This window comes from Cheilinus undulatus, linkage group 4 (genome assembly GCF_018320785.1).
Source record: "Cheilinus undulatus linkage group 4, ASM1832078v1, whole genome shotgun sequence".
Taxonomy (NCBI): Eukaryota; Metazoa; Chordata; class Actinopteri; order Labriformes; family Labridae; genus Cheilinus; species Cheilinus undulatus.
Window position 1 is genome coordinate 12,155,015 of NC_054868.1, and position 69,070 is coordinate 12,224,084.

Below are 69,070 nucleotides of genomic sequence, written 5' to 3' on the forward strand. Positions count from 1 at the left end.
AAAGACCATGTTTTGAGCTGTTTACTACTTTGCCAAGCCTTCAAAGCTACTTTTGTGTCCTGAAATCTTTTGAGCAAATAAAAAAATCCTCTGAGAAATAGCAACAGGCAGGAATTTAAAAAGTCTTGGTCTATAACCGTGTCACAGAACGGTCATGTATGGTCTGATTCCAGAAAGCGGTCCGGTTTGGTTCAGTACAGTTTTGCCATGGTTTAGCTCTTTAAACTCTGGTCTTGCCAGTGTGTCTTCAGCTGATATCCAACTGACCAATCTCCAGTCTCGCTCATTGTAACAGGAAATCCATCTCCTCTGAGAGATCCAGGTGATTTAGCTCAGCTCAGTAAAGCTTGCTGTTTGGCTTCCAAATGGGACTTCATTTGGTACCAGTTTGGCTTTTTAAATACAGATTAAATCATGTCAAAGAATGGAGGGAAGGAAATTGCCACCTAAACAGGAATTAGTAGTTTCATAAAAGAGCAGTATTGTAGCACAGGCTCATTTGTGAACAGCATATCACTCGGCCACTCACCCCTCAAGGTATCTACAGGTGATAGTCCATCATAGTTTCAATTAAAAGCATGTTTGTGACAAAACGAGGATAAGACTAGCCTCTTAGCTCAGTACAAGACTCCTCTAAACTCTTGTCTGCCTTCATCTGACTAGACAACACCAGACACTAGGAGCCCTGCAGTGCTGAGTATTTGTAGTGATTGCCTCAACGGCAGCTAAATCTGTTGAAATGTAAAAAAAACCCTGCTTTTTTGTCAAGTGTAGGGATCATATTCAATGTATGTAGAAATTTTCTGATGATAAGAAGTGTAGAGCTTCATTTAGAGCTGTTAAGTACTACCTTTCCTCTGTCCCCATTCATTCCTAATGACTGTCCCCTACTTTCTGACCCCCAACAAATGTTCTGGATCACGTGATCCCAAACAACCTGTACTAAATGTGTAAGACCTGCTGTGGTGTGGCCTTAAGTGATATCCTTTCATGGGGCTCACAGATCCTTACAGTATCTTCCAAGGACTGGATAATTCCCAACTGCCATAGACAAACAGATCCTCTATATTCAGAAAACTGTCTGTGTAATTCTTTTGTTTTACACGTTATAAATGTGGATGAGTCAGTCCAAAAGAGAAATTCAAAATTATTTGAATTCATAACCAAAGATTCCAATCAAGATTTTGTGTCAGATCAACGCTATTGTTGGTTAGTTTCTTCATGCAACATGCAAGGAGATTTTTTTCCCAGCTCTGATCAAACGGTGAGGCAGATTAACTGGAAAATAAGTGTTCGTCTCATTCCATGGCTTGGAAGGAGTTTTGTAGCTCTGCTTCTCCTGCTCCAAAATAAGACACAGACTTTTCACCTTGAAAGGCCTTTAAGGGTCTAATCCTGCACCCCACGAGGGGAGGTCTAAAAGTCTGTAATGGGCTGGAGGAGATTTTTCATTCTGGGCAAGACTGGTTTGGATTAGATTCTCAACTCTGGTGTTAATTTTATCAAATGGTTCAGTCACCACCATGGTTCATCTTACAAAAGTCAGGTTCTGAGCTACTTATCACGCTGTTTGGATTTTTGAGTAATTGTGGTACTTTTTAAAACCAATATATTTTGACTTTGTCTTACAAGAAAATCCATGACCTGACATGCCAGATAGACTATTTCACATATTCATTGCATGGTATGTATTTCATATCAATCTGGGTAACAGCCCATACACATTTGGGAAGGGCAGAACCTTTCAAGAAACAACTCAAAGGGTGATTGGACAAACGTTTGTCAGCCACATTCATTATGGACCAATCAAAGCAAGAAAAACATACGGCATGCTATGAAGTACATATAGCCTAAAATGGACTGGCAACCATCATTGTTATTCACTATCAATGGAGCCAGTTGGTAAATCCAGCTCGTGAGAGCCAGCCAAGAAAGAACATCTTCAGTACCACAAGCGTTTTTTGTGCCTCTCAGAAATGTTGTCAGTTCTGCATTCACCCTGATTTCTTCACTGGCTGCCATTGTTTACAGGCTCGCAGTATAACTAAACCATGCCTGTATCTACTGCCTCTTTCTCCGCAGATGGTGCTGATTGGTCCAGTCATTCTCTGGCCCAGAACAAGCAAATCAACTTGAAGTTTTGTAAGATGGATCTTCCTAATGACAGACATGAAATCTGACCTATCTGTTGGCTTAACAATAATCCAGACTTTTATGCCACTCAGATGAGCTCAAAATCAGGGTCACATTCTTTTTGATTGGAATTCCACAGAATCATAAGCATTGAGTTCCTCTAAGATGCACTGTGAAAGGGCCTTTTGAAGCAGTTTACTGAGAATTATGTAGTCATGAGAGCAACAACTTCATTCAGACACACTGAAGGGACAACACCACTCCTCCTGATCATGCGCTGAAAGAAAAAATACTGAAGTTCTTTGCATAAGCATTGTGGATAATGGGGGCATTTCATATTTCTCCCATTTCACCCTATTTTACCCCAAAGTAGCAGACAATTTTGTCTTTAAGTATAAGGAAAATTATTGGAATATTTTCTTCCATTATTTATGTTAGATCCTGCCAGAGCGATATTTTCACTACTTAAAAAGATGGGGGTTAAATTCATTTGGTTATTCAGGAGCATTTTCAGGAGGGTGAGATCCCTTGTTTACTCCTAATCACATAAATAGCACCTTAGTGTTGCATAAGCAAAAACCATAATAGCATAAACAGTGTGGGTGTGTGAGAAGAAATTAGAGTCCAGTGCATTCTGGGTTCTGTTGGCAACTTTAAGTGAGCTCATTGAACATACAACAGACCAAACGTATTACTGTATGTCAGCTTCTCTGCTTTCCTTCTTTTCTGTCTTAACAGGGCCACCTGCTGGACAACCTGATGACATCATACAATTCTGCACTATCTGTGCTTGATCTTACACCTGTTTTAAAGAGAAGGCCAGCAGAATTACCTCAAAGATGCATGGTAACTGTGGGTGAGTAGGTAAAGGAAAGGGCTCTTGCCAGCGCTTAACCAATTTGAGAAAATGTCAAGCCCAGTTCAGACCAAAGATGTAAAGAGACTGTTTTAGAACATCGATGGGGATGGTTGCAGCCATCTGAATGTGTCATCGTAGCTCTAATCAATCCGGCCGATGATGTCTGGATTCAGCTCGGCACAGACAGCTGGTTTTACAGCACTGCAAGCAGATACATCTGAAATGGGAAACAAAAATCTTGTTTTGATAGGCTATAAATGCAAACAAATGTTTGTCTTTTTAGGAATTTTCATATTCATGCTGTGAATTTTGGCAGTGTCTCTCTTTAACTTTTCACATGGAAACTTTCCGCTGTGCACGTAAGCAGGACACGCTGCACTATATGAGCTAATATAAAATTTAAAGTAAATATAAAGTTTTCACTTTTTGTAGGTGATGAGATTTAAAATACACTGATGGAGCATTTTATCCTGTGTATCAAATAAAACATTTTCACAGGGCAAAAGCAGTTTACAGCTGTAGGTGTGTTCCTAATAACATCTCTCATTACTGAAAATAAGTCAAGTCAACCCTTGATTTTTAGTACTTCACAATAGTCACAAGCAGTGTGAATGCTGAAAACATTGCTAGTACCACCACTCAAACATAACGTTTGCAGGCCTTGAAAGTCCATGTTTTCGTTGTTTGGTACACTGTGTCCTCTCTCTTTACCACACCCTCATTCTGTTTCATGTGCAAACCTGTCATGTAAATTTTAAAGGAAGACTCTGTTGACATTTGGACACTTAGCATGGAATGACTCATGCTTTTATGCAAACAATGTGCCAGACAGATTACTGGATATCATTTCCCCGAAATGATCTTTTCACATCTACATGTCATTGTAGATCTGTGTGAGAAAGTCTGCCATCTACTTGGTTCCTCTTCATTTCTGGATTGTTCCATGTAGTATTCCTGTAAAAAACATATAAACAAATACAACCTGTTAAACCATAAGCACATGCATACCCCAAAGCCATCTGTGTGGAGAATTTGTTCTCTCTTCTGAAGAATTTCTGGCAAATTACAAACTGAAAGAGAGTGAAAGACAAAGAGACGTTTTAAACAGGAGGTTAATGTTATGTAACACATACACATCCTCCTATCTTTATTATTATTATTATTATTATTATTATTATCCCAGATTCCTGTTTAGATCTTTGTAACACCATAAGTTTCGAGGCATGTCAAATCAAGTTACAAAGGAAGACACACTTTTAAGATTTTATTGTCAGATAATGGGAATAACCATCTATCCACCCATTAGTATCCAGGCTATCCTTGTAAAGTTACCCATTGTTGGCATTAGGAATATACGGAGCCCTGGAGGTGACATGAACGTGTTTATTTTCTTTTCTCTAGTATTTGCTCTTAATGCTTGTTTCAGTAGTTCTTTTTGTGACTTGGAAACTTGGAAAAAGAACATCTGGAGGTCCTGTCTTCATTTTTTATCATACGGTTAATTTCCCAGGCAGAGGTATCAAGTAACTAAGTACAAATACTTTGTTACCTTACTTAAGTAGAAATTTTGGGTATCTATACTGTACTAGAGTAATTATTTTTCAGCCTAATTTTTACTTCTACTCCTTACATTTTCAAGCAATTATCTGTACTTTCTACTCCTTACATTTTAAAAATAGCCTCATTACTCCTAATTCATTTCAGCTTGTTTTCAATCTGGCTTGGCATCATTTAAAAAAAACACAAATGAAAAAAACCCCAAAACCTATCCAGATAAATCATGCCATCCGGATAGAGTGAATTTGATTGTGGTTGGATGAGAAGTATAAACATAATACCATTCTGACACCCTGTTGGTTTGTACGCAATCTATAGCACCTTTGGACATGACACAAATCACATCACACTTCAGCAAGGAAAGACGTATGTAGCCTAGTACAAAGATATCCATGCCAGAGACTCAAGAGAACTCGAGCAAAATGTCCCAACCAAGCACCAGCCAGGAGGTTGGTAGTACACATATTGTATATAACTCTTGAATTTATTTGCATTGTACTAAAATGCATTCATTTTCAGTGGGCATAAATACGGCTGAAACAGGTGCATCCCAAATTTTTCAACATTAACATTTTAATATAACATTATTTGGCCTTTAGAAAAATGTTTTTTTGGGGAGGTGGGGTAGTGCACTATGGTAGAATGGAATGGAATGGAATGGTAAAATGGAATGGAATGGAATAGTAGAATGGAATGGAATGGTAGAATGGAATGGAATGGTAAAATGGAATGGAATGGAATAGTAGAATGGAATGGAATGGTAGAATTGAATTGGCCCCTGTAGCATGGCCTAAGCTTTTGTCCTTAATGGAATCTTTTCCTCTTTATATTACTTTTACTTTTATACTTTGAGTAGTTTTGAAACCAGTACTTTTATACTTTTACTTGAGTAAAAAGCTTGAGTTGCTACTTCAACTTCTACAGAAGTCTTTCTAAACATTAGCATCTATATTTCTACCTGAGTAATGAATGTGAATACTTTTGACACCTCTGTCCCCAGGTACCTGGATGACACTTCTTCCCCTTAAGTGCATTTCAGTGGAATCCACTTCTTTCCAGAAAAGTTAACGGATGAGCTGCGCTTTGCTTGGAACTCCATCAAGTACATGACATGTGCGGAGCGTGCTACATTACTGTAGCAAAAGACGATTAAGGTCATGTTTTAACTCTCATGCAGTAAGGTGTGTTTCTTTATGCTGTTTGGTTTTAAGCTGTCAATAACATAATAGTTACCACTTTATTCGTAATTCTGAAATAATGCACAAGGCATGGTATTCCTGCCTCGCTAGGCATAAGCTACGGACAAAAACAGTATACAACATACGAGATCTCCGGTGCTGAAATATGTGTCGTATATGGCCGGTTAGCTCAGTTGGTTAGAGCGTGGTGCTAATAACGCCAAGGTCGCGGGTTCGATCCCCGTACGGGCCATTGTTTTATATGTGACACGTATAAATAGTGAAGCTAAAATTCTACAGTTCGCAAAATATTACAAATCAGTGTCATAAAAACGTCAGGCTATTGTTAATCACCTTTGCCAACACTGCCACTGAGAGTTTTCATATATCTATCGTATGGTGTTATCCGTCACTGAGGAGGACATTTCAGAGTATAAGTTTTAGGTTCAAAAATACAAATGCAGAAGGCACGCGGAAAAGTTTAAGTCTGATATCTACTAAACGGGATACAATAAACTTTATAAATCAAAATATCCAGCTTCCTCAACGTGGTGGTTCCATGGTGTAATGGTTAGCACTCTGGACTCTGAATCCAGCGATCCGAGTTCAAATCTCGGTGGAACCTGGAATTTTTTTTTTTCTTCACTGTTTTTATAATCTACTTGAAAAATCACGAACCAAACTGACAAATGCTCTAGTTAAAACCTGTGTCGTACAGTAAAGACTAAACGTGTGAAAGCAGAAGTAATCCTTGCCATTTCAGCCAGTCTGTGGCATTACCATCCAGTATCACACTGATAACTCACTATATTAGTGTATTTTGGTGTGACACTCATCACATTAAAATGGCAAAGACTGACTCTTTCTTAACATCATGTAGCTCTGTGTTACCATGTTGCAAAATATGTGCTGTTAGAATGATAGCATTTAACTATAAGATCAAATAGGGTGCTAAGTTCATGAAATTTCATAAGATGTGACTGTTTTTCCCTGTCACACCATATATCAGAATAATTTTGTAGAGAAAAAGTAAACAATTCACAACAATAGACAAACACAGTCTGCTTAAACTAATATCGTGCAAAAAATGATATGTTTTCATGTTTTTATTGATCAAACCATTTAAACACTCACAGTGCAGGGTGGAAAAGTATGTGAACCCCTAGGCTAATGACTTCTCCAAGAGCTAATTGGAGCCAGCGGCCAGCCAACCTGGAGTACAATCAATGTGATGAGATTGGATGTGTTGGTTAAAGCTGCCCTGCCCTATAAAAAACACAAACCAGTGTTGAATTTGCTGTTCTCAAGAAGCATTGCCTGATGTTAACCATGCCTGGCACAAAAGAGCTCTCAGAAGACCCATGATCTAGAATTGTTGACTTGCATGAAGCTGGAAAGGGTTACAAAAGTATCTCTAAAAGCCTTGATGTTCATGTGTCCACGGTAAGACAGACTGACTACAAATGGAGAAGGTTCAGCACTGTTGCTACTCTCCCTAGGCGTGGTTGTCCTGTAAAGATGACTGCAAGAGCACAGCGCAGAATGCTCAATGAGGTGAAGAAAAATCCTAGAGTGTCAGCTAAAGACTTACAGAAATCTCTGGCACATGCTAACATTTGTGTTGACAAATCTACAATAAGTAAAACATTAAACAAAAATGGAGTTCATGGGAGGACACCACGGAGGAAGCCACTGCTGTCCAAAAAACACATTGCTGCACAATTGAAGTTTACAAAAGAACACCTGGATGTTCCACAGCACTACTGGCAAAATATTCTGTCCATAGATGAAACCAAAATTGAGTTGTTTGGAAGGAACACACAACGCTATGTGTGGAGAAAAAAAGGCACAGCACACCAACATCAAAACCTCATCCCAACTGTAAAATATGGTGGAGGGGCCATCATGGTTTGGGGCTGCTTTGCTGCCTCAGTCCCTGGATGAAAAATGAATTCCCAATTTTATCAAGACATTTTGCAGGAAAACTTAAGATCATCTGTCCACCAACTGAAGCTCAACAGAGGATGGGTGATGCAACAGGACAACGACCCAAAGCATAGAAGTAAACAACAGAATGGCTTCAACAGAAGAAAATACACCTTCTGGAGTGGCCCAGTCAGAGTCCTGACCTCAACTCGATTGAGATGCTGTGGCATGACCACAAGAGAGCGCTGCACACCAGACATCCCAAGAATATTGCTGAACTGAAACAGTTTTGTAAAGAGGAATGGTCCAAAATTCCTCCTGACCGTTGTGCAGATCTGATCTGCAACTACAGGAAACGTTTGGTTGAGGTTATTGCTGCCAACAGAGGGTCAACCAGTCATTAGCCTAGGGGTTCACATACTTTTTTCCATCCTGCACTGTGAATGTTTACATGTTTTGTTCAATAAAAACATGAAAACATATCATTTTTTTGTGCAGTATTAGTTTAAGCAGACTGTGTTTGTTTATTGTGAATTAGATGAAGATTGGAACACATTTGATGACCAATTTATGCAGAAATCCAAGAAATCTCAAAGGGTTCACATACTTTTTCTAGCAACTGTATATAAATAAAAGTTTGTTTGATTGATAATCTGTGCACACTTAATATTTTTTACAGTATCAATGCAGAAAGATTAAAAAAAGACAATGCATTTTAATCTTTAGTTTTACAACTAACCGCTCACATCCATATTGTTCTTACAAAACCATAAAGTGTTGCAAACCTAAAAGTCTGTCTATAACACATTTGAATTAGAAAGTTTAACAATAACAAATGTTAAGCATTATTTGCTTAGAGAAATAATATGGAACTAATAGTTTTCTTCACATTCACACATTTCACATTTCTTCACACATGGAATCTGCATTTAAATGGATCAAAATGACAAAAAGAAAACATCAACTTTTATTCTCACAAAAAGGATCCAACTCTTGGATGTGTTTCTGTGTGGTAACATTAAAAACACTTCTTGGCCATTAGCAGGTCCAGCTCTTCTCAGCCAGAGTAGGAGACTTTGTGATGAAGAGAAGCTGCAGTCTGTGCCTCTGGTGTGGATATTCCTAGACTACAGGGGGGTTAAAGTAGTCCCTTCTTTCATTGTTTCTTTTTTTTCTTTGACGCCGCTGCCCCCTTCTGGTGAGAACCTGATCCATTATTTCTAAAAGCAAGGGGAAAAAAAAGATGAACTATCTGGACTTTCTTTCTCATAATCTCTTATATTTAGAAAAGACAGATGAACCTACTTAAGATCTTTGCCTGGCCCCTCTGGGTGAAGTATGACCACTTCTTCCTCTTCACTGTCAGAAATCTCAACCACATCTCCTGTAAATCAAAGAGCAATTTATGTTCAGGTCAAATCATATTTTTAAGATAATTCCAGCCTTTTTAACAACTTTATGGTGTATTGATCATTTCTTCCTACAAACAGGTTCTCTGCCCATAAATATATTGTGTAAGTAAGAGGAAAAGTTAGTCACTACCTCGTTTGTTCTCTGTTTTTTCATGCTGCCCCTCTTCCATCTTTGTCACTTCTTCATCCGGCTCTTTATCACTACTGTCATCTTCCTCCTCCTCTTCACAGTCCTCCTCCAATCCCCAGGTGTTCTGAAGCCTGTGCCCTACCTGACCAACACCAGGAGCAGGCACCACTGGGGAGGGCACCCTGCTGATTTGTTAAGGAGCCACATGGGAAAATGCATTTACAGTATTTATATTGTAAATACTGCAAAACGGAATGCAGCATTACGGAGTGGCAAAGCAGATCCCATCATAAAACCGGATTAAACTGATGATGAAATGTGTTTTGTCCTGTCATTTCATTTGTGGAAGAAAAAAAACAGAAAAAGGTTGACAGGTTGACCTTAAGCGCTGGCTTGACAGCAACCTTCCTGTTTTCAAGCTGTGTCACAAATCAAAATAAATACCTATAAAACACTGATATGCATGAATAACAGACACACAGTGAGATTAAATAAAGTCAGAGCAGCAGCATTTGAATTAAAGTATCAAGTATCTACACTTCATGAGCCGTGTGTGAGGGCTTGTGCGCATGCACACATGAATTAATCACTGTTTTCTTTTCACGGAGACTCTGCACAGGGATTTAGAAGCAGCGCATACACCATGATACATCTTCTATTAATCCCTGCATCCCTAACTGACAGACACAATTAAAAGTGGTGGGAGTATCTTCCAATGTAATTTCCAATTCAATATTGGACTCTGTTTGGTTGATGTTGGAAAACAGCATTTTTTTATCTGCTGAGGTACTTTCCATGCTGCTGAAAGGTGCACTGATGAAAAATCTGAATGTACTAAGAGCTTATAGATGTGGGTTTGTGGATAAATTAATGTGGTTTGAAAATATAGTTACCCTAACAAAGGAGCAATTTACACAATCTAACATGGTAAGGACAAAAACTGAAATATCCCAACCAAATTGGTTATACACACTGACAAAGGAACCTTACATTTTAGTGGCAAAAATATACCACTGATAAAATAATTCTATCCTGAAGTTTGGTTTTAAAGGTACTGGTTAAGTAAGAGCTTTTTTGTATGCTTTTGCCCAAAAAAGGTCTCAAGTAAAATTCTTCTGCAAATGAGGGAAAAACCTTTGAAGGAAGCACACTGTTTTTGGTAAAAGGTGTTATTATTCAGTGAAGGATACATGTGAGGTGAGACTTCAGCTTTCTGGACGATTTCATCGGCTTTATCTGACACATCAGTCATCTCTACTGTTGTCTCATCCATTTTAAGTGCAGTGATTCGCTCCTGGGGCATTGACTCAGCAAAACCACATCTTTCACCTGCCTTCCTGGAAAGCAGAAAGAGTAACATGTATGAAATCTTTCAAGGAAGTACTGTATGCTCATACATCATCAGATTAATTGTAATGTGATTTCCCAGCTCACCTCGCTTTTCTGTCGTTCTCCAGGGCTTTGTTGATGAGTTCTGTGATTTCAGACACTTTGACACTGGCTATTTTACTGCATCTCATAACCTTCAACAACACATGAAAAAATAATGGTGATACCTTTCTTTTTCCAGAACAGTTTATCTTATGATCAGTTTATAGCAGTAACTGTGGCTTTATTCAATCTTATCAAGCATCTCGTTCAAATGGATGATTGTGGAGCAAAACAGTCATATTTTGTGGATCTTTACCTGATCTTTAAGCAACATGATGCCCCCACTGGACTGAATGGAACAGATCTCTCTGTGTTTGTTCATGGCAATCATCAGCAATCCATCCATCACCCGCTCTTCCCGCTCACAAGGGTCCACGAGCAGATAAGTTCTGCAGACAGAGCAAGGTGTGTAGAAAAACAAGCCATGCTACAAATGGAAGATTGATCTTTTCAGGTACTTGGAATGCCCCAATCGTGAATCTTTGGCCATTGATACCAATCATCTTTGAGTGAGAATGGCCAGTACCAGTACTGATCATATTTTGAGTTTTGATAGCAGCTGGTTTAGCAGTTGGTCAGTCTACTAAGCTGTATAATATACTGGGACCTCCCACAGGTGACAGTGTGACCACAAAAGTCATCCTTTTCAGACAATATGCTTTACTTATTTTTGTACAAAATGTGTTCCCTTAGATCAGTGGTTCTCAAATGGTCTAGACTCTAGAGTGAGAACCCACTACCACCTCCTTATTGGTGAATTACCACCAAAACTTCTTAAATTTTTCAATTCCTAACCAAGTGTCTCTTGTAATGGTGTATTAGAGCCCCTCTTAAAGAAGAAGAAAACAAAGGTCTGCTAATTTTCAGAGAAAAACAAAATATATTTAAAAAAATGTTCTACTTTAAAAAGACATACATTTACAAGACCCAAAACGTTAAAAAATAGGGATTTTAAAGTTAAAAATAGCCCACTGCACTGAAGAAAATCATCCCAGATGAAGACGTTATCCTGCAGTTTAGAGCACAATCAAAAGTCAAAATCATCAGATTACCATCAGCATCAAGAGAAAGAAGGGACATTTTAGTTAACTGGGACTATCCAACAACTATTTTCAGTTTGGTTTAATGTAAATTTACAGGTCTAGAATGTCTTAAATATATAACTTTATATATTTGAATATTTAAAGTTTATATATATATATATATATATATATATATATATATATATATATATATATAACTTCATAATTTCAAATATTTCAAGTTTTTCTCAAATGTATCTAGGTTTCCCTTGATAATAAATGGATCTTCTTCATTTTTTATTTTTAGAGTGTCCCTCCTAAGCTGCCATGGTTTCTCATGAAAAAATGAGAGTTGAGATGGAACAAAAAGATGTGATAAAACAAAGAGCTGGAGACATCTCTCTCAAAATAGAAGTTAGTCATAGACCTTCTGCAACAAATTTTCTCCCTGGCACACATAAGCAACCCGCTGAAAATGGCTTTGCTACCCACTTTTGGGTAGCAAAGCCATACCATTTATCAAATTTCATATCAAATAAATTATAACTTAATCCAAACTCCAACTTGTATAAAATAATTCCAGAGTCCTTAACGATTATTTTGTTCAAATGTATTATAAATCCTCAGGAATAGTCTGTGGGAAAGTATTATGTTGTATAATTCTATGTGCAATGCAATTTCAACAATGTTCCTCTGAATCATGCGGTGTGGTTAAAAAGTACTTAAACATACATCTATAATGAACATTAAAGTAGATGAACTGACTCCTATAAAACGGAAAAGAAGTTTCTTTTTCTTAAACAGGATGCCTTACCCTTGTTGGAAGAAGGAGAAGCTTACACTGATGGGCATGTGGTAAATACTCAGAGGGATAGGGTCCCTCTCCTCTGGACTGTACTAGAAGAATAAAAAATAAAAACAACCTTACAACCAAAGCAAGACAAGCAAACGTTTGTAGTGAAGCAAGGAAGTTCCTGCATTACATCCTCCTAAAGTGTCATGAAAGAATCTAAATGGCAGTGTTCTTTGAACATCTGATATTTTCCAGTAGATTCAGTGAAGCAGAGAGACCACCTGTGTCTGTCTGCTGCCGACTCACCACTGTGACTTCATCCCCCTGGATGCTAACATCAGGGCGTCTGAAGTGGCACAGCGCTGTGATAGCAGCAATGCTGGCAGCATCCATCAGGTTCCCATCATGATTCAGCATGTGAACATCGACTCTAATCTGCCACACCTTAACGCAGACACACACATCAACACCATCCCAATAAATGATGCTCTTTACTCAGTTTTAGGGTGTTTTTGTGTGTGTGTGGTACCCTACCTTTTCCCCAGACACCACACACAGGGATTCAGTGTCTATGCACTTGGAGTTCCTCAAGCATCTCTCCAGCTGTCTGTTTAGCTTCACTGACAGCTCAGACTGTCTGGAGGAAACAGAAAAAGCCCACAGAAGACTTTAACTTTCAAAACAAATAGACTGATTTGGTGTACTATGCATGTTTATCGCTGTTACATAAAATGTAACTCATAAAAGGAGGAAATATGTAGCATATATTATAATTTGCTACAACTTTGCCCCTACCTGCCCTGTTCAAATGCTGGTGAGGCCATAGGTGAGAGCTCGATGTTGAAAAACATGATTCCCTCATTGGGTCGACTTTCTTTAGGAGCCACCAGCTCACAAGATACCTGGGCCATGACCCTGCAAAGAGGAGCACAGTGGAAATCCATTAAACCCCTCAGAAAGAAGCCACATCCTATACATTTTGTTTTGCTGCATGGTAGGGTTGGGTGATAAAGACCAAAAATCATATCTAGCTATTTTAAGGCTATATACAGTGTCTATAAAAATATTAACCCCCTTGGATGTTTTACCCTTTCATTGATTTTAAAAATCAATCATGGTCAATTTAATTTTAATTCTTTAACAACAAAAAAAAAACAAAAAACAAGAAAACACATTTAATGTCAAAGTGAAAACAGATTTCTACTAAGTAATGTCAATTAAATAAAAAACATGTAACATAAAATAAGTGACTGTATAAATGTTCGCCCCCATCAAGTCACTATTTAATAGATGTACCTTTGCCTGCAATCACAGCACTGAGTTTGTGTGGATCAATCAGGCTGGCATATCTGGACACTGCAATTTTACTCCATTCTTTTCAAGTCTAGCTACAAGTCTAGCCTTCTCTAATGGATTGAGGTCTGGGCTTTGACTAGGCCACTCCAGAAAATTCACCATGTTGTCATTAAATAATGTTTTTGTAGCTTTCGTTCTAAGCTTCAGGTGATCGTCTTACTGGAAAATAAATCTTGCTCCAAGCTGCAGTTCTATTGCAGATTGTCCTCCAGGACTTTCCTATATTTTACTGCATTCATTTTACCCTCCACCCTTACAAGCTTTCCAGGGCCAGCTGCCAAGAAGCATCCCTGCAGCATGATGCTGCCACAACCTTGCTTTACAGTGGGGATGGTGTGTTTGTGGTGATGTGCAGTGTTTGGTTTTCGTCAAACACTGCATCTTGTCTGATGACCAAAAGCTACCATTTTGGTCTCATCAGACCAAAGACCTTTCTTCACCTTACCATGGAGTCTCCTACAGGCAAGATTTACAGAGTTTTCCTCAAAAGTGGCTTTCTCTTTGCCTCTCTCCCATAAAGCTTTGACTGGTGAAGAACCTGGGCAACCGCTGTTGTATGCAGAGTTTCTCCCATTTTCGCTGTTGAATCTTGTAACTCCTTCAGAGTAGTCATAGGTGTCTTAGTAGCATCTCTCACAAGTCTCTTTGGTTTGTGAGGATGGGCTGTTCTAGGCAGATTTACACATGTGCCGTATCTCTTCTGTTACTTGGAGATAGATTTAACTTAACTCTGAGGGGATGTTAAATCCTTGGATTTTTTTTGCATCCATCCCCTGACTTATACCATAAATAACCTTTTCTCTGAGTTGCTTGGAGTGTTTTTTTTTGTCTTCATGGTGTAATGGTAGCCAAAAAATATTTATTATGCATTAAGTCTAGAAATTATTTTTCCTCAAGCCTGTCCATTCAATGTTGCTTGTTATTGAAACACAAAATAAACTACAGCAACATAAACAGTACTGTCCCACCCCACACAGGGATGAATTCAATGATTGTTTTGCCATTAGGTGCATACAAGCTAACGATTAATCTTTGTCTTATGAGAAAAATAGTTGTTTGTGAACAGCTGAGTACCTCAGTGTAGGTGGTAGAGCAAGTGAGGAGAAAGTGGGGGTTGATGTGTGTATGTGAGTTACGCTGTTCTCAGTGTCAAGCCATCTCAGCTGAGCTCCTGGGTCTGCTTGTACTATTTCTATCCCCCTTTAGCAGATGGAAATATTTTCAGTCCCCCACCTCTCACTGTACACGTCAACATATAAAAATATATAACAGTTTAACAAACACATGCCAGTCATGATTTCTTTTTAATTTACTGCAACATAAAACCTGAGAATTTTTTAAAATAACAACAACCATCACCATAAATCAAGTTTTAAGAATCTGACTCTAAGTTTTTATTTTCAGGGAATTGTTTATCTTCAGTGAACGTCTTTTAAGGTCTATACACCCAATCCTGCAATGATTTCATTGACAACTGTGGGCTGATTTAGTTTTACAGATTTTCTTGAGCCTAGCAGTGAGTACTCCTTTTTCACTCCAATCCAAAATGCAAAAAAAATTGTCTTTGACTTAAAGTGCAACTGTAACTATTGCCCATCCCTACTGCATGACTCACCACAAACGTGACTGGCTTTAAAGCTTTTTGCTCCTTAGGCTTCTCTACTTTATTGACAAATGCCAGCTAAATTTATTTCATTTGCTAGAATTTGTTCACTTTTATATATCTGAGTCATATGAAATAAAGTAATAGAGAGGCAAGATTTGTCTTGCTGAGTGCTTAGATGTTTTAGATACAAAGCTGTTAGTTACATTTTTCTAGTGCAAAGTTTACAGTACAGTATTGAAGATTTCAGACTCCTCAGAAAATATTGCAGCTAACACTTAGACTAATAAAATTAAAATATAGGGAAAGCGGTGAGGAAGGGGTCATGCAGTAAAAAAAGCAAACACTTGATTCATAACTGCTAACCTGGTTTTTCCTAAATCGACAAAGCAGCATCCATAGTCAGTCCCAAATGTGATCTTCATCTGTCTGTAGTCATATGTCTGTCGTCCATCCAAACGCTGCAGGGAGAGGACATAACTGTTTTTAAAATAAATGCTTTATCCAAGCTATTTTTTATTATCTAGGATTTAATAACAAATAGTTAGTGGTGCGACCAAATACCAAAGTCAAGAACAGAGCTTGGAAACCTCTGAATTAATGAATACTGTAGACGTACTAAGTTATGTATGTTGATTACAATAGTCAAAACTCTAAAAATAAATAAATAAAATACACCCTAACAAACCGACTCATAACACTTCATAATGCAATCACTCTGGTTTTCATTTGGTCAAATTTAGGTAACAGCCTTATTTTCTGACGAGGAACACAAGATGGACAGGTTTATATTAAAAAAAAAAAAAGCTGCGGACCTTTTTCTCTTCGATGGCTTTGAGCAGAAAGTCCCGCTCACAGTTAGACAGTGGCGTTTCCTTCATTCTGCTGGTTTTCGAATTTCTATGAAAATGTTATAAAAATATAATTTTCAAATACGCTGCCACCGCTGAAACAACCATGTGGCCGCCATCAACATGAACTCCGACCCGGAAGTACATGTGATTTATCGTATACAAAGTATGAGTTGGTTTTATTTATGAGTAATTTTTGTTTTGAGTAATAATGAAATTACATCACAAACTTTCTGTTGGCTTCGTTTATTCTTTTCTATTTTCGGAAGCCCCCATTTGCACAGTGTAGATGGATGTTTTTTGTTAGATTTGGCCAAGTAGGCTTTTAATTTGAAATTCGACGTGAGTTCGTATTTGTTGCCTTCAGGGACTCATTTTAAACTCGTAATTTGGGAATTTCAACATGTGACAGAGTTTATTTGTCGTTTACAAAGCGTTGCGTGGTTGTTGTTTTAAATTCTGTGTCTTATTTAAATTCGTTCAGTAAAGATAAGGAAAACGCACTTTTACAGAACTGGGCAGTCGGTTCATTTACGGTTTGCCAGTTTTTAAAACTGTACCTCATATAATAGCAAGACAACAATAGGGAAAGGGAACGTGTTGACATTATTGAGCTAAATATAGAAACTATCATATTTCAGCATTCTCAACAGCTTTGAATAATGTTTCCATCTTAAATACGAGGAAATATAACAGTCAGCGGAAGATTCATGTATAAATAACGACAACTAGCCACGTGTGAAACGATGGGGAATATACTACGGCGTAACATCGTCACCCTCCTTATTCTCGAACTTATATTGAAACGATCGATTGTACTTGAAGGCACCATGCACACTCTTGCTGTCTGAATTGCGCATGCGCATTTGCACGGACTGGCTTGTACTCATCAACCGCGCAGTACCGTTGTCCGAGCCTACTGTCTTTTATAAACGACTACCGTTGTCTTCCCTACCGTTGTCGATGGTTTTTGCACTCAGTTGGCCAAACGTCAAAAATAGCTCCCATTATCTTTTGAATCGAGAGTCAGATTTGGTGGAGTATTTCTCTCAGCAATTAGAACAAGGTTTGTATGCCTGCTTTCATTCATTCTCTCCATCCCTGCCTGTGCGACATCACTGCTAATATAGCAAGCTAACCGTTGCTAACATCTTCCTTTTTATTGCCCTACTAGATCTTTTCAAAAAGCGGCAGCCTTGAAGTCCTTTCTCAAAACTGAGTTTTTGATGCTGGACCACGCACAGTTATTTAGCTTCTCGTATAAGACTATACCCGTACGAGAAAAGCATTTGTTATGCTAACGCTTGCTGTTTATGATTGGCGCGTCTCCCAGCTAGCAGGCTAGTAAGCTAACGGAGCAGGTGCTTCAGGCAAAGCCATTCGTCTAAAAGAGTTTGGACATTGCAGTGTTCAGTGGCAGCCATGTTATCTCCACAGCCAAGCCGACTGGCCTTTTATTAACAAATCTTAGTTTTATTTGTAAAGTTTTTGACTCAAAGTGATTGTATTAGGCTTGTTGAGGTTGTGTGTTCTGTTATACGAGGACGGTGAGGGACGTTACCCCAGTACACGTACTAAAACAGAGTGTGGCATCTCATCTGCTGTGAATTTTATTAGACATGTCAGTAATGGGCTATATCATAAGACATTTTTATTTTAGAAATACAGACTGCGTCTGCGTACATTTTCATGAGCCTGCCTCAGTGAGTCTGAGATAAGCTTATAGTAGTACCTTCTAAAATAAAAATATAACAGTTAGTTGGGCTTTGGCCTCATTATCATTGATAAATCTTCCGTTGGGAGACTATGCCCATGGTCATTAAATAAATATGTTGTCATTATGCCAACTGATTATGTTATTGCACATTTCTATAGGAGCTCGTTTGTGTTCACAGTCAGAAGTATTTTAACAATTGCTGTCTTCAGCCCCTCAATAGAATTGTAACTGGAGGCTGAGTTTACTATAGTAACATACTTGACAATGATATGTGAAACTGATATTTTTGGAAGATTGATGTATTCATTTACAAAAATGGTATTTCTCTTACTGTCCTTGTTACTGTTGCACACACCTTATGCTATGGCTGCTTGATTATGGAGATTACTGTAATCAAGGTTATATTGAATGGTACTGAGGCCATGATTCTTATATATACCACACTGTGCATTATTTCTCTGCAAGGTATTTTAGATTGTTCCAGATCCAACTCCTCAAAGTCAAAGTGATTCTTTTTAACTCAAAGGGTTCTACCTTTTTTTGATGACCTTCTTTTGCTCTCTCACTTTTCAAATAACCAGAGTATGTGTCAAGGCTCCCACTGCTCCTCACTTAAATAATTGCAAGATCTGTTTTGGGGGGGGGGGGGTAGACCACACACTGCCCTGTAAAAGACAGAAGGGTCTGCTCCAAATACCACACATGACAAAACCCACAGACAAAACAGGTGCAACACTGCTTATGGTACACAAAATATTTCATCAAGATCATCTTGTGTTCATTGTCACAGGAAGCCAAAATTATAATTGAGATTTTTAATTTAAAAAGTGATTCAGCACTACCAAATGCGCACTTAAAATGCAAATAATTTCCTTTTCAGTGATCAAAAAGTAAAAACTAATTTCAAGGGTCGTGACTTTTAATTGTTATGTATTATGATACTGATCCAATTTAAATATTGTATTTGAAAATTGGGACAATGGTAGTTTCTCCAATTTATCAGACCACAGAATCAAATAAATAATATTCCTTGAAGCACCTAAAAATTAGTCAGATCTAAGAACCAAGTAGTGCTTTGTTCCTGTATGGACACAAAAGAAAACCTTAAATAGTAAGAAAAGAAAGTCTGAACAGATTCATTTTTGGTAGGGCTCTGACATATCCTGCTTTCAATATGACCACTTGATATCTTGACTCTATTCTGTGTTGCTAAAGCAGAAAACCAAAAATGATTGTTCAGCAAGTTTTGCTCTGACAGACGCTTCTTGCTTGTACCTGCAGCAAGCTATCTTATTTTACAAGATGCCAGCCTTCATGTTTTGTATAATCTCATTTTATAGAAAGTCTCAATTTACTATCACCTTGTCTTGCATGAGCTCTGCCCAAGATTTCATACTAACTATATTGTTACTTGCTTTCAGAAAAAAACATTTGCACAACGTCCAATATAGACGTCTCCAAGACTCAATATTATATTTTGATGTATTTATTAGGCTATATATATTAATAAATACTCAGTATTCAATATAGAAATCTCTCTAGCTCTAATTAGTGCTCTTCAAACATCACCTCTCCCATATGCTGGTCAGAATTATCTTTTTATTCTACTGGGCTCTAATGTAAGTAAATTAAACAACAGCAACATGGGAATTAAAGTTAAGAAAGAACTGAAGAAATCATGCCATTGTGCTGTCTGCAGTGATCCTTTTCAATTTCTGCTGCTCACAACTAGATTGAGCAGATGTGGCCAGATCAATAGGAGGCCATTAAAGCTGTTGTTTGGTGTAAATTGTACTATTGTTCAGCAGAGACTCTCAAAGGCTTGAAATGCAGATAAGGCTCACCCAATGATAGTATTCCAATACTTCTTGCTACAAATGAGGATCGAAGGGATTTTTTTGAGAAAGGGGGCTGCAAATCCAAAATGGCTAGATGTATTTTACAGGTGTAAAAGCATAGATTATTCTGGCATATGCATGGAACAAGTCTCTGTGATTTATCTTGTGAGAGTGTATTAAAGGAGAAAAATAGATAGATTTTTAAGATGTGTGTGAAAAAGCTTTTGCACTTGTATGACCTCAATCTCTCTTAATTTTCCTCCCTCACCATCTCACACCTCATCCCTCCATTTTTCTACACACTTGTGTTCTCTATTTATATCACTGACCCCCGCACAAACATCCCACTGCTCTCCATAAATAACATCTACCTCATTTCCACCTGCCTTTTCTCCCCCACCCCTCCTCCCTTACTTTTCTACACCCTCTGTGCTCTCTCCACCTCTCTCTTCTCTGATGGCCTTATCTCACACTCTTTACCCCCTTCTGCTGTCACTACACTTCTTTCCTATTTTTATTCTACAGATGAAGTTGGACCGGGGTTGGATGTGGTGCATGCTGCTCCTGCTCTCCCTGGCTCTGGCTGCTGTGGCAGCCCAGGAGGAGGAAGAGGAAAAGGAGGTTGATGTGTCTGATGTTTCAGATGATGCTATGGGCTTGGATGAGGAAGAGTTAAAGGTTCTGATGGGGGGAGAGGAGGAGGAGGAGGAGGAAGAGGAGGAGGAGGAGGAGAAGGGAGAAGAGGCCACTGTGATGGATGATGACGACTTCGATGAGGCAGATGGCAGAAGCACTGAAGGAGGGGAGACTGCATCGGATGGAAATGTCTCCTTCCAGGTCAGAATCATAGGTCGAGTTGGCTGCAAGTTTGCATCATTTAAAAAAATAAATATTTAGAGGATACTCATGTCTGTATAAATAATTTGATATCAAAACATATGTCCATTATGCAAATTAATGCAACTCTGTAATTGGCAATAGGAAGGCTGGAGTGCACATCATATTTTTTAGCTGTAATGACACGTTTTCAAGTCAGATAAGTTCAGACAATACCCTTCATATTAATACAGTATATGTTGATTTGCAAAAGATCAGACCTAATGTTCAGAAAAAAAATATATATATACAGTAAGAACCACCAACAATAATATATTTATGGACCAAAAGAATTATCATATTATTTATGTTATTTAAATATTTTTAAAAAGCATTTCTTTTTCAATGTTAAGGTGCACTTATGGCTGTAATTATTTGAAAGGTGGTACAGCTTTTATCACTTTGCTTCTATGTTCTACCACAATGGATGCGAAATGAAACACTCAAAGTGTAGGCTTTCAGCTTCAGTTTAAGGAACTTCACAAAAATATGCCATTTACCTTTTAGGAATTACAGTAATTTATTCAGAGTACCTCCATTTTCAGGGACTCAAAAGTATTTGAACAGTTAACTGTCAAGCAGCATCATGGCCTAGTTTGTTCTGTTTCCTTCTTGCTTCATGACAAATAAAGCAGACAGAAGGCCTGGATATGATTTCAGGTGCTGACTTGGCATTTGGTAGCCAATTTGAAAAGAACTATCAATATGAAGTCCTAGGAGGTATCAGTGCAGGTGAATCAGGCCATAATATGACTGGGAGAAAACATGAATACAATCAATTTAATAACAAAAGCGTATGGAGTGCAAGATCAAAAATTTAGTATGTTCTTTAATAGAAAGAATGCACTGGCAGTATGGATGGGTACAGAATCCAGTATTTTTTTAGGTACCGACCAAATTCCGTCATTACTCCCGAGGACCGATTCACGTAAATTCAAACGGTACCATGTTTCAGTACATAAATGCATCCCTGTGACTGCAAAAGAGCGGAAGAGTAGTTAATTTTCCATACCGGACGCAAACGCAGCATTGCATGTGCGAGAGTAATGACGTTGGTAGCAGCTAACTGAATCAACAAAACAAGCATGGCTGATAGGAAGCGGTCGAAGGTAGCGCTCCACTTTTTAAAATACGATGCAGGTTATGCTGCAATATTTGTGACATGAAGTTCAAGTTTTAACACGGCAAAACTTCTAATCTGAGGAAGCAGTGGGATGATTGATGATTCAGATCAGCTGCCACTGTTTCCTGCTCATTCGCCCCCCTCCCTCTTTCTCTCTCTCTCTCGCTCTCTCTCTCTCGCCCTCTCGTACCGAATCCTCAATTTAAACACCGTGATTTGCCCGTTTATCATGTGGATATCAACCATGGAAATATAGTAGATAAAGGAATACGTTTGTTCACTCAGTCACCTAACAGACACTGGATTAAGGCATGGTGCGGACTGCCTAGTGTGACTGTGTTCTAAAAGTTGCTCTCCATCTGGATGTATGGATTCAGAGAGATTTTGAAGGAGTGACAGAGCCACAGGCTCGTCCTCACTGCTTATTTTCATCACAGAATGAAACAATTAGCCACTTTCTGTTAATTTGTTGCAGTAAATACAAATATAACATAACAGACCCTGTGAGTGATGTTTATGCTTCTGCGTGGACAGGCACATGATTGATTGATTGATGAGTTAGGAGCAAACTGCCTTACCAGGGAAAGATGACGTGTTAGTTTTGTTGGAAAAAGAACTGCATGAGGAAAGAAGATGTGCAGTACACATAGTTCATGGTAGAGGAAGTAGTTTATTTACTTTTATTTGTAATACTTTATTTGGTCAAATTTTATACCTTTATTTATTTAGTTTATTCTGCTCTCGCTTAACTGGACAGCTTAGCAGATAGCGAACATCATATCCATGGAATAAAGACCCAAGAAACCAGAGTTGAGTTAAGGGCTTTAGTATGGATTCTTCCTCATTTTTTTTTAAACTGTGAAAAACATGACATAATGATATTACAAATTGTTCATGTACATTTACATGATAAAATAACTCAATATAGCAAGTAGCTGTCACCTATCTGATCTGCCTGTGGCAAACAACAAGAACTTAAATACTGTACATTTTTACACCACTAGGTGTCTCTAAATGGCACACAGAATGTGGGGCAGAACATAGTTATTTGGACTCCATACTCTATTGTTCATTTGTTTTAAACTTATTCTCCCTCCATGGACCCCAACGCACATTTTTCCAAGAGAGGAAATTGGAGGAATAGGAGGTAGTGGGCTGGGTTTTAATTTGTGCAATATAAAGAAAAAACACTGGGTAGTTATAGTAGTTTAGGTTTTTCATGTTGGAATATTTTTTTTAAAACACTTGTGATGTTACATTACAAATGGTGTACAGTGTTGTTTTGATGTATTTGATACTTGATAGTGTTTTGATATTAAAAATCCTCAAATTTTGAGGTTATATAACATTTATTGCATATTATTCACACTTAAAAGTATCGAAAATGGGTACCGTTGTGTACCAGTACCGGTTCACAGGTACCAGGAATCGGTACCGTACTGGTTCAAATGTGAAAGGTACCCATCCCTAACTGGCAGGCTCAGCAACATCAAAAGGCCTGAAAGACCATAGAAGACCCCTTATAACAACTAGACAAGTCAAGGGTACTCTGGAGTAGAGCCCGACCGATTGATCGGTGGGCCGATTAATCGGGCCGATTATAGTGTATCACAGAATAATCAACATCGGCCAATATGTAGCCGATATATTAACTTTTTTGCTGCGCATGGATTCTGTCGCTCTGCTGCTCTGCTCCTGTGTGTCCCTGCTGAGCTCAGCCCGAGTGCCTGGCCCCTCCCCCTCACACACACTTAGTCACTCAGCTGCAGCAGAGAAGAGGACTAAGACCAGAGAAACGGCAAGAGAGACTGCATTTTTTTAACTCCATGGTAAGCTGTGACTTTATAAAACAATATAACCCTACACTTTAGTGCCCCATGACAATAACATCCTCACGGAAACACACTGTTAGGGCACATCAAGGAGAGCATGCTAGTTTTTCACAAAAGTTTTAGAGAGCCTATTACAGTGTTTTAACGTTGTTTAAGTTGCATCTTTGTGAAATAAACAAAAATAAATGCAACTGTTAATTCACTTGTCCACCATTACCTAATATAATACTATTATACAGCGTTTTTATGTGTCGTATCATATATCGGCCAATATATCAGTTATCAGCTTTTTTTTTTGCCCCCAATATCGGTATCGGCCCCAAAAATCCCATATTTGTCAGGCTCTACTCTGGAGGCGGTTGCTGTATCATTGTCAAAGTTTACAAACAAGCGACACCATCATGAATGTCAATACAGAGGCAATACAATATTTGCAATACCAGCTAAAATAGTTAGCTCATTCTATCTAAAACTGATGAAACCTAGCGTTACATCACGAAAATCATACCCCAGCTGTGATCAGCTGGTAGCCAGCCTCATCTCCCCCACCTCAGCCGCCTCCTTTAGGGCTTAAAGCTTGTTGCACTCTCATATTCAGATTCATGCTACTATAGATTAAGTGCTTCAGAAATAATTTCGTTGTTTTCAATATACATGGTCTTATTTATGGAATTTTTTTGCTTGAATTTGTCAGGGAAAAAAAAGGATTATCCCAAGAATAATCGCATGTTATATCGCAATTGCAGTATTTAGAAAAAATCGCACTTGGATTATTTTTTTGGTGTTTTTTTTTTTTTTTTCAAACCACTGGTCACATTCAAGAACAGCAATACCAGATTAGACTTTACCAGAAAATATTTTAAAAAGCCTCCAATCAAGATGAACATGTGCCAGAATGATGGGACCATGTGAAAAGTACGGAGAAGGAAGGGACCAGCTCATGATCGAAAGGATACCACGTCATCTGTCACACATGGTGGAGGCAGTGTTGTGACATGGGCATGTACAGCATGTCTGCCCTCGCTGTTAATTGATGATATGACTACTGACAAAAGAAGCAAGATGAATTCTTGACATGTATGGGCTATATTTTCTGCTAACGTTCAGACAAATGCTGCTGACCTGATAAGATGATGCTTTACAGTGAAGATGAATAATTACCCAAAACATACTGCAAAAGCAGGCCAAGACTTTCTGAAGGCAAATAAATAGAATTTTCTTCAACAGGAAAGTAAGTCACCTGATCTTAACCCAATAGAGCATCGTTTTCATAAACTGAAGACAAAAATGAAGGTAGCAAGACCCAAAAATGAGCAACAACTAGAGGTGGGAAATTAATCGAAAAATAATCAAAACCGACATTTAGAGCCTATAACCAACAAAAACCTGCCATGTCAATTATTTCAGTTTTTTCCCTTGTAATATGTCGCTCTACTAATGCACCACCCCGTTAAAAACAAACTACTAGCTGTGTAGTCACATGACAGACAGCCAGGTAGTTTCATTTCAGCTGTGTATTTTGATTTCAGTTGTCTCAAAAATAACCATTAATTGTTAATCTCTGCATGTTCCTCTCAGTTATTCGTTTTAACATTATACAAATATTTACAGACCAAACAGAGTTGGAGGTTGGGGATGGAATAATCGTCATTAATAATAATCGAGGTAAAAAACCCATTTAATCGTGATTTTGATTTTTGCCATAATCGCCCAGCTCGAGCAACAAGTGTATGTCAAAGATACAGCTCTGGATATGGTGAAAATGGCTTGTAAGTGTTGGTAAAATTATATTTTTTGAACTTTAATATTAATCTATTGATGGATGGTTTGAAACAACAAATGGTAGATACTTAACATTTACATTCATAAACATGACTCGTGTGTGTACTTGTGGTTTTGTGTTTTTGTACCTCAGGTAACATACAAGACTCCTGTTCCAACTGGAGAAGTCTATTTGGCCGAGACGTTTGATGATGGATCACTGGACAGGTACAGACAGACAGCTAACCAACCAAGCTCTACTAGATGCAGCATAATACAGCATTAATGTTTGATGCATGTCCGGATACACTAGCTGTGAGTAGTACTGAATGACTAGGATAGCCTTACACAACAGTGGTGTCAGTATGTTCAGTGTTTCATGAAGAAGCTGAGAGTTTTGGGATTGATCTCCACAGATGGCAGCTATCAATGACGGTGAAGGGGGATGCAGATGAAGACATTGCCAAATATGATGGTTGGTTCCTTTAATTGTCTTCTAAATCTAATTAAGTGGAGAAGAGTTGCAACTTGTTCCCCTTTGTCATTTTCCTTAGGTATGATGAAAATGGGATTTATTTTCACCAGTGGGTCCTATATATAATGTTTTTTTCCATCCTCATCAGACTAAATAACACTTGATGGTATATTGTAAGGTATGGGGTTACAGTTTCTCAGCTCAAGACAATGTTCTTGAGCTCATCTTTTGACTCATTGAAAGTGACTTAAGAAAAGGCTGTGTAATCTCAAGCACAATGTCTAGCAAAAAAATCTCAACCAATTACTACGCTAACCATGACGGTGAGAACTCTTAGGTTGTTAAATGTCTTTTTTTCTCCTAAGGGAAGTGGGCTGTGGAGCAGCTGAAGGAAAACAAAGTTCCAGGAGACTTTGGTCTTGTTCTCAAGTCCCGCGCAAAACACCATGCGATTGCTGCCATGTTGAACAAACCTTTTGTCTTCCAGGATGAACCTTTGGTTGTACAGTGAGTTCAGACCTCTAACACATACATGCACATACATCGGACCATCTGTGTTGATTCCAGTAGGTTTTATATGGCTAGAAAACAGTGGCACCTTTAAATTTTGGGAAACCAAGTATTTTTGCGTCTTTGTTAATAGAATCAACCAGAGGCAACCAACTAATTTCATTTCTGTCTCCTTCAGAGACTCTGTCTGGAATAACTTCACTTGCACTTCCAGCTGAATTGGTTACATTTTTAGCAATAAGAAATCAGGTCCTGCAAGGTTAAAATATTTCCCTGCTGGAAACCAATAACCAGTGTACAATATCGGCTGCCCATCTGGCCCCTGGCAGTGGAAGCAAATCACATGTTGGCCACACCCTGGCTCCATCAGCAGTTTAACCCAAAATCAAGACATTTTATTGAATGGGTACTTACATTTCTATATGGCGATACAGATTTGAAGAGGGAAAAAAAGTAGAGTTTTATGCTTTTCAGGTGTCTGAACAGGGCAACATTAAACATGGGAGGTCTGACGGACTTTTTGTAATGCAACCTCACAATCAGAGGGCAATAAATAAACTGAGAGGCTTTATCCCAAATGTCATTGATTAACTATACAAGGTCTGGTTTGACAAAACATCCTAAAGTGAAGATCAGGAATATCATTTCATCTAATAGTTGGTCAGAGAATGAAAGTGTCGTTGATCACATCAGGCCCCAAGTTCCACAACATATTTTGTTGTTTTTTTGTGTTCCTTTTGCAGGTATGAGGTGAATTTCCAAAATGGAATAGACTGTGGTGGAGCATACATCAAACTCCTTTCTGACACTGACGATCTCAGTCTGGTAGGTATACTTGTCTTAACTCTACCTTCCACCATTGATAATGTCCATAGTTGAATACCATCGTGCTTTTTGCTTGTTAATGTCTGGATGTGCACAAAAAGTTTTTTTTTTTGGGGGGGGGGGGGGTTGTCCAAACCAACACAAGCGCAACTACATTATCAGAAAACTCTGGTTACTCTTCAATTTAAACTTTTGTTTCTTCTGCACTGAAGGAACAATTCCATGACCGCACAGCGTACACTATCATGTTTGGACCAGACAAGTGTGGTGAAGATTACAAGCTGCACTTCATCTTTCGTCATCTAAATCCTTTGAACAAAGATCTGGAGGAGAAGCATGCGAAGAGGGCAGATGTTGACCTCAAGAAGTTCTACACTGACAAGAAGACTCACCTCTACACTTTGGGTACAGATAAGATAAACTTGTTTTGAAAGTGTCCATAATGAAAAACTAATAATATGTAGTACCTCCTGCACCAGACTGAAACATAAATACTTAACTTCACACTTTTCTCATTTTAAAAATGTACTTTTCTTGTCTTTCTCACATGATAAAACATTTTTTGTGATGTCAGTTCTGAATCCAGACAACAGCTATGAGATGTTCATTGACCAGTCCAGTGTGAGTCGTGGCAGCTTGTTGCATGATGTGGTGCCTCCAGTTAACCCAGCCAAAGAGATGGATGATCCGAATGACTCCAAGCCAGACGACTGGGATGAGAGGGCGAAGATCCCTGACCCTGAAGCAGTCAAGCCTGATGACTGGTGACTACAACCCCTAAGCCAGTAGACAGTGCAGCTTTTGTTGCTGATTGGACATGATTAAATGTTAGGGCCTTGGTGACCTTATCAATAAAAAATGGATGTGCTTGTATGTGCCTCAGGGATGAAGAAGCGCCAGCAAAGATCGATGACCCTGATGCGCTGAAGCCAGAGGGCTGGCTGGATGATGAACCAGAGTTTGTTCCTGACCCTAACGCTGAGAAACCAGAGGATTGGTAAATGGACGCATTTATCTTGGCACAGTCTGTGGATTCTTTTATAGTTGATAATCTAAGGAAATAATTCTGTCTTAAAACTCCCCTCTGTGTGCAGGGATGAGGAGATGGATGGTGAGTGGGAAGCCCCGCAGATCCCTAACCCAGCCTGTGAGACTGCCCCTGGCTGTGGGGAGTGGAAGCGTCCCATGATCAACAACCCTCAATACAAGGGCAAATGGAAAGCACCTCTGGTGGACAATCCCAACTATCAGGTAGCTATTACTGTAACTTAAGGTTAAATAGTAACTGTTAATGGACTTGAGCAGGTATAGTGCTTTTCTAGTGTGACTACTCATAGCTCTTCACAACAACCTATTCACTTGACCAGTGTTTCCCACAATTCTGAATTTTACTTGCAGTGGTAGCCAGTGGAAAGGGCCGATATTAAATGTGTGCACAAAAAGTCCACTTCTATATAAGTATCTATCAATACTTGAAGTTTAACTCAATTATTTGATATATTACAAAATTTTCATTAATATATTTCTCTAATCCAATCAAACTAGTATTGGAAAAGTGAGACAAATGACATAGTATCCTGTTAACAGGGGTCACCAAAACTAACAACAAGTAACTAACAAGGGTTAACTTCAAGTTAACCCTTTACCTACTGAGTCTAAAAATGGCGATTTGGACATATTTTGTTATTATGGCTGTAAAATAGGAGGTCTACAGACAGTTCCTCTGACTTCATGCTTGGTTTGTGCTCTGACATGCACTGTCACCTGTGGGACCTTATATAGACAGGTGTGTGCCTTCCCAAATCATGTCCAATCAACTGAATTTACCACAAGTGGACTCCAGTTAAGTTGTAGGAACATCTCAAGGTCAGTGGAAACAGGATGCACCTGAGCTCAATTTTGAGCTTCGTGGCAAAGGCTGTGAATACTTATGTACATGTGGTGTCTTAGTTTTTTATTTTTAATAAATTTGCAAAAATTTCAAAATATTTTTTTCACATTGTCATTATGGGGTGTTGTGTGTAGAATTTTGAGGAAAAAAATGAATTTATTCCATTTTGGAATGAGGCGGTAACATAACAAAATGTGGAAAAAGTGAAGCGTTGTGAATACTTTCTGGATGCACTGTAGAAGCCGATGTGCAGAGCGAAGTACGCTCCAGTACTAGCGTATGTACAGTGGGAAAAACAGCCTTCTCAGGACTGTTAAAACATGAAAATGCTGAAATGGCTTGTCGATTTCCTCTGGGGGGCCCGCCTAGTTCTAACCTATGTGTGGAAACACTGCTTTACATTTACACACTGATGACAGGGGAATATGGAGAGTGGCCATCACTATTAACTAATTCTATTTGCACACATCCATACACATTGACTCGCCATCGACGCAGCAGTGGGGACACATCAACATGTGACTGCAGGAGGTGGGGGTTGATCCTAAGACTTTGGCTGCGATACAATTGACTGTACCTGTATTGAGCCACAGTCTCCTCAAAAGTAAAAGAAGTTAAATTTTACAGCACACTTTAGAAACTTACAACTTAATTACTGATATGTGATTTGACTATTGTTGTTTTCTGTCCCTATCATCATTTTATTTATATTTATTTGGTGTATTCATGCCTCTTTGCTTGCTATAACTTTGTCAATGTATGCCCCCATAAATGCCATATCTCAGAAATATATTTCAATTAAGATTTTTTGGTCAATTATAAATGGCTCCATAATTACTCTTAAAAACATTTTAGCTATAGTTTGAAAATCATGTCTTAATTGTGATACATTTTTTAACAAATATTTAATAGAATTAAAGGATAAAGTATTTACTTTTGTTAAAGAAAAGGTCAGAGTGAAAGTTATATCTGACATATTTTATCCTCTGAAAAAAAATTCTTGTCATTTTTTTCATCCCAGTCTTCATAACAGGGACAACAGGAGGCAATAATCTCAAACTGAACTTGGATTCAAAGACGTAGAGATTTGATTTTGTTGATTCTTGTGAAAATTATGTAGAAACCAAACCTGAAGGAATTTAATTATATTTTATTTATTTTCCTTTTGGTATTGAGGTTGAAATGCCATCTGTTGTTGATTAGTGGTAATCTCCCCCTGCTTTAACCCCAGCTTATCTGTGCATTCTGATTTTATGAGAATAACCTACTGGCAGTTATATTTTTAGCAGAGAAATACACAGGAAAGAAGGGCCTCATCTGGGTAGTTGTTAGTTTGTTTGCTTTTTGGTAGACCTAATAAAGGTATGATCTGTCTTCCACACTGCTCTGCCACAGGCACACCAATATCTAAGGATTTCTGCTTGATCAGTGTTTTAAACCAGGGTCATTGTACAGCCCAACCCATGGCACTGTCCCATACGGCCTGCGTATGTTTTGGTGTGAAAGTACATTTTTGAAAATATTTGTTATAGATTTATATAAATTAAAAACAAATCAAGCATAGTTTGAGTAAAACACATGCACACTTACCAGCCATTGTCAGGCTTTGCTTAACTGGACTGTTTTTAAGCCAAAATGGTACCAAATGAAGAGCTGTATGGGGGCTGAAACAGTCTTATTGTTGAGCTCTTCTGTCATCCAAGCACACCTGAAACACAGAAATGCGTCCACCCAACCTCCCAACCCCAACCGCTGTAACAGGACAGAGAGTCCAAGAGAAGTGACAGATTGTGTGACAAAGAACTCCTTCACCATCCTGGCAGATGCATACCAGTGAGACTGTTTAATCTAGTTTAAAACAAGAACAATGAAGAACAAACTGCAGCACTGAGCCAAATGGCGGTTAAATAGTGTGTGTTACATTTAGCACCTCTGGCTCTTTTTGTGTTTGTGCACAAGCCGAAACCACCCTGTGAACTCTTCTAATTGTTTCTCTCAAGGGAGTCTGGAAGCCACGCAAGATCGATAACCCGGACTATTTTGAGGATCTGCAGCCCTTCAGGATGACACCATTCAAGGCTCTGGGCTTAGAGCTCTGGTCCATGACCTCAGATATCTACTTCGACAACTTCATTATCACATCTCACAAAGAGGTGGCTGACCGGTGGGCCTCTGACAGCTGGGGGCTGAAGAAACTGGTGGCCAGTGCTAACGAGGTCAGTGTGAACAAAGAGAGGGTATCTCACTGGCTGACACTTTCCTTGTCTCTATGTAAATGCCATTGACCATTTGAAAGTCTTTTTTAAAGTTAAAGGATCACAATGCTTCACTACTAAATAGGAGTGTAACGAGATCAAAATGCCACAAGAAGCAGCAGCTCTTCTTACAGAAAACAATACCAAACTGGAAGTTTAAAAAGATTACAAAGATACCCTAGAGAGAAAGCTAATGAAGAAACGGAGCTGATCCGTGATCCATTAAGATCACAGCTCCAACCCCACCCCATCCTCCACGTGCGCTACTTGAGGCCGCACAAGATCCACCAATGCATAATAATTTCATCGTAACAGTGTGAAATCATTCAATGCTGCTGGAAACCTGTGCAGTCTCCATGAGGAGAATACAGGGTTGATTTAGTTAGTGTATGCACACAGACTCGCTCATAGTGCCAGTGTTTGTGACTTTTTAACTTTGAGTTGCTGCTTCGTCACATCTTCTTGTCTCATCGTCTGTCAATCACACTTCCATCAGCTGTTGGCTGCGCTATCATCAATCAGAAGCTTACCATGAGTAGCGCAACGGGCTGTTGTATACTGCAGCGGTAAACTTAGTAAAACAAACTCTGTCTGAGTGCAATAGAGTCCACTGTTAGCTCCAAAAAGCGAAGTTCTAGTCCCAGTTAAACACGCCCTGTTTGTTGTCTGACAGGCTGAGCAGAGACACACACTTGCTCACAAACGCACACATTAACGCGTATCTGTGCATTGTGTCCACCACTGTCAAAGCTCATATGAGAAAAAAGACGACAAAACAAAATCTATTTCTCTAAATTACAGCAAACACTTTACTGACAGAAATATTTCTTTTGAGTGTTTAAAATATGGATGTACTTAAAGAGGATGAGAAATAGTTTAATTTTACTGATGCAGCTCTTTATATTTCAGTCTGTTGTAAGCGGTGCTTAAAGTACTTTTAAAATAATCTAAATGCTTTTAATATATATAATTAAATATGATTTTAAATATAATTATCGTAATTGTAGCGATGAGTGCATAGTGTAGTAAATTAAAGATTTTGTAGACTACTAAAATGAAAGGTTTGATTTGAAGAGCATTAATATGTATAGTTTGACTCAGAGTTAGAGAAGACAGACTGTTTGGAAGCATTGATAGCTTATTCAGTACAACAGGAGTTAGTTTAAACATTTCTGAGTAGACCTGAATGCGTTGCAATTATGGCTTTCAGTTTTATAAAGGACATGTTATCCACCCATGTATTTTTTTTTCCAAAATTTAAAAAAAAAAGTGTAAAATCTCATCTCGTCTGGTCTCATGTCTCGTGGGCCCAGATCTTGCCTCGTCTCGTCACACCCCTACTACTAAAGCCCTCATTTATGTGTGTATTTGTGTGTGTTTTCAGCCTGGGATTTTTGCTCAAATGATGTTAGCAGCAGAGGAGCGGCCATGGCTTTGGGTGATCTACATTCTGACTATTGGCCTGCCTGTAGGACTAACTGTGCTCTTCTGTTGGCCAAAGGTAATGTTCAGTGCAATGAGTCACATATTTATTCTATGTTTCCATGTATGTAAACCATTTAAAGCTAACTGTTGTCATAATTGTCTCAGAAATCTGAGGAAGACTATGCCTACAAAAAGGTGGATCCTCCCCAGGCTAGTGTTGAAGATGAGGAGGAAGAAGAAGAAGAGGAGGCAGCAGCAGATGAGGAAGGCAAAACAGCAGAGGCTACAGAAGAAGCAGCAGCCGCAGGTAAGTGGGTCAGTCAGAGGGTGTCAACCTCACTGTTAAGAGACATTTACTGCTGTATTGTTCTACAGTTAAATTTCCTCACTGTCACCTTCTTCACTGTCACTCTCTCCCAAAGAAACAGAAGAGGCTGAGGAGGGAGAGGAGGACAAGGAGGATGAGGAAGCTGAAGCAGCAGGCGACAATCTAGAAGGAGATGATGAGGAGGAGGAGGAAGAGGAGGAGGAAGGAGAAGAGGAAAGCAAAGCTCCAGAGAGAACGTTAGAAGATGAGGTCAGTGTCATTGTGAGTTTTTCTGACCTTTCCAGCATGAGCTGTAGGTGGAAACTATACCTGGAATCAAATCCTCTGATGTCACCTCCTTTTCTCTTTGTTGCTTTCTACTATGAACTTCACATTGTTGTTTCATCCAACATCCATATTGCTCATGGTAATTACCTGTTGAAATGCTTCAGTAACTATGTAATAGAACTTATTGTGGTTTTATTTTTTCTCCAGCTTCAATTTTTAAGACTGAACTCTAGGTTGACAAGGTTTTCTTTTTTAAAGTTATTTTATTTCATTGACATTAGTAAATACATAGAAAGTACCATAAATTATGGTGTATTAGACATACCTCTAATACCTATTGTTTCATCAAAAACATTGGCTGCAACCTATATATCAGTGCAACTGATCTGCCGGCAGAAATAGTTCAGACATGCACAAGAGCAGCCACCACCATGAGACATTACAGGCAACCTGATGCGATTGAAAATTCACCTTCATTGGTTGTATTGCAAGCAGCTGCTCCGCTGCTCAAAGCATGCTTTCAAAGAAAGTCACACAAACTAAGCAGGCCAGTGGTGCAACTTTCTAATATTTTTACCCCCTCATTAGCGTATAATCCTGCATTAATGAGGAGTGGTGTTCTGTTAAGCACACGAACTTTGTGGAGTTCTGGTTTGATTTCATCTAAAGACAAGTGGCTAGCAGACAGCAGCATGACTCTCTGGCTGTGGGTCTGTGTAATTCAAAACTATCAAAGTTACCACTGGCTTAGAGCTCAACTAGGGCTGGGCAATGTGGCCTAAAATTGATATCCCAATATATTTTTGCTATATCCCAATACACTATATATATAAATCACAATACTTTGAAATGCCTTCTAAGTGGCAGTAATTTAGTAGTTTAATTCAGCCCCAAATGACACCAGTTTGGTGATTAAAATAGACTGTTCTATTGGATTTTTAATATAATTGTATGCAGAAAGGGCAAAAATCACTATAAAGCCAAATTTAGCAAACTGTTTTATTTTGAAAAGGACTTTATTCAAAATTTTACTAATAAATCTAAAATACTTGAATCGTGAAATTCTTTCTTTTACAGTGTATGCAAAGTTCTGAAATGTTTTCTGTGTTTTGTTTACTGTTGCTGATGATAAAATTATTTTCCTCATTGAGGGTAAAGTAAACCTGTACAAAACTCACCGATCCTGCATGCAGCCGATGGCCAAAATCCTGCAGTCTAGTCCACCATTCAGTCTCACAGCTGTGATTATATTAGTCTGTTGTCTGTGCTGATGAACGCTGGACCAGTTTCTGACATTTTCATAACATGAGAGCATCTTTAGACCTTCTTCAAGAAACTCTCCTGTGTGATCATGGGGGGAAAGCTTGTTTGGATGCAGGAACATTTAAACTCCTCATTGTTGGTGTTTTGAACTGTTGAAGAGAAGTGGATCACTTCTGTCCGCTGCTGGGCCATCTTCTCTCTGACATGTACGACTTTGGTGGGGAGTTTACAGCAAAATGTTTGCACCCAGGCAAATCACGTATTCTGGGTGGGTTAATGAGATTTTTAAATCCTGGCTTTTCAACAACACTGGGCTAATGTATTTTGCGAAGTGTTGTGTTACTGCCACTGTTATCCCGGAGTCATAACAGCATATTTTTATTGGCATATTTTAACGATTACCGCGTGAGTTCGACCTCTTCCTTTTAAAAGTTGAACGACTGCTGGATGACAGACCCAGCGCTGTTTTTCGTTGTCCATCTCTGAACGCTGCTAACTAGCTGCTAACTCGCCACACTGTTCTGTTTACCCATAGTGTTTGCCTCCTTCCTTCTCCCATGCTTCTCTCGCCTCCGCTGATACAAAAACATGCGTGTGCGGAGGAGAGTTTTCTGGATGAGCTTTCTGCAGTGAGAGTTGCGTTCAGGGACAATAGGAGAATATAATTTAAACTTGATGTTCGCGGTATAGTCATTTTATACATTGTGCGTGGCAAAGGCCGCAATACATCGAGTAAACTCGATATATCGCCCACCCCTACGTTCAACGACCATTACAATAGCTGTCAGGTTGATTATTAATCCTGTTATGTTATTTTCCTCCAGCTCTCATCAAATGGTCAGAATTGTTGTTGTCATGGTAAAAATTTCTTTATAACAGATTATTTAATGCTTATCCAGACAAAGGCTGTCATATGACATGAGAGGTCTGCTTGTTAGGTGGAAGAGCAGTGCTAAAAGCTGTCTGAAATTCTGCACACGTGTGCTCCAGTTCATTGTGCAAATATGTCAGTGGGATTCTAGTAGAATGGCCAAGCAGAAGAACAGCAGTTAGCGCTCATACATGTTTAAAAAGCAAGTTTCCGCTCAGCAGGTCAGGCTGAACAGCAGTGCACCATTGATGGATGAAGCTCTCTCTCTCTCTCTCTCTCTCTCTCTCTCTCTCACACTCTCTCTCTCTCTCTCTCTCTCTCTCTCTCCTCTGTACAGTTAATGCACTGATCCCTGGTCAAGTAAAATAACCCAGTGTTAGATCAGATGTTGCTTAGAACTGTAATATCTGTTAAAATATTTTTGTTATAGGATACAAGGACAGCAGAATGTTCTTGTCTGAAATGCTAGATGTCTGGCCCCAACCCAGTATGAGTTTGACACTCCTGGTCTAGTTTCATTATTAATGCCCCATCAACATATTTAACTTGTTTTACCTATTTTTTTCTAATTTTGTTACACAGCCAAAGGAGGGAGGAGACATTGCTGAGGAAAGTCACAAACAATCTGTGAGGAAAAGGAGGGTACGGAAAGACTGAAGAAGTGAACCCCCTTGTCTACGGTCTCCTTGCGCCCGTGATGTGGAGGAGGTAGAAGGGCCCTCTGCTGCTGCTCCCCGCTTTCTGAGCTGAGCAGCATGAATTTCCTCCAAACCCACCGGTAGCCTGCAGTCACCCCGGCTGCCCCATTCATATCTCCTCCTTCCCCTCTGCTAAACTCACCACAGGCTTGCAATCTCCAAACCACATCTTGTCTCATCTCACCCGTCCTTCCATCTCCCCTCTCCTGTTTGTCTGCTTGTTGAACTATCAGATCTACAGATAAGGGATGAAATTATTTTCCTCCCTATGAAAATGTCATTTTTCAAAAGTATTTCCCAAGTACTGTCAAACAGAGCAAGGAATTTGTAACACAGCTTTCTATACTGTGTGTAAACTGAAAGATGGCCCTCAGTTTTGATTTGATTTTACAAGCTTTGAACAGTGGTTTGTGCTATGTATAACAAAAAGGTCAGTTCCAAGCTAGGCGATTCTAACTTTTGCTCACTAACATAAACAGATAAGCATGACCGACACAGCGAGGCACGTCATGACTCATAGACAAATGGGTTGAATCAAAACAGGTGACTTATGGAGTTATTGCTTATTTCACAAACTATGAACTTATATTGAGGCAAACCGTTCTCTCTAGGCTCACTCTAGGCTCTCTGCTGTAAAGAGGTAAATACGGAGTGTGTGACATGAAAGGAGTCAGGGCGCCCTCTATTGGATAAATAATAGAACAGACATCACATCTAAGCAAAACCACAATTTTCACTACACTTTATTAGTGAAACACAAATAATAACATCAGCATCTATCTGTCAACTTATGGCTGATTAACTACTATTTTACTAGGCCCTAATCAGCCAGCAGATTCATCGGTCAGGCCCTAAAAATTTAAAATGTCTTTCTTTGTTTAACAGCACTTGGGAAATGCTTTTAAAAATGTAATTTTCATAGGGGGGCTAATGGTTTCATCTTCATCGATATCCCATTGAGATTTTGTGCAGTTTGCAGTTTTCCCCTCTTTCTTGTGCTTCTACCCCCCCATTTCTCTTCCCTTTTCCTTATTGTCTAAATGCCTGCCTAAGAAGCCTTGCCTCCTTCCCCCTCAGTTCCTGTTTTCTGGTCTCTGTTGTCAGTCTTGTCTCTAAATATATGCCATCGTAGCTCAACCAGTGTCTCCTCTCTGAGTGAGGGCAGCAGCCATTCTGCTGTCATGTAGTCGTTCATACCATTATACAATCTTAGGGGCCACATCTCAGATGTAAGACTTTATTCTCGTTTCCTTTGTTTAAAAAAACAAAGTCTGTCTTGCTCAAAGTTGTTTGGGGAGGAGATAAAGCAAAGCTGCAAAGAGCAGCTGTTTGAGATATTGTGGCAATGTCAGAACATTTTTGCTGATAAAATTGCCTCTGCTTAGGTTAAAAATTTTATCTCTTTAAAAAATAGATGATCTGTTTAGTTACAGTAGTTTGTACAGAGCAACAGTTACTTCTTTTTTGACTAAATTATAGCAGTTTGAGAACTGAGGACTAGCACTGGTAACACTATTTATTGGTATGTTTTAGTTTGTTTTATGCCAGTATGAATTTAAAAATGCAGTGTTGAGTGAAACATGATTCACCACTGATGTCTAGAATCTGAGCCTAGGTCTGTTTGAATTGCTTTACTGATGTAAAGTTATGATCAAACATCGACTTTGTAAGCACTAGTGGCGTAAACAAGTCAAAGCCTTGACCACCAGGTGTCAATAAGGCATTTAAGTATGTTGGTTCAGCCTCAAAGCTGTGAAGACATTTCTCATTCAGTCAGTACACTGCAGTGATTTCCCACTATATCTAGAATAATGCAGTTCAGATGCTGGACTTTTGCCTGGAAAAGATGTTAATGCTAATTTATTTGTTTTTTTATTATTATTATTGTATCAAGCTTTTGTAGTTCATGATTTTTGCTGTTTACATTTGTTTGCAAATTGTACAATGCTAATGAAAATAAAACTATTTAATACAAAATACTCGTCAAGTTTGATCAATAGAGACATATTTAACACATCCATTTCTATTAGTTTCCTCTGACAAAAACTGGACATTTTAATAGGTGACAAAAGAGCCAGAGACAGGAGTGATTTTAGGGTTTTATTAAAACCAAAGAAGTTTAAAGGCAAAGGTGCAGTGTCTACACACAGAACAGTTGGTACCAGGGTGTGTGTAGATGGTGCATATTCAGCATGCCAGGAAGAAATCAATGCAATACTATTGTACAACTGTTAAAAATATTAAAATTACCTCAATAAATTACAGCATATACAGTTTGTAGCCTCACAACATAGCCAGCTCCTACCTTTTTGACAGCACCACAGTCACATGATCTTAACTTACGAATCACAACTTTCAAAAGACATTACAGAAGAGAATACTTCAGTTTAAAGGGAACATGAACCTTTTCCAATTAAGAATTTGTCTTCTCATACTTCCATCTTCAGTCCTTTCTTATTCTGTATGAGACAGCAGCATTGGAGGACACACCCTCACTCTGCTGCACACTGAACACATCAGCACAGTTTACAGTCAGACCCATTCTCCATCAGGTGATGGATTCCAGGCCTGGCTGAGTGGATCAATAGCACTCAACGCCTATTTACTGCGTTGTTTTGCATGCAGGGTCTTTCTCGTGCATTTATAGCCCTGCCATCTTTTTCACTTACTACAGTTTGGGCCATAGCACTCGTTTATTAAAGGATGCAGGGAAAGGGCCCCGAATAATCACTTGTGTCAAAAGTAAGTACTAAAAAAAAAAAAAATTAAACAATTGCATACCATATCACTGATATTATAAACTCCAGATTTCCGTGATAACTGCCCCAGTTTTAGTTTTTTTCGGCACACAAGCTGCACTTACATTGACATTTTTTAAACCTAGTCTAAAATTCCAATTTGTTAACTGATGCTGGAAAAGTAATCAACATCTATTTGTTGACATGCCAAAAGTGGTTCTGTCTGCTTGAATCATCTTATGTGGCATAAACATAAAAGATGAAATGACCATCTTTGTAAATATATTTTAACAGGCTTAATGTTTCAGCAAATGTGGCATTTAACAATTTAAAATCTTCAAAAAAGGTTTAAACGTCTTCAGGTAAGATCTTCTCTTGTTTAGTGAAACTTTCAACTTTTTTTCAAATTGCTTTTGTAGTCGTAACATGAAATATGTGAGCAACATGCTAGAAGACATGAAAAAAATACAAGTTATCATCTAAACTTAATCAGAAAACTCAGACTGCATCCAGAAGACGCTAAAACAACATTTGAGATGTTTCGTTGCACAAGTGCATAACACACATTGTGCAACAAAACATCTAAAAAGTTCTTTCTTTACTGTTTCTGTCTTTCATGGCATTTAAGGGTTCCCATACTTTTGGGATGCATGCCCAGAGAGATTAATAAACTGCCCAGCCAAATAAACAACAACAATATATTATTTAGTAGATCTGCAGCATCAGACCCATACGAGTTAATTTAGTTTGTACCAGGGGTGTCATTGAAAAATGTTCTTTTAATTCTTTAAAAAGTTAAAAATTTCTTTAAACAAGAAGGAAACATTAGTTACAAGTAAAAATTTGTATTATTAGTTTAGAATGTTCCCAGTAATGGATGCTTGGAGACCACTTTCTCTATTTATGATAGATATGGCTCCTTTTCTGATTTTAACTGGAATATTAGGTTCAACAGTTTCCAAAATCTTGCATCCACCTAGAAGTGATAGGGTATCTATTTCTAAGTATCTCTACACTATCTGCAATTCACTGACTACTAACAGGAGGCATTTTATGAAATATGCAAGCCCACTAAACAAAAGAAAAAGCCCATTTGGGAGAAAAATTACTTCTCATACATGTGATCCAAATACCTGTATCATTCTCAGTAATACTGTTCACTTTGTCTGTTTAAATGGAGGAATAGAGTCAAGATTTACATATACATAATGACATCCAAACCCAGCCGAAAACTCAGATCCAGCTGACGTAGAAAAAAAATGTTACAAAAATAAATAAATAACATTAACTAGACTTGAAATTGAGGTTCAGGTTCAAACACTGTAATATTTTAAGGGTTGTTTTTGCCCCCAAACTTGTCAGTTTGGGATAGAAACACACTGAACGTTGGGAAAACCAAGTAAGTTAAATAGGGTTAAGGGTTATTTTACAGAATCTACTTTGCCAGGGACCATTATGAGGAAACTTGAGGTAAAAATGACCCTTAACCACTTTATACACTGGTTCTGTTTTAGCTGAAGTGATTAAAGGGTGATGTCTACCTCATCTGCAGTGTGGAGAGGAAGCTGCTGCAGAACATACCTGGGTTAAATTAACATTAAATTTATTTTTTTCTGACCCTACTGGACGGTTATATATGACGTATGGTCAGTAGAGTCAGTTTATTGTTTTAATTGTTAAACTGTAAGTTTCTGCTCAGGTAAGGAAGCTCTGAGGATAAAAAACACCCAGGTCTGTTAACAAAACAACACTCTCCACATCTCCATGGTGGGTTTTCCTCTCTCGGCTGTTTGGAGAGCACTCCAGCTTTCTCCATCCTGAAGGTACCTCACTTCCGTTTGCTCTTGGTGTCAGTGGTCTGGAAGACGCTGGAGGCAGACATGAGGTTCTCAATGTACTGGCCCAGGACCTGGTTCTCTGATTTTAACTTCAGGTTCTCTTCCTTGACTGCATCGACTCTTGCAGAAAGATCTAAAACAAACAAACAAGGCAAAGTGAAAAAGGCGTTCAACACTGCGGATGCAACTAAGGACTACTGACACAATAAGTCAACTAATCAGATAATGTTTGGGTATTTACTTTATGACTGTTTTTGAGATATTATGCCATGGAAAATCTTAATTCAAGCAATATTCTTTGTCTTTGCTTTAAACATAACCAGTTATAATGAAGGTTGGATGATTTTGTTGTATTGTCTGTTAACTTTATTTCTTTATGTAAATAAATTTACATTAAGGTTAAATATTAGTATGATAACAATTTGCTTCACTGTTTAAAAGTGGAAGCAGAAAAAGAGATGAAAAGGAGATGGGGAAAAAAACATGAGAACGAGAGAAAAGATCCAGTGTTTCAGGGATATGGCTAGGTGACAGACTAAAAATGAGAGAAACATCACTGTGTGGCAGGAACTTAGAACTGTTAAGATACTTTTAAATGTTTGCATATTACCAACATGCTCCCACAACAAGCAATGTCCACTTCACAAATCTTCAGGGTAACCTTTGTTATATGAGAAGTGTGGTTCTGTTTGTGACCCGCTGAAAGCTGTAGTGTAGGTAGGAAACCAAGTGAGGAGAGACCGGCGGTCTGAGTGTGGGTGTGCATGAGTTACGCTTTTGTCATGACTGCAGAGAGGAGAAATGGCCATGAATAGCTGCAAGAATTTGCACAGGATGATTGTTATGTTTAAGCTGTGCATGCAACAATGAATACTGCAAGTCTTTAAGACTCAAGCCAGGCTCCAGTGTCTGCTGGTTGCTTGCTGCTGACCAGTTAAAATAGCGGGTTTATCCCTAAAGTTAGCATCAACTTCAATTCAACAAATAAGTTTCCTCTGTGCTTTCTGGCTATAGTCAGGACTGCAGCAAAAAGTTTAACCATAAGTTTTAAGCACAGTTATATCCTAATTCAACAGTCGTAGAGTTTTGGGACCTGTCTGACCCAAAAATCTGTTGTTTCATCCCATTTAGTGTGTCATAGTGAATGACAATCAAGGCCCCACCTTAGATGTCTAGCAACCTCCAGACATATTGTCTAGAATATTTGATTTTTCTTTCTGCCTTCTATAAAGTGTTAACCTGACACACCAGGTAGGCATTCGTTTATCTGTTGCATGGATATATTTCACATTTATCTAAGAAAGCTCCCATAGAGAGCATTTGGGAAGGGCAGGACTTTACAAAAAATTCTTGGAAGGTGATTGGAGGAACTTTCTGTCTATCACATTCATGGACAAATCAGAGCACCAAGACAAAATGAGGTTGTATCAACAATCCTTCATGCAAACGCTGCTGTCGTAAATAAACAGTGGATTATGGTGTGGAGGAAACACATGCCGAGGCAGGTCAGGAGAAGAGCAAAAACATCTTCACCGCGAAGTAATGCTTTCAGTGTGACTCTTTGCTCTTGTTTTAATAAAATGGAGCAATTCTGATAAAACAGCTGCATTAGAGCTAATTGCTTCAGCGGTAGGAGCCACTGTGTACACCGGCATACAGTACAACCCGACCCACCTGTACTTATCACCAACTCCTGCTGAGGCAGGTCAGAAGAAGAGCAAAAATAAAAAAACTTTTAACATGGTTCTGGGCCCTTGTTTTAATAAAGAAATGTGGCCCAGTTCTAATAAAACGGCCACTTTCAAAGAGCTAAATCCTAGCTAATTGCTCCACCATAATATATACTGACTCGCAGTACAAACCAGCCCCCTGTAACTCTCACATAGTCATGCTGATACAGGTCAGCAGAAGATATAAACCATCTTTTCCATCATAAATAGCTTTTATTGCTGTTCTTTGTTCTTTATTAATAAAGAAATGTGGTCCAGTTCAGATTAGTCTAGTGCTACACAATAGGTACATCCGAGATAAATGTTACACAAGTGGAAGCCCTTTCTATCTGTTTTGAGGCCAACTAAACCCTGCCCTTAGCTACCGCCTTGTTCTCCTTAAATGATGCTGATTGGTCTGAACTGTGTTTGATGCAGCACAAATGGTGAGGACTGGAGCTTTTCAAGATGGATTTGCCGGATGGCAGAGATGGAGGCTGGCAAATCTATCTGCTTTGAAAAGTTAATAAAGTTTTCTTGATCAACAAGAGCACAGAGTGCTCAGCATGTACAAAGATCATAAATGTAAACAAAATGGCAAATTGAAAGAAGAATGACAAAGCTGGGGCTTCAAGATGGATCAGGAGGGAAAATTTGAAATCTGCTTGACAAGCCTTTGCTTGTTTGGACGGTGTTTGTGAATGATGAAAAGAGATGGGGTGAGTATAACAAAGGTAGAGGGAGTGCATTACCACAGGACTAAAGCACAGAGAAAGGCATACAGCGTTTTAAAACTTCATGCTCAAAAGAGCATGAAAGACCAATGGGGTTTGATAGTGGAGATAAACATCAAGGAGAATGTTGGGAGTCTTATTTTTAGGAGTTGGTATTAACAAGGAAGACAAGGTTTGCCAGTGTTTGGTAATGGTTTGCTTTACTTATTATCTAAATTCAGTCAGCTACAATTATAAGGTAAACGTGTGTGCCCTGTGCAACAGTGGCATTAGCTGAGTGTCCTCACTGAGCAACAAGAGTCAGATTTCACTTATCACATGGATAAGGAGCCACAAAAGATGCAATCGACAGGCACAAGGCAGCAGATCTAACATTGAAGATCAGAGATAGCTTTATATAAAGTGAGCATCATCTGCTTTTATCCCCACTGTTAAATCCTTAGTTTTACCATCAAAGGACTTAAAAAAAAAACAAATAATTAACTCTACAGCCAGTTCACGCAAGAAAAATTGAGATTTCTCCCCCTGTAGAAGACAGTGAAAAACAATGGGTCTGCTTGTTACCTTCAAGTGTGTGCTGAAGTTCCAAAACTTGATTTATTAACCTCGTCTTCTCCTCCATCTCCACCTGGTTCTCCATGTCTCCTGAAACAACACAAACGCTAACGTTATTAACATAAATAACAAAACATTAAATAACACACATTAATTCATGAAAATTAACTGCTCAGTTACTGCTACAGTTCTACACTGATGATCATAGCTTACGTACCATCTATGTCGCAGTTCATGATGAAAAGCTCGTTCTCCTGTTTAGTATACAGGGCTGCAGGTCCACCGTCTACTGCGAAAGAAAAAAGAAGACACTGTTAGCACCATTAAGAATTCATGTTACTGATAATATGATGGTAAGACATAACAGATGTAAGTCAGAGTTTGGCTCTGTGATCACTTCTCTCTTCACATTAATAATGGTTAATGTCACAGTTTATTTTTCCTGAAATTGGTCATTAAAAAATGTTTGGCCACTCAGATCCTGACGTCTAGTTTTTTGATTTATAAGTAAACTAGTTCAAGCATAAACAGTAACACCATACACATTTCATTTGCTGAGTGAAATTATCTTGTTTTAGTAATATCTTGTTCAACAAACACTTGAAATTTAGTTCAAGTCTCTCCCATTTCTCTTGATCTTTGCTGAGATGTTTCTACATCTTGACTGGAGTCCACTTGGGGTAAATGAAATTGATCGGACATGATTTGGAAAGGCACACAGCTCTATATAGAAAGCCTCACAGTTGACAATGCATATCAGAGACAGGGTCGTTGCAAGGAGCAGATCTGGGGAAGCCTACAATAAATCTGCTGCACTAAATGTTCCCAAGAGCACAGTGGCTCTCATAATTCTCAAATGGAAGATGTTTGGCACAACCAGGACTCTTCCTTGAGCCGGTTGCTTAGCCAAACTGAGTAATCAGGGAAGATGGGCCTTTGTAAGATAAGCCACCAAGAACCTGATGGTCACTCTGACTGAGCGCAAGAGATCCTGTGTGGAGATGGGACAAAGTTCCAGAAGTACAACAATCACTGCAGCCCTCCACCGATCTGGGCTTCATGGCAGTGTTGCTAGATGGAGGCCTCTCCACAGTGCATAAAACCAAAAAGCCAGCTTGAAGTTTTATAAAAGCACCTGAAGGACTCCAGGACTGAGAAAAAAAATGTTCTGGTCTGACTCTGATGAGACCAATATTGAACTGTTTTGCCTCAATTCCAATCATTTTGTCTGGAGGAAACCCGGCGCCACATTATCCCAGTACTATCCCAACAGTGAAACATGGTGGTGGCAGCATCATGCTGGGAGGACGGGGTTTAGCAGCAGGGACTGGGAGACTGGTCAGGGTTGAGGGAAACCTGAATGGAGCAAAGTACAGAGATATCCTCAATGAAACCCTGTTTTGCAGCACTTCAAACCTTGGACTGGGCAGAAGGTTCTCCTTCATAACGACAACCCGAAGCACAAAGCCAAGACAACACAGGGATGGCTTAGGGACAACTCTGTGAATGTCACAGAGTCACAGAGCCAGAGCCGACTTAAACCCCATCGAACATCTCTGGACAGATCTGAAAAATACTGTCCACTGGCGGTCCCCATCCAACCTGACTGGGCTTGAGAGGATTTGTAAAGAATGGCAGAAAATCCCTGAATCCAGGTGTGCAAAGTTTTTTTTACATCATATTCATAAAGACTCAAGGCTGTACATGCTGCCAAGAGCGCTTCAATGAAACACTAAGAAAAGGGTCTGAATAGATATGTTACTATGAGTACTTTCAAAAATTTGCAAAAATGTCTAAAATTATGTTTTCACTTTGTCATTACGGGGTACTGAGTGACTAAAGGGAGAGAGAGAAAACTATTTAAAACAATTGTAGGATCAGGCTACAACATAACAAAACCGAAAAAAGTGAAGCAGGTCTTAATACTTTCTGAATGCTCTGTAAGTAGGTAAAAAGGGAAGTAGATAACATTTGTTTATAGCTGATATCTGTTTGTTTTCTGGCAAATAGCACAGTTTGCTATGAAACAATTTTCTTGCACAATGATGAATCCCTTTGCTTTTTAAAATCTCCCTTCATTATCAGGATAGCCCTTTGAAAGTCAGTATTATAACTGGAAACTATATATTGACATCTGTCTCAATACTGATCAGCACAAAAAGAAAATGCTGTTATTTATATCATTACCTGTATCTCCCAGCCACAGCAGTGTATTAGGAAACATGAATTACTCTGCTGTGTTTACCTTTACTTTAAGTGTGTCTGGTTTAAAATTGAGAGCTGAGTAAACAGAGTGGAGGCCTGTGCTCCCAGCCTGCGGAGGATGAGGGCAGCAAGGCGCGCCCAGCAACACGATGGTGAACCTACCGACCACTGAAATATCAGTGAACTGACTGATACAAGCCAAACACTTCTGTACACATAAAACGACGTTTTGGTGTCTATCTTTTCCACTGGCCATCAATTGATACTGAAGCAACAAAGAAATCTGAGGACGTGGCATTTGAAGCAGTTTTGTATGCATCAACGTACAGGATAAGAACAATAGTTCTATTATCGGACAGCACCACTGTTAAAGCCACTGTTGTACGGCTGGTTTCCTTGCTTATCATTTCGTCGTCTTCCCGTAGACGGGACATCATCCATCATGATCCTCATCTGGTACTACTACACTACTTCTGCTCAGCATTCCCTCACTCATGGCCCATAAACGGCGTAAACTCAGAACTAAAGCCCCCAAAATCTGTAAATTATGATGGCACAAGTATTACACATCCTGAGTCGATCAAAGTGTAAAGGCTGACAGCAGCCATATGAGCTAAATCTGGCTTTAGTACGACACAGAACGTGTCCGATGTTGGATGCTTCTACATTTGAGAAATGGCTAGCTAAGCTAACTACATTTTTGGCTAGCTACGCCAACGAAGCTTTAGCATCACCTATTTTCAACCACAAATGCACTCAAAGTGTATCACGTTTAGCAACGAAAGGTAAGGTGAATGCCAAGAATCGTATCTTCACACCTCGTTCAAGTAAATACGTTTCATAAAGTGCCATCTTCCAGACTGCGGTTAGCTAATACAAGCTAACTACTGTTTCTACTTGTTTTGGCTTTAAATAGAAACGAGACGGCCGGGATTTAGCTTCACAAAACTATCCATCGTATAAAATACTCACTCTTTGCATATGTAGGCGTTTAAACTTACCTAACGTAAGAAATGTCTCCTCCGTATCGCGGAACTACCCTTCTCACTGAGCAGACGCTCTGTGGTGATGGTTACAATGATGTCTGACTGCTTCACCCACCAACATCGTCACCATGACGTCATTGTTTGTATATGATCACACCTACCGATAGGGGGAGCACCTACGCCCCCACAATCTACACAGGTACACTCTTGGTGCAATGCTAACAGTCTTTTCATCTGGTCAACTCACACTAGAGGAGCTGACCAGCACTGTTGCCATCCCCACAAGACCTTCATGTCTGAGTGTTTGAGCAGCTTTCTGTCCATCTGTCTGCATGCATCCATGGGGTGGTCACTGCCTGGTCTGAGCATTTACCTACATTAGTGTTATCAACTTTGCTCAACTATAGAGCCAAATTGTTGAAAAAATGCCTTTGCAAGAGCCATAATCCAAACCTGGGGGCAGAATGGAGTCCATTAAGTAATAAATAAAATCAATACTAACCAGAGCATGCGGAAAGCAGGGTTTCACCTGTTTATTATCATCATTTCTCTTTCATCTATAGTTAATTTTGGTTATTATTTGGATGAAAAAGCTAGTTTAAGTAATTCTCTTCTATTCCCATTGTCAACTTTGTCAGATGTTTGTCAGCTCCATCAAATGATGGTTTTATGAAATACACAACTAGCTAATTAAGTGTTTTGAATAATGATTTAAGTTAATATACAGTATTATCAGCAACATAAGCCTAATAAAACTCATAATATATCATCATGATAATCTCAGTAACAGAGTTAGCATTAAAATACACAAAACACACAGTATGAAATGTTAATTTTTTATCATTATTTGTACATTTAAATGTATATGAGCTGTTTGGAAATGATGACCAATTAATATATTCTTTATTCAGCAAAGATATACCCTGAGTTTTGTCTCATTTCAGTTCCCTCCATAGGGCTACCACTGCTCTCCAGCCATGTGCGCCCCCCCATCACAGGACTATTGCTGAGGTTTCAAGTACAAAAACATGAAAAGAAACCTCCCTAAAGTTACATTTTGTGTTTATTCAGCCCAGAGGTCAATTGCAGCAACTTCAGCATTCTACATCTCCTTTCCCCTTCAAAATAAAAGTGTACCGGAAGCTGATGTTTTATCAGCAGGAAAGTGAACTTCTTTTAGGAAAAGATTTTTACAACAAAATAGCTTACACTAATATAGCTTTCAACACATGATCCATTTCATTACAATATGAATGAATGTGTCATTTGACTGTAAATGTAACCATGAATAAAAGGCCATGTTTTAGTGTTGCTTTTGGTGTCAAATAAGTGTGACAAAAAATTTAAAAATAAGAAATAAGTTTTGTTTTTCTTATTTATGCCAACCACCATTTTAGTTTCATGGATGAATTCCACATAATGAGAAAGAAAATCTCTTAAAAGCAAAAATGGTTTACTTTTTGGTAAATACATGCTATGGAGTGCAATTTTTATTGAGTCCTCAATTTGCAACAAGTGAGCTGAAAGGGTGGACAGAGCTGAGCAGCATGTCTGGTCTCTGCTGGACCTGGAAATTCATAGTGGGGTCACAACATTTTGGGAGGTGCGGAGTTCTGCATTAGAGTGACAAATTTGGGCCACTGAACTCGCAGCTAATGGCAAAGCACAGTCACTGTCTATCCACAGTTCCCAGCTCAAAACATGAACTACAGCAATAGGGCAGCAGTTCCAAAGGTGACTGGATGAACATTTTGTCTGTCAAATTCATTATGGGCTAATCAGAGCAACAAGACAATGAGGTAGGAGGCATGCACAGCTTTAATAGAAACCTGATCTCAGCAGACAGGCGCTTTTGAAGGTTAAGAACAGATGAGTTTTTGTTGGATAAAACTCATACCGAGGGCGGTCAGGAGAAGTGCAAAACATCTCCGCTAAGTAAAGTTTTCAGTGTGGCACGGTGCTCTTGTTTTAATAAAGAAATGTGACTCATTTCTGATAAAACTGCTGATAACTGTAGCTACAACTAATTTGTAGCTAATTGCTACACCAGCAGCCATTGTCTATACCAGCTCACAGTGCAACCAAACTCCACCTGTAACTATACAAAACTCATACAGGTCGGGAGAAAAGCAAAAACATATTTTCCATCATGAAAAGCTTTCAGTACCGTTTTTGCTTTTAATTTGAGAAATAAATGTTGCTTTTAAATAAATGTTGTCCAGATCTGATTAAACTGCCACTATGTTTTAGTTAAGTTTAGTTTAGTTAATTAATTTAACCCTAAACTGACCAATAAAAAATCACTAAGTGTATAAAAGGTATAATGTGTGCACACAGAGTGGATATATAAAACAAAATACTGCGGCAGCATGTGATGTGACCACACCTCAATCCTGTCAAAGCACAACACACAAACATAACCACGAACATTACCACTCTGGTTTTACAAGCTTTTTGTCTCTGCCTTGTTGCTCTTTGTTCAGTCATATATCTATAACAATCACTCTAACTCTCTGTCATGTGCACTGTTATTTACAAGACAAAAAAAATGTGCACATAATCAGAGGTGGTTTAATGAATACATGTAATGTGGTAGCATAAAAGTTCTAATCACATTTCAACTGATTCCTCAACTGCAAGTCACAGGAACATGGACTGCTGTTAACAGTCCATGTTCTAACTGAATGGAGCCTTAAGGGCCTACCTGTGTCATCTGCCAGAGAGATGTTGATGAACGTCCCATCATCCTCGTCTACTTCAGCCTCAATGATCTGAGCCTCCATTTCTTCCTCCAGCCTTGCTTCCTTTTGTCTCAACCTCACAGAGTCATCGATTACTGTCAGAGTTTTAAACTTTCTCTGTTTAAACTTTCGTCTCTTTTCTTGTCTGCTGGCCCTGCCTCCACACACACACCTGCTGCCTGAAGCCTTCACACCGTCACGGTTACCTGCCCTACCTGACTGGTTGCTCAGGTTACACACCTGTAAGGGGAACTGGTCACCATGGAGACCACTGGACCAAAACACAAGACCATCTCAGCAGGAGAAGCGCAGGGGGTCAAAGTTCCAGTCTGCTTGTGTGTAAAGAAACCATAAAGACAGCACACACGCACTCAGTCATTCATTAACCTGAGAAATAAAGGTGTTTGTTCTAAATACAGGCTAAGGCTCGATCCGTTTATTTTATCTATTATTTATATTCAGCTCTGCTCACACAGCTGTTTGTCAGTGTCAATCAGCTTTTTGCCATAACTATTCACATAATTTCCCCTGATTTGATGACTCCTCAGTGTAGTGCTGTCCTAAAATGACAAAAAGAGAACATGGAACAGCTTCCTTTAGATGTCTAGGTGCAGTCTGCACTCTGGTGGTTAATGCTGAACACTGCAGGTCAATGACAAACAACAGAGACTCCATGTTTCATTGGAGACAGCCTGCAGTGACGCTGCAGTTTACACACATAAGGAGAAAAAAACCTGGAGCTCTCCCTGTCTGATCATTTATATTCCATTTTAAACACTAGCGTAAGATAGAGGATATCCATGAGTAGCATTTAGGCATTCTACAAAAAGTGTAAACCTGTTATTGATGCAATTTATTGTAGAGTTTGTATTCATTATCTTTGCTGGAACTGGGGGCAGACTTTATCATTACCTTATATTAAACTTCTGGCACTTTCTGTGTGCATATTTGACTGTACATGCATGCATACATGTCTGTGAAGGCTTATGTGTATCAGGGGTGGGAATCACTTGTGGCCAACGATACAATATCATCACGATACTTGGGTCACAATTCGATATTATTGCGATTTTAAACATTTTGCAATCTGGTGAGTATTGCAACACCACATATTGCGATATATTGCAATCTATACCATTTTTTCAACTGTTTAGCTAATTTAGCATTAGTTTGTCATATTCCTGTGGTATCTTATTTTCATGTAGCACTTCATGTGTCAAGTCCATCTCATTCTTGCCCTGCTTGCATCCCTTATGTCCTTCCCCTGGTGCTGCTATATTGGTTGTACTAACTTTCTCCGGCTCTATGACTGTTACCTCTGCCGACCTCACTGGACAAACAATTGTCCAAATAATTGATGTTATTTTTCCATTATCATAGACTTCAGTTCATGTTAGCAATTAATTTGAAAAAAAATCCATACTTGGTGGATGAGACGTTACACTATATCACCAGACAAAATATCATCGATACTATGCTGTATCGAGTTTTTCTCCCACCCCTAATGTGCATGTGTTTTTGCATGCGTGTATGTTGAGTTCATCTGCCACATAGAGCCAGGAAGAAACTGACATAGGAACAGTTCTACAGGGTGCCCAGCTGCTGATCAGAGATTAACTTTGATTGGGTTAAACTTTACAAAATGTGCACATTTACCAAATAACATCAAATCACAAAATCACAACCTGTTGATTGAGTCAAATGAAAATTAAACTGCACAAAATTTTAACAGGTATAATAATTGTTTAATTCAAGATATTGGACAAAATTACATTTCACCATACACATTAATATTTAGTTTTTATACTGAATTGTGTGAACAAACATTTCACATCTTTGTATATTACCATTAAACTATAGTAAACAGTAACAAATTATAAACTTTCAGCTGTTTAAAATGTATTCTTTCTGAGCTGTCTGTCTCTTCTGTGAAGGATTTGCAGCAAAGACTCCCTGATGATGTGTGAGCAACGTCTCAAACCCACTGGCACAGAAAAAGCAGATAGACACAAACATCCACTGTGCTGGTTGACCCAGGACGCTCCTCCGCTGGGCTGCTGGTTGAAGAGGGTGGTGCTGAGGGTGGAGGTGGAAGGTAAGGAAGATCGATTCTTTGGTTTATTTTTACTGTCAGCTGCTCTGGAACCCCAAAAACACAAAAGACTCCTAATCTGTAAGACAGAAACACAAGTTTGAACAAATCTTTTTTCCAATTTACATTTCTGGAGGATATGACGCCAAATCTGCCTTCCAAGAACGATATGATAATCCACACATTTAGGAGCAAGCTTTTGTTTATCATTACTTTATGAAACTATTGCTACAACTGAAGTCTGAATGCAGGGATTGCTTACTTTGGTATTTGGGAAAAAGGCGACCACCCTGTCTAGCTGGTCCTGTGGTCCATTTGTCCTCCTCATCTGGTCTGGAATGGGCACTTCTCCTCGCGTCAAGCCATCCTCGCTGTGTCAGCATGGAAAAACAAAGATATAACATAATGAGTAAGATAAAACAATGACTGAATTATAACATTAAAATAAAGAAAAAAAACTCAAACTCTTCTTATAACAAACAGTTACAGCCATTTATTCCTGTAAAATACACAAAATACATCAAACTAATAGAATTGGCATGATTAAAAGTGCATTTCAAATGTTTTTACATCAGTTATAATCAAAATTGCTTTAAGCTAATTACATTTGAAGTGAAGTCTTTTTAAAGTTTAGTAATCCTCGCCTTACCTCTGTCCTGTACAAACATCAACACCTAACTTTAAAAATAATCAGAGATCAACACGGGTTAAATTGTAATACTGTCAAACTACGTGAGATGAGGATTCACCTGTTCTTGTCAAAAAGGATGAACTTACTTTTGTTTTTAGTAATTATCTACACCTTATGAGGACAAACAGCATGAAAGAGTTAGGAACGATAATGACTCAGTTACTGCATGAGTAAAATTTGCATGGTATTGTGTTTAATGCTGTCATGAATTGCTAACTTACCTCTGGTTCAGGCATCATCACATTTTATTTATACAATCAAATAAAAGAACAGTCTAATTATGAATATAAAAACACTTGCTGCATGATACTACCAGCACAGTGGTCACCAACCATGTCAGACATGTGAAGGCGACCTGTGGCTCCTCAACTTACTGGACAAGTTTTTATACTTTACCAGTCCATCTCATCAGACAGGTCGTCTGTTTTAATCAGAGTCGCTGTTGTCATACCTAGGTTGCCAGTGCCAGTATGTTCTTGATGAAGAGGAACTGACTCCGGAGGTGGAGGGCTGCTCGCTGTCCTGGTCTTCATCATCCCTCCTCTGCCTCTTCACACTCTGCTGTGCTGCAGGACTCTCCTCCTTGCTCCTCTTCATGGTAGAGCTCTAGCCTGAGGTTGACGGAGCAGATTTGTCTGGAACAGCAGGTCCAGCAGGGTCAGGAGGCCTTGCAGCAGGATGATCCTGGACAGGAGATCCTGCAGGGTCCGGAGGAAACTCATGCCGCCAGCCCTGCCAAAAGTGGTCTGGTGGGAACTGCTGGTCCAAAGGAGAGCGAGGTCTGAGGTTGTCCTCTTCATCTTCTTCTACCTCAAACATGGACTCATACCCAGAGTGTTCACTTTCTGCATCATCATCCTCCTCATTCATCCACATCCATTGTTGTCCAAAGTCTTTATCCTGCACATCCCCCAAACCATCAAAGGCCAACCAACCAACCATCCTCTTGGATGTCATCACGAAACTCCTCCTCATCACCAGGGGATGGAAGCAAATCCTATACCGTCACCTGCCAAAGGAACTCCATACTCACCTTCATACTCACCTTCCTGTACAGGCACAGCAGCCATCGGGAGATACTGGTCCTCACTGATGGGCACAGCCATGATTACCTCGGGGACGCCATTTCCAGCAGGATGCTCCAGGGTGCTACCGTGCACCATCTGAAGGAGACCAAGTCAAAGTGTAAAATTCAAAAGAATAAACTTTCATGTTTTAAAAACAGCATACATTTACTACAACTGCTCTGCACTGCTAGGCCACTACCACACAAAGAGGCTCAACTACATTTTGACCAATATCAAATTCTGTTTTATCTTTTTTATTTGGACAAAAATAGAGTGTATTTATTCTATAGTCACTAGACCCCTTGACCATTAGGAACAGTAAAAGAAAATAAATGCTTTAATTGACTTTCTATTATTTTAACTTCAGTATCAAAAGAATGATTAAATGTGTGATTGAGTGAGTCAGTTTCAGTGATTTTCATTTAAATACTTGAATATTAAATATTTTGATCTTCACCTCGCTTATAATACTAGAATAGGTTTTTTCCTGATATTGCAGGTAATATTACCTTTATAAATTATTTGAACACTGCCTTGACAGTACTGACAAGTTTTCCATTCCAGTTGAAGCTCATTGAAATAAAATCAATTTGAGATAATGAATATTCAAACGTCAAACTAGAAAAGAAAAGTAATTCGTTTCTGTTTTAGCTACTGACATGATGAGGCAATTTTCAACGGTCCAAACAAAAAGACACAGATCCAGATTCACATAGTAACCTACATAGACATTACAGATATAGATATTATATATATATATTATATCTATGGTAGCCTAGTGCTACTGTCTAGTAAACATGTGCATCATGACGTCCTGACATTCACAGAGAGAAGTCCTACCATCTCCATGGTTAGAGATCAGAGCCACTCATAACATTCGAAGCATTTTTCAAAGTTCGCCTTTATGCTAACCCTTTCTAAACATTTTGAAAAATTCACGCACTCAAACTCAAATAAATATGTTTTCCAATCACTATAGAAAGCGATATTACCCTCCACTTTTTCCCGGAATATCGAAAAATTTAAATACTTTAAAAACAGAGAATTTATTGGAAAAAATTGATGAGTGAAAAACTGATATTCGCACATCTTTTAGCTAGCTTAAAACCAGGCCCAATAGGCTGTAAGTTTTAATACATTTCACTAATATCTGTAGGCTTAAAAGCTTTTAAAAAGGTTCATGTACCAAAATAAATAGAAGTGAACAGATTCAGTTCCAGGTCATTGGGAAGTCAGTTGAAGGCCATTTTCCTCTTTCCGCTGGAGATGAGATAAATTCCCAAAAAACTTTAAGGTCTTGAAGAAATATCGCCGAAAGTCTTTTGAGCGATTTCCAGTTTGAAGTTTGATGCACAGCAGTAATTTGCAAGTCAACTGTTCAGAGTTCAAGTGCAAAGGGAAGAATTTAAGGTTCCAGGCTGTGGTGTACCATCACTGTCAAAAGTCTGTATGCATAACTTTGACACTTTTTATCCGTGTTTGAAAATTTTGTGCGTAAATAAATGCTTTGTACCCCCCAAAAATGTTTTTTTATACGAGTCAGCAAATTATGAGTGATTTTATGTGAGTATGAATCTAAAAGCTACGACTTCAAGAAGTCACGAATAAGAATCTGATTTCTATGCATACAAACTCGAGTCCTTGGGTACGAGGCAAAAAGCGTTTAAATGATGTTACAGGCAGGTCGTAGGGAGACTAATCGAGCCCCGATTCCGCCGATCGCACATGTGCAATGATTACTGACAATGGGGACACTGCTGCTGCTGCTAGCTCCGACTCGGCATCACAGGTAAAGTAAATAACATGATATTTTATCGACATTTTCAGTATTATTTTGATAACACTTCATAATAATATAGATTTTTTAAACACATACAAGTTGTAGCATCAGTCCTCTAGGATTGCAAGCTAAAGTTTTTTCATGTGTAAAACGAGCGGTCAAGCCCTCGGTGTGAAAGCGGGAGGTTTGTAATGTCACCCACCCCCTGCTGGGGGGTATTCATATTCCCGGAATATACATATTCAAACATGTTTATGCAGCACTTCTAACTACGAACTACAAACTACAAAAAATATGCCGTGATTTCTAACACCAACCTGTCACACTCTCCTGCGTTATCTTGTTTAATATGAGCAGTGCTTTAAAGAGAGCTACTTTGAACAGGGATTGTGGAGCAGGTGTATTATCACATTCAGTGCCAAATACATTTCCTTGTTGGCGTGTTTCAACGAAGTCCGATTGTTTTCCAGCTCTGTCACTTACTCTCTCAATTCTAAAAAGAAATGACTCATGTTCTTACTGTATTTTTTGTCTGTTTTTGAGCGAAGGCTGTCTCCTCTTCAGCACTGAGGTGGAGTGAGTGTATGCGTTATACAGGGGAAATCACATCATGGAGGATGGGTACGGTGAGGGAGGGCAAACTGAAGCGAAAGAGGCAACAATTTCGGATTTTATAAAAAGTACATTTACATGCAAAGTTGAGCAAAAGCCATAGCTGGATTGGGATCTTTACCCCAACTACTGCCCTTTCTGCACTGCAGTCCTTGTCCCAATGTATTGATGGAAGTATGTCCAACTCTGCAATGCAAGGTGGCAACATGCCCCGTTTCATTTGGCTCCTATTTGACCTTGTATAAGTTTACCTTGCTAACAAGTTAGCGATTAACTAGCTGGCTGTATGTACAAACCCTAATTCCAAAAAAATTGGGGCACTATGTAAGATGTAAATATAAACTCTCATTTTCAACATATCAGATGTTGACACTGAGAGGTATAAAAGGAAAGGCAGTCTCTCTGAAGTAGAGATGCGCTGAGGTATACCAATTAGCAAAAAACTGTCTAAAAATTGTGAAGCAATTTCAGAAAAATGTCACTTAATGTTAAGTTGCAAAGACTTTGAATATCCCACCACCTACAGCACATAATATCATCAAAAGATTCAAAGAAACTGAACAAATCCCTGTGCAGAAGGGACAATGTCAAAGGTCAATACTGGATGCTTGTAACCTTCAGGCTCTCAGATGACCCTGAATTTTTAAAAATCCTAAATCCCTACAATTATCAATAAATCAAGAATGGAACCCTTTTTATTGAAATGACTAAATGTTTGATCCGTCAGCTATAAGTAAATATGATGCAGGATCAGTCCAATATTGATTAAATCTGTAGTGTATAGAAAACATTTTGAGCAGCTAGAATCCTACACCAGACAACAATGGGATTAAATTCCTCTCCTAAAAGTCCAGCAACTGGTTTCCTCACTTCCAAGATGTTTACAGACTGTTGTTAAAAGAAGAGAGGAGGCTGCACAATGGTAGCCATGGCCCTGTCCCTGACTTTTTGAGATGTGTTGCTGCCGTCAAATTCAAGGATGATTTCTCGTTGTTCAGAATGAATAGTCCAGTGAAAGATAGCGGTGTGTGTGTTAGTTTTCTGTGTTTATTTGTGTTGGTGTTATGGCTGGAGACCAGTATGAGGTTATGGCACACAGAAATAGCTTGACCTCTACACAACCTGGAAGTATGGCACTAAAAATACAACGCACACAGACATGCACTACCATCATGGGGTGATTTTGACAGAACATGGCACTGGGAAGGTGACTGACCTTCATTCTGGCCCCTGTGCGTGTGCTGAACATGTTTCTTTTTACTTGTATATTGAGCACACTTCTGGTTGCTGCAGAAATATGCAACCAGTGTGATCTTTCTCTCCTTCTCTTTGTGTGTTTCCATGTGTTGTAGTTAATTATTGCCGTGCTGTGACTTCCAGGAACCAGAGTAAGATCTGTAGCAGGATTAGCTGCATACACAACTTTAGAGAGAGAGAGAGGAGTGTGTGTGTGTTGGTGTGACTGTTCTCTCCCCTGTGATAGTCCACGGACCAGATGCCCACTTTGGCACCAACACTCTGCCAGTGTTATGCTAGGCATGGGGCACACAAACACAGAGTACATGGCCGTACAGACGCACACATGGAGGGAGGAGAAGAGGCTGTAAAAGAGCACTCGTCCATCTGTCCATCTCCAGGCTACTCTGGTACTGAGCACATCAGCATGTTTGTCTCCCTGCTGTGTGTGTGTATGTGTGTGTGAGCATCTCTGAATGAGTCCAATAATGAATCTCGGCGGAGTTGAAGCTAAATTCAGTCCTGTGGAGAAAAGACAAAATAAACTCTTTCTCTGCATTCATTTTTTTCTACAACTGGGTGATAATTCAAGTCTAATCTCAAAACTCAATAACCCACTGTTATCAAACCAGTCAAATCTTAACTATCATTAGAAACATTTCAGAGACTGGGCTTAATGTTGAGGTCAATATTACACAGAAAGCATGTGGTATAGGTTTTTGTTTGACAAGTGAAGACAGAAAATGTCTACAGGTCAATTGGAGACTTAAAGAAACCTTTCAGGGACAAGAAGACATCACTGTCTCTCTCCTCTGCTCTCTCGCCAATGCCACTCACTGTACTGTCTGTTTTAGTGCAGAAACACAGACATGCAAGTAGGCCCTAGGAGCACCTTAACAGTAGGCTAATAAATACATGAGGTCAAAGCCAAGCGGCAACCTCTGGTCCTGAAAAATGAAGCTGATGCGGAAGTGCAAGAAATTGCAATACGGCGAGTGTCCATTTGAGGCTGGCTGCAGGAACAACGGAAGTCCCATCTGAACACTTCTTGAGAAGCTGTTTTTTACACTAGAAATAAACTGGTTTACAGCCTGGTTCAAAAAAATAAGTGTCTCATTAGCTAATGTCTTCATGTGCTCTCACTGTACGGGGGGGGATTTTTTTGTACCACAATCATTTAGATTATATTTAGGAAAAACCTCACTGCGGACTGATTGGCACATCTCTTTTGAGTGACAGATAGCTCCACAGGCAGAAGCTACGTTTCTGTCAACCAGAATGCTTGCTAGCTAGCTAACAGCAAGTCGTGCTTAGTGGGCAGGCCGTTAGGTTGATCCAAAGTTCAGTTGAGACCGCAATTTCAATATGGAAGCTGCCGCGGATTGGCTTCAAGAACTTTTTGAGTCCATCTATTGTAAGCAGATGGCTGACGTCTGCTCACAATAAGCTTTGGGGTTTGTCCCATTCTTTCTACAGTCTATGGTCAAAGCACTTATCATGAATCAGGTTAAACCAAAATGTTCGACCTTCAACTGTCAGCTTAAGGAGAAAAATAAATTCTAGTTGTGGGAGAAGTATGCACTCACTGGCTTTAGCTCCCCCCTTCTGCTCAGGAGAATTAGAGCTGTTAACGTTGACACGTTGACATTACGGCTGGGCAATTAATTGAAGATTAGATTAATTCACAATAAGGCCTGCTGCAATTTTCAAATCACAGAAGTTGTGATATTTCTTTAACCTGAAATCTGAGTCAAAATACCAGTTTAAAATTGTTTTTTGCAGCAGACATGTTATGCATTACATATCATGCAATCATTTAATTTTTTAGAATACACTAAAAAAAACATACTTTATTCATTTGTGAACATTTTTGGATTGAATTTCAGGATGACGTAAAAATGATTATTCCCTTCAGTACACTAATTCACATCCGATTTGCAATACAAGTCAAAATAATCACTATTCATATTTTCTAAAAATTGTTCAGCCCTAGTTTAATCTAATATTGTGTTGGTTATAATATAGAATGATTTATTGCTTGTGTTTGTTGGAAAACATAAGATGAGGAACTTAAGGAATAATCAAATATCAGATCGCAATCACAATATTGGGGTGGGGAATCGCAATTAGATTATTTACCCAAATTGTTCAGCCCTAGTTGACATATTAACATGTTAACACTCACGATTGATATGACAACCATAAGGTGCTTAAAAAATCATGGAAATTAATCATATGACCAAGTTTGACCACAACTTCCTCCTGTAGTCTTCCAGCTCGGATGTCTTCGTGACTTGGGATAAAGATATGAAAGGTGTGAGGTGACCGACCCAGGTCTTTTGATTTAAAAAGCTGTCGAATTAAAGTTTAGGTAAAACCAAAATTGTGTGTATATAGTGCTGTGAGGAACTATCTTTCCACCAAAGCACAATGAGTCTGAAGTACCATCTTTGTGCACATCTTCGCTGAAGTTAGCAAAGATGCTAACAACAACACAGGATCAAGCCGTGGTCGTCAAGCTACACTGGTGGATTGCAGCAGACCTGGATTTTCAAAAAAAGCCACAACTATGCTTACTAATGCAATCTCTAAATGGGTCACCAAAGGCTACAGACCTATCAACTTTCTTGAAGATGAGGAGCTTCAAGACATCATCCAGGTAACCTCATGTGATCCACCCCCACACCCACAAGAAGAACTAACTTTATGGCAGTGAAAAGGCAGCAAAAGTGGAGCAGCTGGCCCAAGCTGAATCCAGTGTTGACATCGGCATTCAATTTAATTAGCCAACTTTAAGAGCCGATGGTCATATTATGATGTGATCAAGGTCAGCTCAGTAAAATCATGATTAAACCATTGTAACTATAATGTCATGATGTGTCTAAATGTAATATCATCCAGTCACACAAATTGTATTTTGGTTCTCCAACAAACAACAGAAAAGCAGCCATCAGTGGTAGTATCTATGGGGTTTGGATTGAAGGAAGGAGTTTTGGATTGAAAATTTTACTTGTATATTTGTTTTATTTTTATAACTTTGGTTGCATTGCATTACTTAAAAACTCACTGCTGCAGTTCATTAGTTACACGACTAGATACATCACGTTTCCATTATTCTATAATGTCACCTGAGATTAACTTAATTACTAGTTGACCCATAGATAACCCCTCCCCTCGTATGCAATGAGCCAATCACATTTCCAGCAGGATGTTTAATGTTTGCCTGTTGTTGTTCCCTGCTGTGGTTCATTTGCTCTTATTTCTAGTTGACTGTTGTTGTTTTTTATGTTAGAAACATTTGCATTATGAGGGAAGTTATCCACTGAATTATCCCACCTGTGGTTTTAGGTGCTCTTACAGGACATTTAGAGCGTATTCTTCATCAGTATGCATTCCCTTCATATAAGGTAGACTCTGATTTGTTCTTGCCAGAGGAGACCCACCCTGTCATAGATGTACAAGAGCTGCTTCAGCTCTGTCATATTGTAAAATGTGTAAGACTTTCTAAAGTGTAGTTCAACTACATGTAGTGTGCACCAACACACACACCTTTAAAATTTAACTCTAACTTTGTTAAATTAACACTGTCGATTCTGCTGTGTATTTTACTTTATTTTAGAGGTATTACTTCAAGTAAACAATCTGGTTGGAGATCCATTACTTTGTTGTTCTGCCACTAAGGAAAGACCAAATTTTACTGTACAACTCCTCAGTAGCTACTCAGTGCTCGGTATTTAAAGTAAATTTGAAATAGATTACTTGTACTTAGATTGGGTAGATTTATAGGCATATAGGTACTTTTACTTTAACTTAAGTAAATTCTTAACCAGAGCAACTGTGATACTGAACCCAACAAATGGACTCAAATGCAAGACTCAAAACACTGAGGCAAAGTTCAAAGTCCATTTAATCAATCCAAAGTCAGTACACAATATCCAAAAACATTCAGGTGAAGGTATCCAAAAAATGGCAGGTAAAGGCCGTAATACAAGAAAACTGGGGTGCGTTCGAAAAGTCCAAAAAATTACCTCCTAAGTCCTTTCCTATTCACTTTTCCTTAACCCCGACGAAAACATCACAGGGTTAAGGAAAGGTGTGAGTAAGAGGATAGGAAAGGAGAACTGTGGTGATTAAGGAATCCAACTGCACTTTCCTTAGGCGGATGTTACGAACGTGACGTTTGTTTTTTGTGTAAAAACTACAATTTAACGTTGATGGACTACAAAATTGGCATCCACCGCTCAGTGCGTTCTCTGTTATGTGCTGTGAATGAAAGGCTAAAACCCCAGAGATATGATCTCATTAAGATTTTTATATCCTAAAGTCTCTTCAGGAAGAGGAACTGTGACTGTGAACATCCAGAACAGCAGAAACTTTTCTCTTAATCTGAACTTTCTGCTAAGTCAATACGACTAGATGAATAATGTTCAAGTCCTTTTATTTCGCAACGAATTGTTTTGCTTTATTCCCTACCTATCCATTTGTTTCTTTAATTCTTTTGTCTCTGTTAATTTTACTATAGAGTCTACTCTGGTTCTGTTTTTCTTTCAGCTCGTCATGTGAAAGGCTCTATGAACCGCGTCTTCCCTGCGTAATTATGATGATAGATACAGCCTATATTCACAATATAGCAACATGTCGAATTTATCGCTTTAGTTGGTTGTGATTAACAAACGTTTATCACATTTACTTTAATATTTCAAAATAGCAAAACACATAGTTTAAAATACTGACTGATTGCTTTACTGTTTAAATAAAATGGAAATGAGAAGAAATGAAATTGTTATCATAAGATGAATGATAAAGTTTTCATGTCCGTAATATTTCTCTGTTCATTTCTACTCCCTTCCATTTATCACATGGATTATATGTTTGACTGAATTTTACGGTTTAAATTGGGCTAGTGAAGTTACAGTCAAGTTATTCATTTGTTCTGGTGAGCAGTCAACAGCTGCGTCACTTTAAATGAAGTTTACAAAGCATTGTGGGTCATCTTTTCATCTCTCCTTTGGTAAAGGATGGTCCAGTGTTTGCAAGGCTAAAGGAGATAATAAAGGAAGTTATGAAGCTCCTTTCCTTTTCAGTTGGAGAATTCGAATGGCCTTTATCATGGCCAACACTAAAATGCTTCCGGGTCGTTTCACTCAGTTAGGAACCTTCCTAAGCAAAATGGACTTTTCGAACGCACCCCCGGTCAAAAACTAACTAAATTTAGAAACACAAGGAGAACACTGGGAAGGGAGACCATTACACACAGGTGAAACACATGAGATAATCACAGGTAGGGATGGGCAGGAAGGAGCGAAGGAAACACACGGTACGTATACAAGATTAAAACAGGAAACACAAGACAAGACACACGAAGGACTACAAAATAAGAATATACTTAATTAATATGGCAAACTGTACTTTTTCTTCAGTACATCAGTCATGTACTTTTTCCGCCTGTGGCACTCAGACCTCCAATGTCGGACCTCCAGAGAAAAGCATGGAAATTTAGATTTTTCTGCAATTTAATTTAAATTTAAATTTAACAATTTATAACCCAAAAGGTCAAACAATATGCATGATGTTAAGGCATCATAGAGAATGAAATGAATTTAATCCTGTTCCTTAAACCTTCCATAAACACATCATAGTGTCTCCTTTGGATTAAAGGGAGTGGCAGACCAGAGAGTCAGCTCCATAAGGAAGATCCATATGTTTTTAACTTTGTATTTTTGCTCCTGACAATCAGACATGTTACCTGTAGTGAAAGTTTGTAGTTAAAGCCCACCTAACTGAAAAGGACAGGGCGCCTTTCTCTAACGGTCTTTTATATGGAAGGCAACACTAAGCCTAGTCGCTTAGTGTTTCTGCAGATGCCTGTTGTTGAAAATCAAGCCTAATCTGGTGCTGGCATCTGAAACACCACTAATACTCTGAGGCCTATAGCTACCAAAGCAAAGATACAGCTTAGTATTAGCATGTTGCCTCTTCAGGTGTTTGGAGAAAGTCGATGACAAGTTGGCCTGAGCACAGTTTACACTTTACCATTACATTCTTTTCCTTTTCATATCAAAAAATTAAGTACTGTGTGTATCTCTAACCCTCAAAGGAGGTATTGATTTCTATTTGGGAGGTATTGACTTCTATTTTGCTTCCTTACTCCACAAACACCAGAAAATGAGCAAGGTCTGATGAATGTTGCTGGCCGAGGATCAGAAAAGGCCCCGGCATTTGCAACGGATCAAAACATTGACACATAGATTTTAAGTTTTATCTGCTTTTCTATGTAAAGAGCATCAATATAATAAAATGTTTTCCTTGGATTCATTTTCAAAATATAATAACTGGGTTTGAATTGATAATTAGATTTGGCAAAAAATGTTGCCTACAACAAGGAAATAGTTAAATTCACATAAATTTAATGTTAATCTATTTTAGGGCTTTTACTTTGAAAAGTAACAGACAGTGATTGATTTGGTGCTCCTGCCTCAAGAAAGTCTCACGATATATAAAAATGTACCTTTTTCATCTCTGTCAGGTCTCGTTATTTTATTTTTGAAATCAAAAATGAAAGTTTTTCCACTTTGTCTCATCTGTTTTCAACCATAAAAGTCACCTAGTATTTCAATTTTGATTATTGTACACCGCTTTCCACATTATTAAGGAAATTACATTTTTCTCTTATTTTCCAAAATATTAATGCAAATGACAGGCATAGTATTTTCAAGTAATCAGCCATTAGAGCATAATTCAAATATTTTTTAACAAACTACATAATGATAACCATTTTTTTTAATAAAAACCCAAAAAATGCACTTTTCCACATTATTAAGCACGACAGAGTTTAAAACATTTTTTGGTTGTAAAGAACTGAAAATGGTCATTTGTATAATTTGCAGCATTAGGAGGTCACATTTACTGAAATTAAAAGCTACTTCATTCAAAAACATCTTACAGGCAAAGTTCCATCTTAACATAAAGACCACTTCTTTGATATCACCTTCATAATTCTTGCATCCATTGAACTTGTGAGTTTTTAGAGAGTTTCTGCAGGAATTTCTTTCCAGGATGCCAGAATAGCCTCCCAGAACAGAAGTTCTGATGTGAACTGCCTCCCACCCTCATAGATCTTTAGCTTGAGGATGCTCCAAAGGTTCTCAACAGGGTTGAGGTCAGGAGAGGATGGGGGCCACACCATGAGTTTCTCTCCTTTTATGCCCATAGCAGCCAATGAGACAGAGGTATTCTTTGCAGCATGAGATGGTGCATTGCCATGCATGAAGAAAATTTTGCTACGGAAGGCACGGTTCTTTTTTTAACCATGGCAGAAAGTGGTCAGTCATTTTTTGTACCATGGAAGAAAGTGGTCAGTCAGAAACTCTGTATACTTTGCCAAGGTCATTTTCACACCTTCAGGGACCCTAAAGGGGCCTACCAGCTCTCTCCTCATGAATCCGGCCCAAAACATGACTCTGCCACATCCTTGCTCACGTCACAGCCTTGTTGGGACATGGTGGTCATCCACCAACCATCCATTTCTCCTCCATCTGGACCATCCAGGGTTGCACAGGACTCATCAGTAAACAAGACTGTTTAAAATGAGTCTTCATGTATTTCTGGGCCCACTCCATTTCTGCTTGTGAGCATTGGATAGGGTGGCCAAATAGTAGGTTTATGCACGACTGCGAGCCTCTGGAGGATCCTACACCTTGAGGTTGGTGGGACTCCAGACGCACCAGCAGCTTCAAATACCTGTTTGCTGCTTTGTAATGGCATTTTAGCAGCTGCTCTCTTAATCTGATGAATTTGTCTGGCAGAAACCTTCCTCATTATGCCTTTATCTGCACGAACCCATCTGTGCTCTGAATCAGCCACAAATTTCTACGTTGATCACGATTAATTTTTCGTGAAATATCTAATGTTTTAATTCCTTGTCCAAAGCATTACACTATTTGACACTTTTCGGCAGCAGAGAGATCCTTTTTCTTTCCCACATTGCTGAAACCTGTGGCCTGCTTAATAATGTGAAAAAGTGCATTTTGAGGTTTTTATTTTTTTAAAAATAACGGTTATCATTATAAGGTTTGTTCAAAAACATATGAATTATGCTCTAACGGCTGATGACTGGAAAAATACTCTGACTGTCATTTGCATTAATATTTAGGAAAATAAGAGAAAAGTGTCACTTGCTTAATAATGTGGAAAGCTGTGTATTTCAAATCAAAAATCAAATAATTAGTAGTATTTAATTTTTCAAACTGTTTCAGAAAATAAAGTTTTGTTCTCAAACCCGGCACAGTCATTTTCAATTTGGATCATTTCAGTCATTTTGGAGCTTTGCAAGATGAATTAACCTGATGACAGATGTGATATCTGGCCAGTCCATCTGCTTTGTAAGGGCTCCTGTGAGAAAGACAAAATGACTCCAGCTCTCATTTATCCCCAATGCAAGGCAATTAGCCTTTATGTTGCTCTGGTCATTTGTGCATCTTCACACTGCACTTTGTATTACTTGGTATAATTTCCACTCAGGTATGAGCTCCAGGAGCGAGATCAGCTGCAGACTTGGACTCATACATGCAGGGATTGGTTTGCTGGGCAAGACAGTGTGGCATTCCCGGTATCTCAGCATGCTAACAAAAGTCAGAGTCTTTCGGCCCTTGGTCCTTCTGGTCTTAGTATACTCTTGTGAGGCCTGGATGTTGACTGATGGCTGGAGGCACCAGCTGGACTCCTTTGTGACAACTTCTCTTCTGCACATCCTTTGGTTTTTGTTGGCAAGACTGTGTGTCTACTGCTGACATGCTCAGAAGAGTGGGCCAGAAGAAGAGGCCAGAGTCGTACAGGATCGAGGTTGATGCAGCAAAGTGCTGAACCAGCATATGCCCCCATTCCTGACCAATGAGCTCTGGGCTGATTTTTATTGTTGCTGTTGTGCATACTGCTGTTAATTTTTGTGACAGACTTTTAGACTGCTGATGTCCTTGTGTATGTTCTCTTCTGTGATCTTGCTGGAAAACTGATTACCATCCTGGAGTAATAGAGAGAATCTGAATCCTAAAATATTAAGTATTTAGTTCAGACATGTGTGATTTGGAGCACGCGTACTGTCTACACGTTTTTACATTTTATATATTTATTGTCATAACGGTTGTGAAAGAGAAAAAAGTCAAAATTTTTACTTTTATTCTCCAAAATGCATTCTTTGTTCCTTTTTCCAGCTATAAGCTGACATTATTTCAAACTTACTCCTCTTTACTGCTGGATTATGAGCCATGACATTATCATACGCTCCTTCTCCTGTTTCTTGTTGAGGGTATGAGAAAGACAGATGTGCCGTATAATGCTCATCTCTCACATGTCAAGGCAGGAATGTCTTTTTCATCCAGGATAGAGTAAAAGGAAAGGTGGAAAACTATCATTCTGTGATTACAGACAATAGAATTATCTCTGAATGAACTCACTACACGAGCACTGTGTCACTGTTCAGCAACAGGTGAGAATCTGTGGAGGCTGCTGTTACACACATCCTCAACACCAGTGTAGGGTTTGTCCTGTCAGGGCTGCAGAAAGAGTCGCCTGCCCCTCCAAAAGAGATCACAGCTCTCCTCCTCTCTGTTCACGTGTGTGTCTGCAACGTTTATGGACACTGTCCATTTGTGAGTGATGCTTAATGTGTGTTTAGTGAGCATGTGTGCATTGACTAATTGAATTGCTCTAAAATATTCATCAGCTCGTGGGCAAACAAGGCTTTTAATGAGAATCAGTGGTTGTCTGTCTATCTATCTATCTATCTATCTATCTATCTATCTATCTATCTATTTTATGTGAGAGTCCACTCCAGGGTTTACGGGCAGCCATGAAAAGCTACAGTGTTGGTTTACGATCTTCACCATGTTTCCCCCCTCTCCACCTCCTCCGCTCTCCTCTCCCCCCTCGTCTCCCTCACTCTATTCTTCCTGCCTCAGTCCCATCCCACTCACACATATTCTCTCAGTGGGGGGAGCACACATGCACTCACTCCTGGAAGAATACTTGAGTGAGCAGAGTCGTTGCGTGCTCTCTAAACTGCTGTTTCTTCTGACTCTGAGAAAGCAAAGGACAAAGCAAAGCCACAGATTCATCAGTGGAGGACATGAATGGTCAGATCCCCAGCAGTTACACACCCACACTCCACAGTATTAATGAAATAATATTACAACCATGCTGCAAAGCATGTTAGAAGTTTCAGCTTACTTAACATGAAAAACGAAAACCCAGTAACAGCATTATTACAGTTTTTCTCAGTCGCTTTGGTACATTTCTCGAATCATCCTTGACATTTGCAAAACAGTAAGTGAGACAGCTGGGATAGGCTCCAGCACCCCCATGACCCCGAATGGGATAAGCGATATAGAAAATGGATGGAAAAACTTCAAGTGATCTATTTTCAGAATCAACAGATGATTTTCATATGCACTTGATATGAAACCATGCTCCTGAAATCTTCCTGAGTTGTGTATTCACATGCTCCTAACACTTTAAGTTACAATCCATCATTTTTATTCTCATTAATCATCATCATTTATTAACTTTTTGCAAATGTATTGAAAATAAAGAACTGAAATATCACATTGACATAAATATTCAGACACAAACACTTAAAATTTAGCTCAGGTTCCTCCCATTTCTCTGGATCTTTGCCAAGATGTTCCCCCACCTTGACTGGAGTCCACCTGTGGTAAAAAAAAATTGATTGAACATGATCTGGAAAGGCCCACGTCTCTCTATAGAAGGCTTCTCTGCTGGCAATGCATAACAGAGCAAAAACCAAGCCATGAGGTCAAAGGATCCTGTCTCTGAGCTCAGACAGGATTATAGCGAGGCATAGATCTGGGGAAGGCTACAAAAAATTTCAGCTGCACTGAAGGTTCCCAAGAACACAATGGCCTCCATAATTCTCAAATGGAAGAACTTTGGCACAACCAGGACTGGCCATCCGGCCAAATGGAGCAATTGACCTATGGCTAAGCCACGCCCCCTCCACTCACTCGGACAAACAATGAACATTCAGCAACAGACGCTATTGCAGGTATCACAGTAGTAGACATTTTACAGGAGGCCATTGATGATTTTTGGAGACAGAAAGATCACATAGAAGTCACCAAAAGGGTCTAAACTATGCATTGGAGGGATATATTAATCATTCTATTGTTGAGAAGGTTGATAAAAAGCTTCAGTTACAAGCCAAGATTTAGAGGTCCCAGTGCAAACATGATAAACCGCATCTCATTGCTATCACAATCTCAGACCACAAGATAGAGGATCAGCATCTAAGTGCCACTGAAGTTAAGGTTTTTGGCTCAGAATATGAGAAAAATATGATGGCCTGTTTACCATCTTTACCAAGAGTGTCTCTCCGTTAGTTTGGTGCTACAGTATTTACATTGAATCATTCAGCGTGTTTGCCAACCTTTGTTATCTCAGCTATTACAGATAAGTTAATGAAGCTAAGCTCCAAAAGTTAACGTTAGTTTAACTAGAGCCCTTTTGACAACAGCTAACAATGATTTACAATCACCAAAGTACAAAAACTGGAACAAACAATGCCAATGAACTCCCAACAAACAATGTGACACAACAGATAACGCAGCTAGGAGCTAACGTTAGGCTAACTTTAGCTAACGTTAGAGATGTTAAAGATAACTTTATATTTCTTTCAAGCAAAGTGACAATATGCTACCTCAAAGACAATGTTGGCTAACCTTAGAACAGATGTTGTTAGTTTTATCCACGTTGAGTTGATGTTGTGGTCTACCGCAAAACTTTTATCCAAAGAAGACACTTTTCTCTGTTTAGATGTGGCTTAGGAATGGGTAAAAAATACACTCCGTCACCCAGCCTCTCAGGATA

At 38.9% G+C, this 69,070-nt stretch overlaps 3 protein-coding genes and 2 non-coding genes across 8 annotated transcripts; 3 read left to right on the top strand and 2 right to left on the bottom strand.

Moving 5' to 3' along the window:
- The first annotated feature begins 5,906 nt into the window (after positions 1-5,906).
- trnai-aau lies at positions 5,907-5,980 on the top strand. The gene has a single exon. It is a non-coding gene; the product is annotated as a tRNA-Ile (tRNA).
- Positions 5,981-6,280: 300 nt separating this feature from the next.
- On the top strand, positions 6,281-6,352 carry trnaq-cug. Its single transcript has one exon. It is a non-coding gene; the product is annotated as a tRNA-Gln (tRNA).
- A 2,245-nt stretch (positions 6,353-8,597) lies between these two features.
- On the bottom strand, positions 8,598-16,378 carry exosc9 (exosome component 9). The gene is made up of 12 exons (XM_041784416.1): positions 16,216-16,378; positions 15,767-15,861; positions 13,237-13,356; positions 12,976-13,078; positions 12,748-12,885; positions 12,463-12,545; positions 10,883-11,015; positions 10,630-10,718; positions 10,386-10,532; positions 9,196-9,377; positions 8,959-9,037; positions 8,598-8,873 (listed from the first exon to the last, which is right to left on the bottom strand). Exons 1-12 carry the CDS (start codon positions 16,279-16,281, stop codon positions 8,810-8,812), a joined length of 1,299 nt encoding a protein of 432 aa, XP_041640350.1. The 5' UTR covers positions 16,282-16,378; the 3' UTR covers positions 8,598-8,809.
- Positions 16,379-17,135: 757 nt separating this feature from the next.
- Positions 17,136-38,123, top strand: clgn (calmegin). 2 transcript variants are annotated; one of them, XM_041786224.1, is made up of 15 exons: positions 17,136-17,317; positions 20,332-20,643; positions 25,553-25,626; positions 25,815-25,873; positions 26,239-26,380; positions 27,127-27,208; positions 27,421-27,613; positions 27,783-27,972; positions 28,092-28,205; positions 28,303-28,459; positions 31,100-31,315; positions 32,739-32,855; positions 32,945-33,086; positions 33,202-33,356; positions 36,091-38,123. In XM_041786224.1, the coding sequence occupies exons 2-15, from the start codon at positions 20,332-20,334 to the stop codon at positions 36,163-36,165; spliced, it is 2,028 nt and encodes a 675-aa protein (XP_041642158.1). In that variant the 5' UTR covers positions 17,136-17,317; the 3' UTR covers positions 36,166-38,123. The 2 variants fall into 2 exon arrangements, with proteins under 2 accessions (XP_041642158.1, XP_041642159.1); XM_041786225.1 differs by having other exon boundaries at positions 33,208-33,356.
- A 175-nt stretch (positions 38,124-38,298) lies between these two features.
- On the bottom strand, positions 38,299-49,831 carry scoca (short coiled-coil protein a). 3 transcript variants are annotated; one of them, XM_041785782.1, is made up of 4 exons: positions 49,676-49,831; positions 43,998-44,069; positions 43,790-43,870; positions 38,299-40,915 (listed from the first exon to the last, which is right to left on the bottom strand). In XM_041785782.1, the coding sequence occupies exons 1-4, from the start codon at positions 49,752-49,754 to the stop codon at positions 40,773-40,775; spliced, it is 375 nt and encodes a 124-aa protein (XP_041641716.1). In that variant the 5' UTR covers positions 49,755-49,831; the 3' UTR covers positions 38,299-40,772. The 3 variants fall into 3 exon arrangements, with proteins under 3 accessions (XP_041641716.1, XP_041641717.1, XP_041641718.1); XM_041785783.1 differs by lacking the exon at positions 49,676-49,831 and adding an exon at positions 46,987-47,083; XM_041785784.1 differs by lacking the exon at positions 49,676-49,831 and adding an exon at positions 46,987-47,053 and having other exon boundaries at positions 43,998-44,066.
- Between the last annotated feature and the right edge of the window lie 19,239 nt (positions 49,832-69,070).

What these genes read in the sequence shown, in the direction of transcription:
- clgn (XM_041786224.1), top strand. Translation starts at nt 20,332, where the DNA reads ATGAAGTTGGACCGGGGTTGGATGTGGTGCATGCTGCTCCTGCTCTCC. An exon ending in ATGGAAATGTCTCCTTCCAG is followed by an intron (nt 20,644 to 25,552) that starts GTCAGAATCATA and finishes TTTGTACCTCAG; the next exon opens with GTAACATACAAGACTCCTGT. An exon ending in GACTCACCTCTACACTTTGG is followed by an intron (nt 27,614 to 27,782) that starts GTACAGATAAGA and finishes TTGTGATGTCAG; the next exon opens with TTCTGAATCCAGACAACAGC.
- scoca (XM_041785782.1), bottom strand. Translation starts at nt 49,754, where the DNA reads ATGGAGGCTCAGATCATTGAGGCTGAAGTAGACGAGGATGATGGGACG. An exon ending in CTCTCTGGCAGATGACACAG is followed by an intron (nt 44,070 to 49,675) that starts GTAGGCCCTTAA and finishes TTTCTTTCGCAG; the next exon opens with TAGACGGTGGACCTGCAGCC. An exon ending in CATGAACTGCGACATAGATG is followed by an intron (nt 43,871 to 43,997) that starts GTACGTAAGCTA and finishes GTGTTGTTTCAG; the next exon opens with GAGACATGGAGAACCAGGTG.
- exosc9 (XM_041784416.1), bottom strand. Translation starts at nt 16,281, where the DNA reads ATGAAGGAAACGCCACTGTCTAACTGTGAGCGGGACTTTCTGCTCAAA. An exon ending in AGGGGGATGAAGTCACAGTG is followed by an intron (nt 12,546 to 12,747) that starts GTGAGTCGGCAG and finishes TTATTCTTCTAG; the next exon opens with TACAGTCCAGAGGAGAGGGA. An exon ending in GAGAACGACAGAAAAGCGAG is followed by an intron (nt 10,533 to 10,629) that starts GTGAGCTGGGAA and finishes TCTGCTTTCCAG; the next exon opens with GAAGGCAGGTGAAAGATGTG.